The sequence below is a fragment of the Acomys minous genome, assembly GCF_964271855.1.
Source record: "Acomys minous genome assembly, chromosome: 4".
In the NCBI taxonomy this organism is placed as follows: Eukaryota; Metazoa; Chordata; class Mammalia; order Rodentia; family Muridae; genus Acomys; species Acomys minous.
The window spans coordinates 41,927,431-41,986,485 of record NC_140486.1 but is presented as its reverse complement, the minus strand read 5'-3'; the positions used below and the strand labels follow the sequence as shown (position 1 = coordinate 41,986,485).

The following is a 59,055-nucleotide window of genomic DNA, read 5'->3' as shown; positions in this document are numbered from 1 at the left end:
TTAATCTGTCTTGAAAAATATCTTGAGAATATTCTCAGAAAAAAATAGGATTAAAAGTCAAAGTTGGTGAATAATAGTGTAATAGAAATGAAAGGGAAATAAACCATTTATTTTGGGAAGTGTGTACAGTCTAAGACATTATAATACTTGAGAAAGAAGATGACCACAGCAACTTAGGCAATCCATGTACTATTTATTAAAGATATCTCTTCATTCTGTTTCTCAAAGGTAAGAATCTTATTGCTATGCCAGAAAACTTAAATATTGATATCAATGCTGTAATTTGGAAGATTGGTTTCTGGAGCCTTCATTATTCAATATTTCTGAAGTGACATTTATGAAGACCAAGATGTTGTGTTTATAAATAATTCAAACAAAGACAGGAAATATCACTTCTTATGATCAAGTCTAAACAAATTAAGAGACCAAATGAAAAAAATAGAGAAAAAAAATCACCTACAGGCACTTTTGATGTCAGTCAATAAAGAAACATAAGACACCTGAATGTGACTCAGACACCCACTGTTATCAAGAGTGTGACTAGGTGTTATAAGGTACACTTGGTGTCCTTGCACTCAGGACACTGAGGCAGGTGGATCATGAATTTGAGACTTGTTAGTAAGGTAGCAGAAGAAGAGTGCATAATCAGGTTAACCTAGAAGCAAAGCTTATGCTTGCTTTTTATATCATAAAGTTACTAAACATAAAAGCACTGTGTGGTTGTGTTGAGTGGAAAATGGAGAGATTGAAATTTATGATAGTGAGTTTAATCCTAACACTCAGGAGGCAGAGAATTTCTGTGAGTTGAGGCCAGCGTGGTCTACATAGTGAGTTCCCGTCCAGCCAGTACTACATAGTGAGATCTTGTCTCAAAATAAAAATAATTCAAACAGCTTTATTTCATTTTTGATGAAGCACTAATACATAACTTAGGTCAACCTTATATAAGGTAATATTTGTGTCCCAATATTAATTTTTTTCATCATCATTGTTCTTTTCTTATAATTGTCAGAAAATCTATCAAATTAAATACTTTTGTCACAATTATGATTTCTTTTGATCAAAATGATGACATTCTGATTATCAAATCCAATAGAGCTCATCAACCATTTTAAAAGACATAAAATCATCCTAGTTATTGAAGTAAATCAATTAAAATTTTCAAGTAATTTCCAAAATGAATTCAAGTGTCTTGAGATAAATGAAACATGTGGAACATACATTTTTAATGATGAAGAGAAAACAACTTATTTTGCATATAACACATACCATATGAAGTGATTACACTAACCTCTTGTGTTTAATTGGGCATATTTGACCCAGATTTCTTCTACTTTAACTTGCTACAGTTTACTTCAGTACACTTTATATAGCACATTATGTTTCAAGACAGAATTTCCTGCTGTGACTGTAACTTTCCCTTTGTTCTTATTTCTGTTCTCTGCAATGAGCTATGACGTGTCACTCTTTGATGTGTCTTACATTTAAACTGCCCACGACACTTAGTAGGTTCATTTAACTTATACAAAGATATATTCCCAGATTTGAAACTTAGACTATGTAGTATAGCTTTAGTTTTAGCTTGTAGAATTAAGGAATTATTCAATATCCTATATTTCAAATTCTCAATTCAGTAACTTTTCATTTTTTTAACAAAATAAAAATAATACAATGGCTTGTGATTCAATTTAAAAGTTAGAAATCACTGCCCTTTGACTGCATTAGTGATTTTTAAAACCAGATACTGGTCCACCAACCAAAAAGCCTACGTAGACTGGATAAAGACCCCCTACACACATATGTGACAGATGTGCAGCATGCATAACAAGCTCATTCTTGCCCTGAAATGTTCATTCTGATGACGTTCTGGTGACAATGAAGAACACTGCTCTGCCTCAGGTACATCTGGATGACTTGGACAATCCAAGGTACACCCAGCAGCTTCATTTTCCTGTGCTTACTCATCTGGACCACAGCCACATCGGGCTTGTCTGAAAGAGACACACAGAGAAGTAGAGCTCCATCTGTGAGTCATCCCTTTAATGTTGTGGAGCCTTAGAGGGAAAAAAGTAGGGGATGCATTGATTGCTAGGAAAATGTAGGTTACTAGAAGAAAATAACATCCTCCATTAATAAGGTCTAAGGTGCGACTCACATAATTGTTTTCCTTCTTAAGACTGATGAGGCACGTGAGGCATTTCTTTAAACTGGTGACATCCTCATAAATGCCCAAAGTGTATAGGGCTACATATGGTTTTAGAAGGAGATTTTTATAAAGAAGGTGGAGATCCCAGCAACGTTCATGATGTCTCTCTATATATATGTGTGTGTGTCTGTGTGTGTTTTCTAGGGTTTCTGGGAAGTGTCTTGACAGAGCACCTAAGCTGAGCAAAGCAGCCTGATCTGAGTGAGCTAGCTGGCACCATGAAAATAGCAGGTGTCTTTCTGCTCCTCTCCCTGGCTCTTCTATGCTTTTCCTCAGGTGAGTTTTCCCTTAAACTTAGCATCCCCATAGTTACATTGGAAAAGGGGAGAAGAGCAGATCTTCATCACTTTTCAAAGCTTCTAATGATTTTTATGTGAAGAGCAGTTAGGAAAGATTATGCATCATGACAGTGGTAGTGCTGATGATGACAATGATGCTGGTAAGGATGATAAGAAATGTCACTCACTGAGCATGTGTTCTGCTCTAGGCTTGTACCAACGGTTGTCATAGATCATCCATGATTTTTTGAAAGGGGTTTGTATCTATTGTACATAGAATAAAATTACTAACTTACTTACAAGAAGTCGGTGGAATTTAGAATTTGTATTGAGGTTTGTGCTTACTTGTAAGAACAAGTCTAGAAGACAAATAATTGGCCTTACAGCTAATCTTGGCTTTTCAGGGGGAAAAAGACTTTCCTGTCCCCTTTTTTTTTATTCTTTCAAAGAGACCGAAGTAATCAAAATCGAAACAGGAAGGGAGATAGAAACTCAATGTTGAACTTTGAAAAGAAGTTAAGCCTTAGAATGAAGAAGCATATTCAGAAAGACAAGTAAATTATTCTTCAGATGGGCAATATCTTGGACCACTTACTCTAAATGAGCAATAGGCATACATCCTTCAACCAAGGTGGTTCAAAGTCACAATGTAAAGTAATATCCATCTGGAGAAGAAAAGGCTGCATTTCTAAGCCAAAGGAGCCACTGATGAATAGAGCCTTTTCCATTTACTGTCTTTTTTTTTTTTAAGTCTTTTGGTTAGTGGGCAGAGTGTCCACTGAGGTAAATAGACCCATGGTACAGTTCCATCATTCCAACTAAAATCCTGGATCACCTAAGGAAATTTCTCAATCTTTTTTGATACTTTTTCCATGTGTAAATGTTGAGAGATGAAACTAAGCTTGAGGGAGCTGGAGGTGCTTCCATGGGTGGTGTATCAATTTCTGAGACAGTAGATGACAAACATTTTGGCTTCAAGGTTTTTAAATTATGGACATATCTAAAAAAAAACCTTAGAGATTAAATTGATAGAGAAATTTCACTATAGTTACTATATTTACTGAAACAATTCTTTTAAAATACACATTAAAAAATTAGATGAAAGATTCCTGTAATGTTGTCAAGTAAGTTTCACTGTTAAAACCAAACTATTCCAAAATCTTTTCCTGAGATAGCATAAAGTTATACTTATTTTAAAACTTAGTCCCTGAGGTCAGTTGTTATCTTTTGTAGCTTTTCCTTGTAAAGATGGCTTTACATTAACAAGATAAATGCATCAGATGTCATTCATGGCAATGTTGTGCACAAGGTAGTTAATGCTGAAACTGAAAAAAAGAAAAAAGAAAAAAGAAAAAGAATTTAAGTCCTAGCATTACCATCATTCAGCTCTTTGACACTTTTGAGTTTTCTACCTTGGGAATTATATAGAAAAATGCATATAAAGAGCCCAATATAGTAGATAGGGCACAATACCTGTTCAATAAATGTCTTATAGTAATGCCATAATTAAAATAATTAAACCATTGAGAGGATTTACAAAAACACAGACTCCTCAGCACTGTCTAGTTTCATAATGTGTGACTTTCAAGGAAGATGGCAGAAGCCTCTGTATTCATAATCACCTCCTCTGCCAGTTATGAGTCAGTGATGCTGGGAAAGCTTCTGGAAGAGATGACGAGACCCCTATGAAAATTAAAATTGTAGGATTTTTCCTACATCCATTGACACATTGCACTTGGAAGTGTGCTGCCAATCATTTCTGAGTGCTGGCCCACATTGGAAGCTGCATCAGTCTGTACTTCCCAGCGGAAGAAGCCTCAGGCTTACATGCATGAAAGCTATTGGTGCATTCACAGCTGCACAAAATGCACTCCACATCAAAAACCACAAATGTTGATTTTAAGAATAAAGAAGAGGATGAGGGAAGTAAGGCTGCATAGGGACCCATCTTCAGGCATTTAGAGAAATAGAAAAGACACAGAAAATGAGGCATTGGAAAGAGGAGGAATCGATCTCTAAGAATGTATATTTAGATCCTAGCTTTAAAAATGAGATTCAGTAGAAAGGGCAGAAAAGCAACCCCGAGTTCAGTAAACAGCAAGCTTTCCCACTGCCCACCACCTGTGCTTTCCGTGGAAAAGGCAAGGGCTGCACCTTGTGGTTCTGGTTAGAGTCTTTCCAACTCCACTCCCACAATGAACAAAAAGGGACACCAAGGCTATGACATGAATCTCTAGATCTTGAACCTCAATCTTTAATGTAACCCTAATCCTCAACGAAAGCATCCCTTCATGGTCTACGGCTCCCTAAGAAGTGAGCAGACATTTAAAAAAAAAAAAGAGGCATTCTGAGGCTTCACTGCAGGGCCAACAGAGGAGGTATGCATCTTTCTGCCAATTTTGAAGGTCTTATTTTTCGCACCTTCAGAAATTACAGTGTTTGGAATTTGTGCTTTTTTTTTCAGGTGTCTTCAGTCAAGGAGGACAGGTTAGTACTGATCTGTCTCTATTTTTCTGCCTAGGTGGCATATGGCTACTATTCCTTGGCTAGTACAAGGTTTGTCTATGCTATAAAAGAAGGGGGCGGGGTGTGAACAGAAAGGCCGAATCAAGAAATCAATGGGAAGATCAGCATTTAAACTACAGTTTCTCCTCTTATACAATTTTAAGTGTAAAGGAGTTTAAACCTACATTGTTATATATTGTCAGAGTCTTGTGGTTACGCACAAATATAGGATGGGTATGAAATAAAGTTTATGTCCTAGCCTTAACTTAACCAGGTTATTGAGCTAAAAATTACTCCATCCTCAAGATTGAAAATGCCACGGCTGTTAAACTAGGTACTAATATTGACTCTGTAGAACTGGCACTTATTATTAAATTCACAAACAAGGAAAAATCATTTGGAAAACTGTAAATATTTTATGTGGATTAGTTACTGATATGTAATTCACCCCCTCTGATAGAGCTAGAAGAGAGGTCTTTGGTTTCGTTTGTTTGTTTGTTTGTTTTTACAAAAGTAAGAAATGAACAAAATGTTGTGTATGGAGGAAACAGAGTTTACAACACCCAAATGTAATGCAAGTTGGAGATAAAGTCAGAATAGCTTCAGATTTCACTCATTAAGAGTTTTGTTTTGTTTTTGTTAGTTTTGTTTTTGCTGTTGTTCTTTGGTTTATTCAGCAACATTTTTCTGTATTATTTTTTTATGTAACTATTGAAAACTTTTACAAACAAGAGCTAATTTCCTTGCTGGTCTTGCTTATTATGTTGGGCATTTGAAGTTGATCTGAATACTAGCTTTTTAAATCTTAGAGTATCCAAGAACTCTTGTCATCAAAATTCCCAGACAGTATTGCTAACTGATTGGGCATACAAAGTTAAAAACTACTTTTCAATTCTTGTGTATGCATTATTCATAAGTTTGTTTTTAATTTTAGTATATCATAAATTAAGATGTATCTTAAAACTGATGGTGTCTTGTAACTTGTCTACATGTGTATATTTTTATATAACCAACACATACACACACATAAATGTGCTTATGCTTTTATATGAAGGTGTGTATCCTACAATGTACGTGCTCAAATAAGTCTTATACTACAGTTTATACTAAATTTAGAAGCAAATCAAAAGGACTTAAGACTCAGGCAATGTTTCATACTCCATTAGATTGTAAAATAAGATGATGCAACCATTGCATACAAACCTACATAATTCTAAAAGATTTTAAATTTAACCACACAAGTCACATCCTTTCTTGGGATTTTTTCATTTCTGAGAGTTTAATTCTGTTTCATATCAATCATGTATTATCTTTCATTTGTTTATCCTGCTACTTTACATTTCTTGAAGTCTTACCGTCTGCTCGTTTTAGGGTCAGCTGATACATTTTCTAAATATGCTATTCCTCGTATAGAATGTTGAGCAAAAGTTGAAGTGTTAAGGAGTTTGAATCTGCATTCTAAACAACTGCACAGATGATACCTACACAAAACAAAATCTAGCAATTAAAAGAATAGTAACAGCAACCAAACTGGACAATGAAGGACTGACCGGTTCTGAAGTCAGAAATGTGAAGGAAATGTAATTCACAGTTACTTGCCATGTGCCTTTTCTCTTCTCATTACCCTTGTTTCCACATCACTAAGATGAAGGCTGAGGTCCACTGAGATCTAACGCCTCTTCCTGCTCGAAATATTTGAATTGTTATGAACCAAGCCTGCACTGCCAAGGCTGCCGCCTAGGAACTATAAAGTACTCGAAAGGTTTTGCCCTCCCAGACCACACCCAAGCGGCCTTACTCTTTCTTCTTCTTGGCCAGAGGGAGAAGGAATTACTGATGTCATGTACATGCTAGTTCAAGTCAGACCCAGCCAAGACAAAAGGAAGTCAGGCTTCCTCCAGCATTCCAGCGATCAAGTGATTCTTTTCAGGCCAGGAATTTTGTCCGTGACACATCTTCCTGGAGATTATAGTGCGTGCTCCTAATTATAGGCCTTTTTCAAATTTCACATTCTTTTACAACCATTCTTCAAGGTATCGGGGTGTGCTTGGTCACACCCACACATGTAACCTTGGCTCTGGGAAGGCTGAGGCAGGAGGAGAATTTAATGTTAAGGCTAACCTAGTTGACGTAATGAATTCCAGACCAGACAAGCCTAGGCTCCAGACAGAATGAGTTTTCTGCTTTCCTAATCTCCACTTTCTAGGGCTTGAAGTTTGGGCGTGATACCCTTTAAAGGGTAGTTTAAATGTATGGTCCCGGCGGCAGCTGGTTCTTCTGTAGAACATTTTGGCATAACTAAGCATTGTTTTTAAAGATAAAGACTGATTAATTTTAATACATTTGTAAAACAGTGTCTCAGTACTGAGATGAGTTCGAAATTCTTGGATCTTCCCAATTACCTTTGTTTTACATAAAACTAATGTGCTGACAGTATTTAGAAGCGGTTTGGGGGTGTTAGACAGCATCCACAGTGTAACTCTAGATGGAACAAAACCCGGAAGCCTGCTGAATAGAATGCAGCTAAGTCTCCCGCTGCAAAAAGTGAGGGGACTGCTGAGTCCCTATGGCCTTAGCTGTAATCAGCTGTAGACAGCACCATGCAGTCTCTGTAAAAGGTTTCAGGAAGTAGTTTTCTAACAAATTGGATGTGGTGATTACTGCCTTCCTGTCTTATGCAAAAAATATGATGAAAACAATCGTTGAAAATAACCTTTCTCCAAATGTAGAACGGTTGCTACCAGTAGGAAATCTCTTACATAGAACTGAAATTATGGGATTGGTCCAGACAAGAAATACTAAAGACTTTTTACAGGTAGTAAATTGGAATTAACAAAGAAGTGAAGTTAAAAAAGAAAGAAAAGAGAACAGTTCAAAGGAGGAAGTAGCCGGGTCAGTAGAGAGCAGGCTAAGGACTTGAAGAGTGGAGCTGCCATGAAAAGGAACGATTAGAAGGCCAGTTCAGAGAAAAGAGGGGCATGTGCTTGGGAAATAAGTAATTCTTAGCTATGACTTCAACTGGTGGTTGCAGGTTTCTCAGTCCTCTGACATGAAAATTACAGATTGAGTTACTGATATTGGGATGGAACAGGATTATTTGAGAAATTACATATTCTTAAGGAAAGTTAAATATTTAAAATTACTTTGAAAGTAACAACTATTAAAGAGGGGAAAATCAAAAAGTGAAGGAGGTAACTGACACATTATCAATTTGGGAGTTTTTAAAAGATGTGGGTGATCAAGAGTTGCATATGTCATAAGAAGCTGGCAAAAGTTTTATTGGTAACCGGTATGTTGGTTCTCGTAAGCATGATTTTTGGAGAGCACTGCCAGGAGAACAGAGGCACATGAAAGGGGGAGGCTAATCCAGACCAGTGGTTCTCAACCTTCCTAATGCTGCAAAGATTTATGAAGTCCCTTCTGCTGTGTGATCCCCAACCATAAAATTACTTTCATTTCTACTTCATAACTGCAATTTTCCTACTGTTATGTAAATATGTATGTTTTCCGGTAGTCTTAGGCAACTCCTGTGAAAGGGTCATTCAGTCTCCAAAGGGGCCGTGAGAACCACTAGTCTAGAACAGAGATGGATTCAGAAGACTGGAATTGATAGAGGATGGAGTTGGAATTGACTGGAAATTTTTTTCAACCAGGGGAAAAGATATCTTCCATCTTGAGTCCATGTGCTTTGTATGCGAGGGTGCACATTTTCATCGGCTTGATTTTGTAAACTTAAAATGTTAACCATCCTGCATCTTTAGTTGACTTTAAGTACATTTGTGCTCAAATCTCAGTATAAGTAAATGGTTATATTGTCTCCATTAATAAATACGACTAATCTGAGTACTTAAATGCCATGCCATTCTAGGAAAATTTTAGGAGACAACAGGTCTTTGAAGAACCACAAGGATTCAGGACAATACTCTGTTTGGTACTCAAGATCCTGAGAGAAATCTTGACTATCAAAGAAAATTAAATCAAATTTCTTGTTAAATCTGAAAGCAATCCAAACAGCATTAAAAATAAATCTTATTAAAATTACCAAAATCCTGGGATGGGATACAATTTACCTGGCTGGTGTTTATGGTCCCATTCTTCTGTGTGGAGCTTGATGTGGCTCTTTTAAAGCATCTTCATTAGAGAGCATTTCCATTCTCCTATTGTCTCCCCCTATCTTGATCTGCTTTGACTCCACTAAGAAGCCCTTTATTTGGATGTCGTTCAAGAGCCTACAAAATATAAAGAAGAAATTCAGGCAGATTGAAAGCTATGCCAGTAATAGTACTTAATATTTTTCTTCATGTGGTAGGAGCTATCCTTTTATCCCTCGAGATGCCTTATAAAAGGAGCTGTTCTTTTGTTTTGTTTTGGTTTGTGTTGTTTTGTTTTGTTTTGTTTTGGTTTGGTTGGGTTGGGTTGGGTTTGGTTTCGTAACTACACTAGCATTTTGTGCCTCTGCAACACCCAGGTTCGTCTTCTGACTGCTGTGATCTTGCTCAGATTTTTCAGTTGAATGCAGAGGTTCTTCTACATATAGAAGCAGCACTGAGGCAAGAAGGACCACATATCCCATCCAGCCACAGAACTGAAGACAGAAATGCTTTATTTAAGCCATTTCAGTGAAAGTAGTCATTGTTACTTCTCAGGCCATCCAAGCTAGAAAGGCACTGGAAAGTACCTATTGCATGGAAAAGATTATAAGTGGAAACATCAAGGACCCAGTTTTCTTTAAGGGGCTAGCCACTGGGAATTTTACCATACTCCAATGTGTATATGGGCAACACAAATTGGACTTGGAGAGTTGTCTGACTTCTGTTTTTTGGGTTGTTTGTTTGGTTGGTTTTGGGAGAGGGCAAAAGGTTGGGAGAGTGGACCTGGGATGGATGGAAAGCAAGTGTAATCGAGGTGCATTATACAAAATTCCCAAATAATTAATAAAATATTATATTGGTGGGGGGAGGAGAAATGCCTCCAATAAGGAAGCTTCTTTCTATAGTCCAATCCAAGACCATTTCAAATACTCCACAATGCCTATGCAAATCTTATGCTACATTTGGTCTCCACATTGGGCCTGAGAACAAAGCACAACAGATGTTTCAGTGGTGTTTTCTTCATTAAAATACACAAAAACAGGAATTGCTTCACTTATGATAACATAACCAACAATGAGAAAGTTCTAGAACAGGATTCTCAGCTCACTGCAGGGGTCTTTAAGCATCCCACTATTATGCAGAATGGATTCTGCAAGGGTTCAACAGCAAGCTCCTTTGAGGCAGCTTGTTCTTGTTCGCATATTAGCTAATCAGTGTGAATTTGTTCATTAAAACCCTTGGCTCTTCCTAATTTTTTCCCAGTGATCAGGAAAAGGTGAGAAGTGAGCTTGAGGAGGGCTGAGGGGATGAGAACACTGACAGTGAATGCTCTCCCCAAGTGCCTGTCTTTATATCTGCTTTCCAAAGGACAGAAGAGGCTGGATCACAAGATCAGAGGGCCGATTGCGAGGGAAAGGTGTCTTAAGGCATCGTCTCTTTCAAGTAAGAGACTTTCTTGTTTACTTCCCTTAATGTCTGAGATTATAGACCCAGGTGCCTTTTGCTCAGCTTGCACACAGCTGTAGCATTTGTCACACACTGTGCTGCGGTTACATCATCTCCTCTCTCTTCTCTCCTCTCTAATGAAGATGCATGGTATGCATACTGAGATGCTACTCACTACCAGGTCCCGGTCTGACCAGCATCTATCACTGTGCCTTCCATATTTCTGTTTCTCATTGAGCATTTGGCAAATAAACAAAAGATCAAAGACAACACTGCAGTTCACATTCTTTTGGTTCTCAAGGATCTATCTGTGAACATGTATGATTAATGAATTAAATTCCATAAAGGGCTAAGGAAAACATGTTCAGAATTTATATTGTCCTGCAGATTTTCTAGGTTTAACTCCATTTGAAAACTTAAAAGAGAGGTTATTTATATGGGAGAAGCATAGAGGATGAGTTTATATTTTAGCACAGCGAGGGCGCTCATCACCACACTTCCTCACCTCAGTGTAAGATGCCAAATTTCAACAAAAACGTACAATTAATGCTCCCAGGTGCCTTAAACATGTGCATGGTTATTTTTCAAACACAATTGTATGACTACCTCACTGAAGGTTTTCCTAATCAAAACCTGGACAAGTTTGTCAGCATATAATGGTGTCTGTCATCTTAAACAAGGGATTTCTCTTGCCAAGGCCCATACATTTCACTACTATCTTATTTCAAAATTACAGATTTGTGTATAAGGTATATAATGCAGTGTTATAGGGTAATGTAGATAAAATATAATAAAATGTTACTATAGTAGAGTTGATATACCCATCACCCCACACTGTTAGGCATTGCTTGTTTTGTGGTAATAAACAGTTCAACTTAATCTGTTATCTGGAATTCTGAATGCAATACCATTGTAGAACCTATAGTATTTACGTTGAACACTCGAACTGATAAGCTATGTTAATGAAATTTGTCCTGATTATAAGCATGGTCAAGGATTCAAAGTGATACTGAGTCTGATTCTGTCAATAAAGATGTATTATCATCCAACTATAGTAGATCATTGGAAATTCTGGACCCAAAATTAAGAAGTAACGTGTTCAAGCACTGGTGAGGTACTCAATTGCAGATGTGAGCTAGTTTTTTATCCTTGCAGCCGAATACAAGTCAATATACTTCTCAGTGATATTAGTAGGTCAGCTGAAATAATCTCTTTGAAAGTGGTTAACTTGTATGGAGACATTGAAAAGCATGAGCATATTACTTTAATGGAAGTAGAACAAGATCAAAGCTAGTTTTCTTTATTAACATAAAAATAACACCCCATTATTCTTTGCTGATATTTGGAGGAGTTTTGTTCAAAGATTTCATGTTATTAATATCCTGGAACTAGAGGTACACCAAATATCAATTCTATTACTTTTAAATTGGCAAAGATCTTACTGCTACTTATCAAATTATTTTTATTAGGGTAATTAGTAGGATGTGTTACATTGATTTTCTGTGACAGGACTTCTTAATTAGACATAACAAATGTTCTCATGAGACTGAATGAAATTTTAGGATCCTTCTCAACAGAGCAGCTTAGGAGGTCATTAATAAATTACTATAGTACTCACCAAGTCCAAATTCTAAAAAAAGATTCTTAGAGCAAGTCAGTATAAAAAACATTAGAATTTTATTTTCAATATATAATAAATATACGATGTTGCATCCAAAGAAAAAACTTACAAGCTCCATGTAATGTCTAGAAACTCCCCTGTATTCCAAGTTTTGACAGGATGCAGAAGTTCTACTAGGATAATATTAACATGGCACATGTGTTAAGAGAATGGCATCTGTCACCTAAAATCACTCTCAACAAGATCAATTTAATGTTGGAGCAAAAAGTTTACCTTATAACATTTGACCTTATTAATTTACCTGTAAGTGTACTGATGTTTTTCTCAAGTTCCCACATCCTAATAAAAGGTCTCAGTGAAACAATATGTGCTACTTAAGGATCTATTTCAGGAGGCATTGTGCTAAGCTCCTGTTCACATTACCAGTCTATTAGACAGGATATTAATGATGTTCTTTCTCCATTGTAGATTAATTGTGGTGAGTTCAAAGACCCCAAGGTCTTCTGCACTCGGGAATCTGACCCACTCTGCGGCTCTGATGGCCAGACATATGGGAATAAATGTGCCTTTTGCAAGGCGTTGGCGTAAGTCTTGTTCTTACTACAACTGTGTCTTGTGAGAATAAACTTCCAAAGTTAAACTAATGTTTTCAAGAGGTAGCCTAGAATGTTTTATCCATATCCCTACAGAGACCGGAAAAAAAATAGTCTTCAGAAAATGAATTAAAAATAAATGTCTCAAAAGCAAATGAAATTGCATAGAAATTATTTCAAGAGATTTAAACTACTTTGTAACTATTATAATGCGTTTGGGCATTTCTTTGTAATGCATTTTGCATGGAACAATTTACCTTTAATAATTCTTACACTTTTCATCATTTTATTTTACCTAAATATTTATTCACTTTCATTCTGTGTCTTTAAGTGTTTTGCCTGCGTGTATTTCTGTGCACCATGTACATGCCTGGTGCCCAGGGAGTCCAGAAGAGGGTGTCAGACCACCTGACACTGGAGTTACAGATGGTTGTAAGCTGGGTTCTGGGGCTTGAAAGAGGGCTCAGAGCAGCCAGCTCAAACACTGAGCTCTCTTTCTAGCTCCACTTTTCCTTATTTAAAAAAATAGTTTATTGTGTCAATGTTGATTTTAATATGTAATCAACATGTTAATGCGTGACCTATCTATGCAGCTCATTGCCATGTTTTTCCTCAGCAGAAGTCCAGGGAGTGGTGTGAGATTTTAATGAATGGAAGGGCACATACCTGATAGAACTTGCATGTGCAGGGTGCTAGATGATGCAAAATGCTTCAATATTTGGCCCATTTTCCTGCCAGAACAGGACTATGACTTATCGTTTATTGGCAGTAGTATCCTTCCCATCTACTTTCATCTACTTGACAATGAGTAACAGGTATTCAAAACTCTAAGGACTAAGAGCTGAGGTTGGTTTTAGATTCGCTCCCTTCCAGATAGATGAGGGCATTCAATTAGCTTCTGCTGAGTAGCAGTAAAGATATCAACAAAACCAGTAACCGGATAGGTGGTGCCATATTTAAAAATGTTCTGGACCCTTTGAAAAGCACTGAAGATAGTGCAATAAATATATGTTTATTTGTCTTTTTCATAGGAAAAGTTCTGGGAAGATCAACCTGAAGCATCATGGGAAATGCTGAATTATAGCCAATGTTTTGTTCCAGCTTGCCTGTCTTCTCATTCTTATTTTTTTGATTTCTGCTTTGACTTTTCTTTGGCAATACCATAAATTCATAAAAAGTAGAACACAATTTTTATTCTGTATTTTTCCTATATAGGTCAATACGTCTATTTCTTTTGACTGTCAATAAAGCAAATTCTGCAGAATTGATTACATTTTGTCTGAGATTAATAAAACAAACTGATACAACCAAGAACAATGAATGAGAGTCATTAATTTGAATCAAAATCTTGCTTTCCTTATTAAAATACACCACACACCACAATGAAGTCCTGCAAAAATGTCTCTCTTTTTCACTTTTGGAATTTGCATGACAATAATAAAGTGAATATTAATGTTATTCTAAAATATGTTATTTAAATATTAGATCACAAGATGTTGGTGCTTCTTGATTTCAGGAAAGTTAATTTATATAAAAATGAAATGTGGGGCTGGAGAGATGGCTCAGAGGTTAAGATCACTACCTGTTCTTCCAAAGGTCCTGAGTTCAATTCTCAGCAACCACATTGAGGTTCACAACCATCTACAATGAAATCTGGTGCCCTCTTCTGGCCTGCAGGTGTTACATACAGGCAGAACATTGAATACTAAATAAATAAATCTTTAAAGAAAATGGGACATGCATCCTCTATGAAGACTGTTTTCATCTCTCTTCGAAATAGTGTATTTGGACTATATAATATTTAAACACACACGGTATTTGATTTTTTTGGAAACATCATGAGACATTCTGAAGTAAAGAAATGCTCAAACTGAACAGTGAATATTTAACAAATACTGATTATTCAGTAAAAAAATATGTGAAAAAATCTCTTAAAGAAAAGAGAATCTCATTGTAGGACGGAAAAACTGTATCGAGTGTTAGGAATCCAAAGATTTGCAGCAATTTAGTTATAATCTGCATAGCAGCTCTGCTCTATGAGAGGCCACCATCTCCATGTAGAAGTTCATTTCAGTCTAAGAAACTGGTGCAGAAGTCTTGGGAACCAGTCACTTGAATACTTATGTGCACTAGAATGTGATTTTTACAAATAATGCCTTCCTGGGGAAAATCTCAGTTAACACATATCAAGATTTACTTGAATGCAAGGACTTTGACTCTGTTAAAAACCTTGACATGGGTGTCCAATCTGGACTAGACCTTGTTCTAGTTGCTTACAATAACATCTGTGAATGGACGTAAGAAGAAGCAATAATTCTTCAATGGCTAATTGGATTGATGTTTAATAATGGAAAAATAAAATAAAAAGTAGAAGCAATAAATATGGTAAGTAAAAATATAGTAAGATGGAATGTGATATACACTACAGGAAAGATATTAAGTAGACTCTGTTAATATGGATGAAAATTCTTAGGGAAGAGCAGGAGCCAGTGGAACATAATGGAGATGAGAAAATTACTCTAGCAAGTATCCTGAAGAAGAGCAAAGGTAGACTCTAGGTCACAATCCTTGAGGTTGAAGAATGCCTAGTGTGTCTAGTTGATACATTGGAGCTAAGAAAGATTGTTGTTGAGGGAGCAAAGAACAGGTTGCTCAGGGAGAAAGTAAGAAGCCCAAATTGTGTGGCGTGGTGGTTATGGTTCAGGCTTTGGCTTTGACCTTGATGTACAAGATATGTCTTTAAGTATGAATGTTAATATCACTTGTCTGACTTAAAGATCAGAAGTTTGAAAAATAAAAAATAACTACATAAAATGTAGTTTGGGATACAGTGAAAGATGTATGGACTTTCAGTCAATGCAGCACAATGTGAATCATGACACTTAAATAAAATTATAAAGTTATTTATCTATTTTTTGATGTGCCTTCAAACACCAAAATGATTACAGGTCTGAACCTCTAAATTTAGTCAAACTCCAGGTTAGATTTGGACAAATCATTTTAGCTTCCTTATCTTGTTTTGTAATTTTGTCCTGATATTTTGTTTGTTTGTTTGTTTAATTCATTCATTCACTTTACATCCCAGTCATAACCCCCTCCACCCTCCCCTCCTGGTCACACCCTCCTTCCCTCTTCCTCATATCCTCCCTTATCCCTCAGAAAAGGTGAGCCCCCCATCCCACGTACCCATCTCAATATTTCAAGTCATATCAGGACTGAGCACAACCTCTACCACAGTGGCCCAACAAGGGAGCCCTGGCAGGAGGAAATGATTGAAAATCATGCAAGAAAGTCCTTGTCAGAGACAGCCCCTGCTCCTTTTACTAGGGGACCTACATGAAGACCAAGCTGCCCATAGGTTACATATGTGTAGGGGGCCTAGGTCCAGTACATGCATGGTCCCTGGTGCTTCAGTATCCACACCCCTACCCCGGCTCAAGTTAGATGGTTCTATTGGTCTTGTGGAACTCCTGTCCCTTCAGGGTCCTTCTATACTTCCCCCAACTCTTCCACAAGTCTTTCTGCACTCTGGCCAATATTTGGCTGAAAGTCTCAGCTTTTCGATGTATTGCTGATTGCGGCTTCTCAGAGGACAGCGATGTAAGACTCCTATCTGCAAGCATAGTCAGTAGTGTGAGGGGTTGGATGTCTCTCATGATGTGCCAGGCATTTATTTGTTGGACATTCCCTCAATCTCTGCTTTATATTCATCACTGCATATCTTGTAGGTAAGCTCAATTTGGGGCCTAAGTTTTTGTGAATGTGTTGGCGTTTTCCTCCCTCCACTAGGAGTCCTGTCTGGTTAGAGGGTGGCATCTTTAGTCTCCATGTCGTCCCCCACTACTAAGGATGTCAGCTAAAGTCACCCCTATCCTACCCTGTCCCAGGTCTCCATATTGTCTAAGAGATGTCCCTGCCCACAGTTTATCTTCTCTCTACAAGCCCCCTGTCCTCCTGCCCAACCCCTCTCCACATCTGGTCCCCATCATCGTTTCCCTCAGTACCACTTCTCTCGTCCTGTTCCCTCTCTTCGAGCTCTTCCTCTGTCTATTCTATTTCCCCTTCTCAGTGAGACTGAAGCATCCTACCTTGGGCCTTCCTGGTTGCTTAGCTTCTTTAGGTCTCTGAATTATAGTATGGTTATCCTGTACTATATGGCTATATTTGCTTATAACTGAGTGCATAGCATATGTGTCTATCTGGGTCTGGGTCATCTCACTCAGGATGATCTTTTCTAGTTTTACCCATTGCCTGCAAATGTAATGATTTCTTGGTTCTTAGTAGTTAAGAAGTATTCCATTGTGAAAATGTACCACTGTTGCTTTATCCATTCTTTGGTTGAGGGACATCTAAGTTGTTTCCAGTTTCTGACTATTACAATTAAAGCTGCTACGAACATGACTGATCAAATGTTCTTGTTGTGTGGTGGAGCAACTTTTGGGTATATGCTCAGGAGTGGTATAGCTGGGTCTTGAGGTAGGGCTATTCCCAGTTTCCTGAGAAACATCCAGATTGATTTTCAAAATTGGTTACACAAGTTCACATTCCCATCAACAATGGAGGAGTGTTCCTCTTTCTCCACATCCTCACAGCATGTGCTGTCATTTGAGGTTTTGATCTTAGCCATTCTGATGGGTATAAGATGGATTACCAGAATTGTTTTGACTTGCATTTTCCTGATGACTAAGGATGTTGGTTAAGCATTTCTTTAAGTCTTTCTCAGCCACTTGTGACAGCTCCATTGAGAATTTTCTATTTAGCTCTATACCCTGTTTTTAAATTGGATTATTTCTCTAACATGTATTTTAATTCTATCATATATCCTAAGGCTTATTTCATGGCTGTATCTGCAAGTAGGCAAAATAACATTTACAGCCTAGTTCTAAACTATATTTAGGGATATAAAGAAAAATATATATATATAACATGAGAAGCTATATTTCTTAGAGGGAAAGGCAATCAAACATTAGCAATCAAAATGTAAGTATTTGGGTTATAGGGATGTATACATTTATCAGGATTCATGGTTATTATGTTAATATAAACATTCAATGGTCTTAACTGTGACATGCATAGGCACTGATGCCTTTAATTTAATTTAAACCACATGAAAGGTTTATTAATAGGCAGATTAAATATGATATGAATTGGATTAAATATCCAAATGGATTCTTAAGAAAGGCCAACAAAATGGAAACAGATGGTAGAAAATGCTTCAAGAAATTTTGGAAGAAAGGAAATCAAAGGGTTCTGATTTTGCTTGTGTGTATGAATAAGTCCTAAGGATCTATTTTCCATGTGGACTGTGGTGATAATTTAGTATTAATACTGAAAATTGGTTAAGAACATTATGATAGGCAGATTTGGGCACAGGGGTCCCGCTCAAACTAAGGCACCAGCCAAGGACAATACAGGTGGTAAACCTTAAACCCCTACCCAGATCTAGCCAATGGATAGAACACTCTCCACAATAGAGTGGAGAGTGGGATATTACTTTCTCACATACTCTGGTGCCTCACCTTTGACCATGTCCCCTGGAGAGGGAGACCTGGTGGCACTCAGAGGAAGGACAGCAGGTTACCAAGAAGAGACTTGATACCCTATGAACATATACAGGGGGAGGTAATCCCCCTCAGGAACAGTCATAGAGGAGGGGAATAAGGGGAAAATGGGAGGGAGGGAAGAATGGGAGGATACAAGGGATGGGATAACCATTGAGATGTAACAAGAATAAATTAATAAAGGAGAAAAAAATGAAAAAAAATGAAAATGGATCGTAAGTATTCTTACACATGCATGTAACCACATAGAGTGGTTCGTGTGTAATCTTTTGATTTTTTTTCTATGCATGTGCATGTAAGAACATGACTTATACCTTAAATATATGATAAAATGATATAAGACTAAATGCATGATATTGCAATCCACACATATGTGTGTTCTCTCTAAAAGTTATTTTATAAATGGATAATATAAAAAATAAAATGTAATTTTTAAAAACTACTTCATTATTTTTAGCTTTTTTAATGAAAATATTTAAATGGAAAAAATCACAACCTCTTTCTTATATACAAAGACAGATTCAGCCGTTAGTTGAATGGCTGAATTTATCATTTCGTTTTGCTGAAAAAAAAAATCTTTCATTACTGTGATGTTCAGGACAAAACATACTCTTTCAAGTATGATTTGTACTTCTTGTCCTAAAAACAAAAATCATAATTAATTAGTTGATCTCAGTCCTCATAACTATCATCATTATCATCCTAGCATGAGATCAGAAAGGGAACATTCTAGGAACAGATTGTATCAAAAGTGCAATCATTAACTACTCTTGGGCATTTTTACTGCTTGTTCCCATTATTGCCAAGTTGTATCTTTCTCAGTTATCAGAGTTTTTCTTTTTTTTTTTCTTTTTTTTTTTCTTTTCTCCATGTATTTATTTATTTATTTAATCACTTTTCATCTGGATCCTAGCCCCCTCCCTCCTCTGCTCCCAGTCCAACTTCCACACTTTTTTTTTGGTTTGTTTGTTTTTCTTTTTTTTTTAAATACATTTTTATTAATTTATACATATTACATCTCAGTTGTTAGCCCATCCCATGTATCCTCCCATTCCTCCCTTCCTCCCACTTCCCCCCTACTCCCCTCCCCTCCCCTAAGTCTGTGTCTGAGGGGGACCTCCTCCCCCTGAATATGCTCATACGGTATGAAAAATATTTCGCATATCAATGACTAAGCTTTAGTGAAGAAGTGCTGCAGAGGCTGACAAGGTTAAAGTTTCCTTTTTTAAAAATATATCTTATTAATTTATTCATATTACATCTCAATTGTTATCCCATCCCTTGTATCCTTCCATTCCTCCCTCCCTCCCATTTGCCCCTTACTCCCCTACCCTATGACTGTGACTGAGGGGGATTTCCTCCCCCTGTATATGCTCATAGGGTATCAAGTCTCTTCTTGGTAGCCTGCTATCCTTCCTCTGAGTGCCACCAGGTACATACACAAGTGTTTAAAAAAAAAGATGCAATATGAGAAAATAAAGTCCTAGAAAATAGTAACACAGAGATCAAAATAAACCATTAATAATGGTAACTAATCTATTTACTAAAAAATAACATGATGTAAATTTAGCAGTGGCAGTCTTTTTCGTGACTGTGAGGACAGTGTGTTCAGCCATCCCAACTTACTGCTGTCATTTCTTGTCTACCATGATGACTGCATCCTCTTGGACTCTCTGCTGAGTGGCATTGGGAATTTCTAATTGAAGAGTGAAATGACTCATAAGGATAGAACCCTTCAAACTCCAGAAAAGGCATCCTAACCAACAGGTGTGCCAATGACCACACAAGAAGCTAGAAAAGTGAAACACAAGGCAACATGTCTCCTTTTCAAAAAAAAAATCACAAACCTTCAACTGATGAGCTCAAATATTCTCCAATAGGTCAAATATGTCACATGGAGATTTCAAACATTTCCTGTTTAGGGACAATCAATGGCCTGAAAGTGGATGCAAACATGAATTTAATCCAGGCCACAGAGGGGAAGATGAGAAACAGTGGACGATAATGTCAAAGAGTAACTATGAAATGTCACAATATAAATGAAAAAGTCAACAACAAGGAATAATGCTCACCAAGGAGATTTAAATTTTAAGAAAACTTATTAAGGAAAATATTGGCATGAATCAAGCACAGCATATAGTGAAAATGATCACCAACAAATATCACTAAACAGGAGAAATAATATAAAAAATTGTAGGAAATTATCAAAAATCTACTGTATCCTGTTAAGGGGAAAGCAAAAAGTATGTATGATCACAATATTCAAGGTACAATTCAGAAACTAAACCTAAGAATTCACCAGATAAAATCGGGAATTGAGAAAAAAAACTGGCAGCATGGAGAATCTACTTAAGAAAACTATAGCAGGAAAAAAAACCCCACAAATTTAGAGAAGTGGAAAATCAAACACCAAAAACCATTTCAATTCAGCACCACCAAGCCTGCACTGTAGAAGGTACTTTAAAGAATACTTATTATTCCCAATTTTCTGAGAAAGCACCAGATTGATTTTTAAAGTGGTTGTGTAAGTCTCCACGTACACCAACAATGGATGAGTGTTCCCTTTCTCCATGTGCTGTTGCTTGAGTTTTTTTTTTATCTTAGTCATTCTGATAGGTGTAAGATGAAATCTCAGAATCATGTTGATTTGCATTTCCCTGATGACTAAGGACACTGAGCATTTCTTTTAGTGTTTCTCAGCCGTTCGATATTCCTCTCCTAAGAATTCTCTGTTTAGCTCTGTACCCCATTTTTAATTGTATAATTCGGTTTGGTGGTGTTTAATTTCTTGAGTTCTTTATATATTTTGGACATTATCCATCTGTCAGATGTAGGATTGGTGAAGATCTTCTTCGAGACTGTAGGCAAAGTGTTCTTTGCCTTACAGAATCTTTTCAGTTTCATGAGGTCCCATTTATTAAATGTTGATCTTAGAGCCTCAGCTACTGAGAATAGTGCTACCTCAAGACCCAGCTATACCACTCCTGGGCATATACCCAAATGATGTTCCGCCATACAACAAGGACTTTGGCTCAACTTTGTTCATAGAAGCTTTATTCATAATAGCCAGAAACTGGAAGCAACCTAGCTGTCCCTCAACTGAAGACTAGATAAAGAATCTGTGGTACATTTACACAATGGAATACTACTCAGCTATTAAAGGCAAGGAAATCATGAAATTTACAGGCAAATGAGTAGAACTAGAAACTATCATCCAGAGGAAGGTAACCCTGACCCAGAAAAGCACACATGGTATGTACTCACTTATAATTACATTTTAACTATATTGTAAAGTATAAACATATTATAATTCACAGACCCAAAGAAGATGAGTAACAAGGAGGACCAACTCCACAAAACAAACATCAGACTTAAAGGTTAAATCAGTCCTTTTGTAATGCTGGGTGATTTAATTACTATATCTCAACTCCAGATATGTCATCCATATTAAAACTAAAAACAATAGCTGACCTATATACCATATGCTACAAAATAAATCCCACAATACAGCAATGATTACCACCATTTTACTAAGCTAGCAGACTTTCTAACTACATTCTAAATATTTACTGTGAGACTGCCTCTCCATGTCAGAATCTACACTACTAAACTCTCACCAAAATTACTGCCTGAACAAGGACAACATCAATAGACATGCCAGAGTGGATAACGGGAAGGCCCATTAGAGATCAATCCTAATAAACAAACAAACTCAAACTACAGGCAACTGAGAAATGCTGAAATGGGAAGAAATAGCCCTCTCCATAGAAAAGCACACGAATTGTTATCTAATATTAAATGACCAGTCCTGAAAACATATACCATTATATGGAATTACTAGGTTATATTTAGGAAAAAATATACAAATATATATATATATGTACATAACTTCAATGAATGAAAAGAAGGAAAGGAGGAGTATATGAGAAGTTTTGAAGAGAGAAAAGAGAAAGGAGAAATGATGTAATGATATTATCACCTTAAAGTAAGAAAAAGTAGACACAAAATGAACATGTAGCAATCAGTAGCTTTTCTATACTAGAAAAAGAAAAATTTCCATGACAGAAAACAAACAAACAAACAAAATTCATTCTCAAGGAGTTTAATCTATAAATGCTGGAATGTTTAGTATATAAAAATCCTCTAATGATATATGCTTGGTTAGAAATTAATTACATTTGATTCATAAAATGCATTGATAAATTTCAACATACTTCCTCTATGAGGTCATATGTAGCCCGAGTTGACCCTGAAATAGAAAAAGTGAGCTTATATTTTTAACATGCTGTTGAATATGGTTTCCAGTAGTTTATAAACAATTATTGAATCTCTGTGCAATATTCATGCACATGTTTAATATCAGACTAATAAGTCTTTGTTTTTCTTCAATATATGTGAGGAATTGGTGTTGATTTTTCTTGCACTGTTTGGTAGGACTATCTAAGTAAAGTTGGCTGTATTGTGTAATCTGTTATTTTTTGGAAGGTTTCAATTGTTGGTTAAAAATATTTTCACTGGGCCTAGAGGGATGATTCGGGGCTTCAGAGCACTCGATGCGCAACCAAATGATCTGGATTTAGTTTCCAAAACCAATATGGCAGGTCACAAGCTTCCGTAACTCCAGTCCCAGGAGACCTTGTGCCCTTTTCTCACCTCTATAGTCACCAGGCATGTGTGCACCACACATGCATACATCAGACAAGCACACATACAAGTAAAATAAATAAATACTTAAAAATCTCCTTACTGGCAATCTCTCCAACCAGATTCTCTATTCCTTTATAATTCAACTTCAGAAGATCATGTATTCCTAGAAATACATGTTTCGTTTAGTTTATATACTAGTTAGAATATAGTCATATTCTCTTACACTGTTTTTATTTCTATAAATGAATAGGAATGTTTACACCTTCTAATATGATTTTAGATTTTCTCTTTTTATTTTTAGTCAATTTAAATAACATCTTTACCAAGTTGTTCACCTTCTCAGAGAAATATATTTGGGGTTTGCTTTTTATCTGTATTATTTAGCTAATCTTTATTTTTATATAGCTCTTAAAATCATACTGGATTTTTTCCTTCTTTTGTTAGCATTGGGTTTAGATTGTTGTTTTTGTCATTAAAAAATGGTATCATTAAAGAAAAGGTGGAGCAGCCATGGGCTGAGTCCAAACCGTGGATGCACAGCTCGTAATGCTGCTTCTGAAAGGCCGACTCCACTGCCAGAGAGAACCCATTCACACACAGAGAAAGACTAGAAAGCTCTCAAGGAAGATGTTAAACTCACCTGGGAAAACTAAGTCTGACAAACATGCTATCAAATAAAATAAAAAAGATAGAATTTACTAAAAGTTTCAGAAAGAAGATGTAAACATGAAGCTCATGGAAGCCAGGCTGCTTCTCACGAGAACGGAAAGACTGTACACGGCTATTTGCAGAAAGATGAACAGGGAGAGTCAGAAACCACACAAGTTTCAAATCAGAGTAACAGTGTGAATGGGAACAAAGAGGGCTATTTTAGTTTTTTGTATGAATAATATGACTTACATATAGCTCTCTTTAAATTACCATTATTAAGGAAAACCTCTGTTAATCCAATAAAAGCTACCTTATTTCTTGCAATAAACTCTTTGGATGTGCAATGCTTTGAAATATTTATAGACTTAGGCAGAGATCATTAAACACCATCTTACTGGCTATAAAGAAGCATTAAGCCCCTCCTATAGGCGTCATAATTAATTATAGGTTAATTTCTGGAAGTTCCTGAAAGCCTCTATACTTTTATAGGAATGAAACTGTAGAATCTCTCCACACTTCTCCATGTATGAGTCAATTCCCACCCCTCTAAGAACACTAGGTTTTTGTTCATAAAATCCTACAATGGGAAAAGAGATTTGGCCTCTATTTGTAGTAAGCAGTGTACCTTCCTGCTGTGCTGGACGCTATTACACTATGTTCCTTATGAGAAATAGCACATTGCAAAAATACAAAGAGGGATAATCATGTGTCATCCAGACAATCAAGAATAACAAAACTTATGTGTGAGCAACAGCAATGAAGGAAGGTACAGACCATGAATTTGTAAGAGAGAAGCGAGAGGGTATACTGAAGGATTTGGAAGAAAACGGAAGAAAGGAGAAATTATGTAATTATGCTATATTCTCAAAAAAAAAGAAATAATTTTTAAAAACTTACACAAAACAGTTCTCATGGAAATACTAATTTGCTTCTCTGGAATAAATTAATCTCCTCTAGAGGGAATGGGGTTGGGAAACATTTAACCTTTAACCTCACCATAAATTCAATACACAAATCTGTTCTTTTGACAGTCTGTCAGCCTACTTTCTCCTGAGAAGAATTGGGTTGTGAGTTATAAGATGTCTTTATTTGAGATCTAACAGAAATGATGAGTTAAGTCAGAATTTAGTAATGCTCAATAGAATATAGTATATGATATGGTATAATGCTAAATATAATAATAATTAGACCTCACTAATTTAATTTTGGGATAAGTGAATAAATACAAACCTTGTAAAGTCTCTATACACATTTTGAAATGTAATTCCAGGTGACTATATATAAACAGGATTCTAGTGATAGATATGAGAGAGATAACTTGCAGTTAAGTGACAGTCCTGAGATTCACTCAACTGCTGCTCAGGTCATGTGTTTACTTAAGTATCGTGTTTGCTTGTTATATTGTTTTATTTAAGAATTTTAATTTAACAGTTTACTGGTGTGTATTAATCTTTCAAATTCATGGCCTTTTTTCATTCTTGTTGTTACATACATACATACATGCTTACATACACACATATACACACACATACATACTTACATACAAACATACATACATACACATATAAATACATACATGCATACTTACTTACATACAAACATACATACATACATACATACATACATACATACATACTTACTTACATACATACATACATATACTTTTCCCCCAAATACAACCTGCTCATTCTGCACAAAGTTAACTTATATGCATGTTTTCAGGGCTGACAGTTTGCAATCTACAATTTCCAGGTGGAGAGAAGGCTCAGCATATGATGACAGTTGCTACCACCCCTGATGGTCTGAGTTCAATCCCAGAAAGCCATGAGGTTGATGGGGAAAATGCTGACTCCATACATTGTCCTCTGACCTCCAGATAAACTCAGTGGCATTTTATTGGCCTCTCAGATCTTTAATTTGTTACAGTCCCTTCAGAATTTTAAAGAAATGGCCCATATACTTTAAAAAATCATAAAATATTTACAGTGTTAATAACCTGTAGTAAATGAGAGAAGTAGGTACATATGTGCGTCTCTGTTTGGCTTCCTGTGTTTTGCTATGTAGTTGCAGGACTTCTCTATTAGAATTACTAGGAACCAAAGTAGCAGGATGAACTATACCCTGCTCTTTCCTACCAGGCAAACGTATTTAGCATGCTGGTTTTCTCCTTTTGCTTGGAATTCTAGAAATATGCTCCAGACTTCATAACAATTACCCCTTACATTGGTCTATTCACTAAATCAACCTTTAACATAGCTGTTCTTTTCCAAAAGATGTTTTTAAACTGAATTGTCATAAACATTTTTAGAGCAAGAAACTCTAAATCTTTCTTCTAAAACAGCACATTTACAAATATATATGATGATGACTACCACATTGATATATGTATCATCATATGCATGTGTGTGTATGTTTGTGAGAGAGGGATGAAAAGGTAGAGAAAGAGGGAGAGAGAAAAAAGGGGGCAGATCACAAACGGTTTTAAGTTCAAAGCTACCAGGGAGAATAACCAAGGTTAATGTGGGATCCCAGGTATATTCATGGTAAGACGTTTATATTTTCCCCATGCACAATAGTAGATTAATCTTGTCTGTAATTTAACTATTTCTCTGACAATCTTAGTCCCAGAGAACTAATGGAGTAACACTCCTGACCAGTTTTTAGATCTTATAAGACTCTGTATCAATACATAATTGGTATAGCTTGAATAAACTAAGTATAAACATTAAAATAATATCTTTATTGTTTTTATTTTAAATACTAGAATAAAATCCATAGTGTCTTGTGAGCTAAGCCCATACTCTACACTAAATTACATTCTCAAATCTGAAAGAGTCACTTTGCATAAAAGCTAAAAGCTTTCGAAAGTAATGACAAAGGCTTAAAAAAAAAACTGGAGTATTAAAGATACTGAAAAAAGGTGTAGCAATTTACATACCGTACAAAATATATAACACAACATCTTTCATATAGTAGTCTAAAGTGACACCAATTGACTTCACATGAGGTTTCTAGGTGATAGCATCAGGAAAGAGCCTCTAGTCGTAGTCCACACAAAGGTGAAAGGGAAGAATTGGCTCTTTCAAAGCTATTCCCTGACCTCTACATGCATAAACACATGCATCAGACACCCAATAACAATAATAATTAACAACAACAATAACAATAACAGTAACAGCAACAAAATCTAGCCTAGATATAGCCTAGAACTTGAGACACAGAATCTCTGTGATACAGCAACACTGTCTTTGGATCAAAGGTTACTTTGTTTGAATCTAAGAAAGTTTTAAAGCAGATCTCAGAAAATAAACACTACTCTCAAGTAATTTGACTGGAGAAATGAAAATTATTTATACAAATACAGAAATATCAAATTTATATCAAAATAAATTTCACAATCTCTGTTTTCCAAAGGAAAAGATACTTTCTTATCTGAACACCATCTCTTACATGAATGTACCAGAAAATGCCCATGTAATGTAAGACAGTAATAAGATTATTAAGCCTGTTATCCTATATATTTGACAAGGTGTAAGAAGGAAGAAACCTGTTAAACATTGACAAGGAAAATAGATCCAAAATACAAAATATACTTCCAAGGAGAAATAAAGAGCTTTTGTGAGGGATAATGTGCCATATGGTCTTAACGGCAATTTTAATGGACTCCAGAGACAAAAGGAAGCATAAATTAGTCAATAATACATTTTATCTTCAGGTCTTCCTCTGCATTTCAGTCTAACCCTTAATTACTTTCATTTCCAAGACTGTACCTTAATCAGTAATGGAGCTGGATAGAGGGGTGTTTGACTGGTGTGTAGAAACCCCCAGCACCAAAAAAGTTGTCTACAAAATTACACATTATTATTTTTATTATTTTCTCATATTAGTTCCTGTTTTCAGACTCCTTGATATTTGTTTATGTGCCTCAAGAACAATAACTCCCAAGGCCAAGTCTTGGCTAAGAACCTAGTCATCAGTATCTCTTGATCAAAACTCATACACATTATTTACAATGTGTAAATAATGCTCCCTTACCTGTCCGTATATAGATTTAATTGTTTTTGGTTTTTTTTAATGTTACATGCGAGCTGCTTCTTCTCATTTTTGAATTTCCAGAAAACAATAATTTCCTCAAATCTGTAGGTTGCAAGTTCGAGTGTTTGAGAAAAGAATGTAAAATGTAAGTTCTGTGAATATGCCTATCAATACGAACTTACCAGTGCCTAGTTATTACTTTGAAAGGGATAACAGAATATTTTATTGCATTCAATTAGTAAGTTATATCTCTGTACATGCACATGTAATTCATTATATAGTTGTGCAGAAACAGGAAGAAGAACACTCCAATCCGTTACATACATGCTAGCTAGCTAGCATACAAGCACTCGTACATGCTTGTGTGTAAGTAAATGTGTACTTAAGTTATCAAGTAATATATTATTTAATAACTTAACTTATTAAAGTAAATTAATTTAGTAATTTTAATGAAAGACACATGTAGATTTTTAAAGGTATTTTAAAGGCAACAGAAAACATCAGTCTTACTTAACGGAGACTATTGTAAACAGTCAGGGAACTCTTTCCTATGCAGATAATATCTGAACTTATATTTCTTTAGTTTTCTTTTTTGAGATTATAATATAGTTAAGTCGCTTTCTCCTTCCCCTTCCTCCCTCAAAGGCCTCTCATATGCCATTCTTTGCTCTTTTTCAAATTCGTGGCATCTTTTTTTTTCATTAATTGCTATTGCATGCATATATATATATATATATATACATACATGTCTGCCATTCTTAAATACAAGCTGCTCCATCTGTATAATGCTACTTGTATTTTTATGTCTATTGGGCTAACCAGTTTCTACTGCATAACTAATTGGCGTGCTTTTCCCTGGGGAAGACTGCTTCTCCTGCTCTGTGCATTCCTTAGTTGCCTGTAGCTCTTTGTGTAGAGTAGAGGCCTTGTGGTGCTTCTCCCATCCACTTTGGCATAGCCTTACTGTCCTTGGGGAGCTCAGGGTTAGGTTATCATCTTAGTGAGACTTACTACATTGTTTATAAAATACAAAAAGCAGAAGGAGCTATTAAAGTTTCCAGTCAAGAGGTATTTCTTATAGAACAATAAAAAGAAAAGAGCTAAACTGAAGAGTGTGTAGTGTTTTTGAAAAAGAAAACAGACAACTGTGGCTGTCATATATGTCTAATGGCTAAAACTGATATATAAAACATTCATTCAATTAAGAAATATTAAGTAACAACCGTCATGTCCACAATGCCTCAAATCAAAGAGCTGAAAGAAAACAGTGATTTTCTCAAATCTGTAGGATGCAAGTTTAAGTGTTTGAGAAAAGAATGTTAAATACTATCTACCTCAAACGTCTAGCATTTATGTGTCTATAGCCATCCAGGCTGGGCTCTTATTTTATCTAGTAAGTTCTGTGACCTCAAAATCCCTTACATCAACTTTTTTCATTTCCTCATAGTTATGGTGCCAAACCCTATTAATATTACACACAAGTTATTCATACTGTATCCCAAGTTACAGTTATTAGCTTTGTAGCCCTAAGGCTCTGTTACAGACAAGTCCAAAGTATATACATTGCAAGGTAAGGATTCAATTGCAATTATCATTGTGTGGTGCACAGGAAAAACTTACGGTACGCTTTTTATAGTATACTTCATTATGCCTAAGCATCATTTTTGCTTATTGCTCTTGACTAGAAAGAGCCTAAAATGAGTTCCACCAGTGTCTAGTGTCTATTCTCTAGAGAAATCAATTGCATAATAGGGGTGGAGAATGTGGCCGAGTGACAAATGTATAGGTACTTGGATTCGCACATATAGGTCCGCATATAAAAACAGGCCAGAGAACATCACCCACCGTGTTGAACTCCATTAACATTTTCATTTTCTCAGACCTCAAAGACCTCACTGACATGAAGCCAGCAGGTGCCTTTCTGCTTTTGGTCAGCCTGGCCTATTTACTCCTCTATGCAGGTGAGTGCAAAACCATTCGGTGGACTTTCGGACCGGGGCTGGCTGATGCCATCAGGTGGATTATGATGTCGTTTGCTATGATGACCACAATGGGGAACAACGGCCTGAGCCTTTTCCTTTGGGTAGAATTTTAGCATACAAAGGAGCTATTTTAATTCTTATTACAGTACTCTGCTTAAAGTGCTCTTATTCATTTCCATAACGTTTCATGCTGTATAGGACTAGCAGGCTGGTTTGAGATCCCACTGTCTAAATGAGGAATTGTAGACCGTTAGTGTTGTTGTCTGTGGGTCACCACAAGAGGCACAAGGTTAAAATTATGCCTCAATGATTAGCGAAACATTGTTGTATAAGTAAGAAATTCTCCGAAAGCGCCTTCTTAAAGAACTCTTATTTAATGGGCTTTAGCTGTCAGAATTCTTTAGAGATGTGCTGTGAATATCTGAGTCACTCTTTTATACCTCCTAAGTATACAAAGTAAGGAGATAATTAAGGGAAGAGAAAGAGAAAAGGGGGGAGAGAGAGGGAGACACAGAACCCCGTGATGGTGTAAGAGTAGAAAGAGCCCAGGACCCGCATTTGAAGACTTGCTTCCAGCGTTCATTCTTCTGTCACCCTTTCTCTTATTGAATAAGTCACCTGGAGGCTCTAGTTGCTATTTGAAATAATGTTAATTATGCAACAGAAAGTCATGTGTACTGATGCTTCCTTCAACAACAACAGAAGTGCTGCCTGAATTCTAGATTCTATCAAGTCTAGATTGTATTCCCTACTCTGCCATTTATTACATATGAGTATTAATACTTAGCCAAACAGTTGTCTGATGCTCAGTTTCTTTAGCTCGTTAGTTTGTTGATTCGGTTTTTTAAAATTGTTTTTGTGTTTTTGTTTTTTGTTTGCTTGTTTGTTTGCTTGGGACCTTTTTGTTGCTTTGGTTTTGGTTTATTTTGGCATGTTTTCTTGAGGCAGGATCCAACTATGCAGGCCTCGCTGGCCCAGCAATTGCTAGGTAGACCAAGATTTTTTTTGGATTTTCAGTGACCCTCCTGCTTTCATGCCTGTGTGCTGGAATTATAAGCATGTGCAATCATGATCAGCCTTCCATGACTTCAAAAAGAGGGTTGTTGCATGAGTTGATGTATGTGAGATTTAAGACAATGCTTAAATGTATAATTCCTACAGTTGAAAGGGTTGTGCTTAATGAAAATGTGACAAATCACATTGATTCATGCTACAGTTGCTTAAATTTTATTTTGCATTTGTCACCAAAAGCTTTTAATTCAAAGATTTTTGGTTCCCTTCTAGTAAGTCTAAACCCATTCAACAAAGAGCTGCTCTAGACTTTGCCCTCAAAGACTTCTTAGGAGATAACGCATAAACTGGAAAACATGACTACACAAAGGGCAAACAACAAGAGCAATGCTGTCCTGGTGGTCAGCAATGCAGCCTGTCTCTCAGCTCCTGGGTGGCTAACAAGCTGTGTGTCACAAAGCAAAACAGATGCCATAGAAGACCATCATGGTTAGCTGCAACTGGAAACACTGCCATTCTGACTACGTGATTTATCACTATCTGCTCTTTCTCTGCAGATGCTGTGAGCCAAGGAGGGATTAAGGTATGAGCTCTTCCCTCTTTCTCTAGCTGTTTCTATCCCAGCAAACCTCAGCACAACGAATGGTGCTCTTAGCAAAGGAAGCAGCTCTTCCATGGATGCCTTCTGAGCTCCCACTGCTAGCTTGGTGAGAAGGTTGAAGAATAGAAGGACACGTTTCCCACACCAAATTTAATCATTACTGCGTATGTGCTTTTTTAAACAGTAAGGGAAAAATCTTGAATGTTACTTTTTGTTTTCTTCAGACACATAGACCTTGAAGTTCCTCAGAAGGTAACATGCCCAGTCAAGCCTCTGTAATGGTACAGTTTCTGTGAATGTAGGGTAAATAGCATTTATTTTTCAAGTTAAGATAATGTTTTTGAGACAAAGTCTCACTACGGACATATTACTAACTACCATGGAACTCTCTATGTAGACCAGGCTGGCTTCAAAGTCAGAGATTCACTTGCCTCTAGACGTGTGCTACCAAACATGACAATTTAAGACAATTTTGAGAGCCAGAACAAGGCCTATTATACTGATGATAAGGACACCATCACAATAGGATCTATCTCAGTCAACCCAGTAGGAGAAGTCCTTGTGCATCTAAGTACTTTGCACCCATGCTTCTGTGGCTGCTACCCTCTTGTCCTAGGAGATAATTACTCCTGCTGTATACACCACCAAGCATTTGACACCTAGATCATTAATTCAATAATTCCATTACTGTTTACTGGTCGTTTAGCTGGTTAGATTGAAGAATTAATGAAAGATGCGGTAATATATAAGAAAACAACTGCTTGTATGATGCAGTAAGAATTTTAGTTTCTAAGAATTATCCTGCTTTTTAAAAAAAAAACTTTAAAATATCTCTTTAATCTATACGTCTTACCTAAAAGTAGATTAAGAATGCAGGTGATAGGGATCTATATTGACTTTTTTTCTACTTTTATAGGGAAAACTTTTCTTTTGGGAAATAGGGATGTGGGTACAGATAGCGCAGAGAAATGGGCACACCATTCGGTTCAGCTGCTAATCTTAGTACACGCATCATAGCAGGTGTTAGTACACGCATCATTGCATTGACATTTCAAATTGGCTCATCTATCATCATATTTCAAATCTCACAGATCCCTGCTTCATAAATTTGAGGATGTCCTGGGGTTATGTGACAACCTGTTTCAAAAATAAAAATCTTACAGATTGGCCCAAAGTATCATTTTTTCAGGGTATAACTTAAGTTCACATTTGGTTATTTTTTAAGGCAAGAGCTAGGATTTGGGGGGGGGGATTTTTACAAGATTCTTTTTTGGAGTATTGGCCATGCTGTATTTGAACCCTATGGTACTTGCACAGGCATTTAATAAATACTCACTGAGTAATTGACAAAGGAATACAATTTATTTTTTTATGGTCAAAAACAAAATAAGTTTTTAAAAATCTCTGAAAAATGGAGATCATTTTTTAAAGTGATGTCATGGTAAAGTAAAGTGGGCATCTTAGCTCAGTAGGTGTAAAAGGTGTGCAGTAGCATATCAGTGAAGTGATCTGTGTCACACTTGTAGTGGAATATTATGCAATAAAATCATACTGCTACGAGAATGTGCAGAGATGCATGTAAAAAAGAAACATGCATCAGATGGCAGTTAACAAACTCACTGTCCTACAAAAGTAGAAAAAAAGCATATTTGTAAAAGGTCTTACCATCACCTGTCAGTGAAAATGTTGATACAGACATATAAAACACAGGCAAGATGTGTGTTTGTAATTCTCAAAATACATAATTTTTATTTTCAAAAAAAGAAACATGTAGTTCATGTGTATTTCAAAATATTGTGTACATGGAAGTGCTGCGATTTCAGGGGTTTATTCTTTCCTTTTCAGTGTAATTTTATTTTCAAAATAAAATGAAAATGTTCTTGAATGAATTTTGAGGCCCATAAGACTATTTTTCTGTTCCATAAGAAATGAACCAAAAACACTTTATTTAATTTTCAGGCTTTTTGCAACAACTATGAGAAGACACTGGCTACAAATGGAAAATCATGCCCCCAAATCCACAAACCAGTGTGTGGCACTGATGGGAAAACTTACCAAAACCGATGTGAATTCTGCCAAATTGCCATGTAAGCAAAACTGATGAGCTAATAGCACGACACTCTTGGCCGGGCCCAGTAGAGTAGGAGGAGTCCATGAATTATTCATTAATAATTTACTAGTCTATTAAAGTTGATTTTATATGAAATAAATTAATACTATTACCTCCCAATCTGAAACCTAGGAAACCAATCTTTGACACTTTACCCAGTCTAGAATGAATTCATTTCAATTGCAGTTCATCTCTGAACATCATCTCTTTTCTTTCAGGGAAAGTTTTGGAAAACTTGGTTTCAGACATAAAGGGAAATGCTGAATCCCCCTGCATCACAACACTGGGTGCGCCTTTGGTTTGGTTTTTACAGGAAGATGTATACACCCTATTACCCAGTATCCTTCGCAACATGCCTCCCACCAGTTATGCACAAAACAAAATTTCAATAAAGGTATTTTAGTAACACTTCTACACCAATGCTTTGCTTCGGATAATGAAAGCACCTCTGATTAATTTAGTTAGACAACCTGTAACACTTGTCAACATGAAATGAGAAACTGGAAAACTAAGCAGAATATTATCACACTTACCAGACCCAGTCAGTACTCAATTCTTCACCAGCTATGCAGAGGATCTGAAGGAAATAAAATTGGACCCTGTGAAGCAAATATATGCATCTATCACAGTGATGTGTTGGAATAGCGGGTTTTTCCCTAAGGGGAGTGTTGAATTCAATGATGTTTCAACTTATGTATTGTGGTCAGGAAGCAATAAAAGACAGATAAAATAATGGCCACTTCTGAATACATTTTGGAACTGTTGACTCTTCCACATTACTTGTGGCTTTATCAGTGTGACACAATGTACCACATGAAACATAATTTCTACATGTGAAAAGGCTTGAAAGAATACATTCACTCAAGTGCTGTGGATTTTCGAAAATACAGAAATTGACAAGCTAAACTCCTTCAGCCATTGTCAACACAGATACATACCAACATTAAAGCAAGCTTTGATATGTTCTTGCTTAAGAATTCTGATGGCTTCATCTACCGCTTCTGGAAATAATTATGCAATGCATGTAAACAAGATCTCTACTTTGAATAAACGTATACCTTAGTAGATAGAGTAGATAGACAATATTATGTTTTAGTGTGTTTTCTGTTATTAAAAAGTTTAAAGAGGAAGAAATAAAGGCACATGTTAGAGAAAACTGGAGACAAAGATTGCTTGAAACTGATTATTCTGAATGAATCTTGAAGAATGGAGAGATTGAAATAAAAATATAAAGAAAATAAAAATATAAAACACACACAGGCAAGTAAAATGTTAAGAGTGGCAAGATCACATGGGTGAGAATAGCTCCGCAAAATCTCAAGCCTTGCCCTATAACAGGGACCTATTGGTTTGTAATAAGAAAACCAATGATAGAAATCATGCCATTTTAGTAGATCTGTGATACAAAAGAAATTTGCTAAGTTAGGAATGAAGGGAACTTTCAAGTAGAGAAAGAGGGATTTTTTTGAAGTCTGAAATTAAATGTATTAATAAGATGTGAACTTGGATGGAGTACATCACTCTGTGTTACACAATAAGCACATTGTTTTTGAATAAGTTCTCACTACACAGCAAACAAGTCAAAAGTGGCTTAGAGGTGTTTCTTTAGTCAACATATAAATATATACAGTGTAGTGTATGTGCGCATGTGTGAACAAATGTTCATTTTCTTTTTTTAATTTTTTATTGATTTATTCTTGTTACGTCTCAATGGTTATCCCATCCCTTGTATCCTCCCATTCTTCTCTCTCTCCCATTTTCCCCTTATTCCCTTCCACTATGACTGTTCCTAAGGGGGATTTCCTCCCCCTGTATATGCTCATAGGGTATCAAGTCTCTTCTTGGTAACCTGCTGTCCTTCTTCTGTGTGCCACCAGATCTCCCCCTCCAGGGGACATGGTCAAATATGAAGCACCAGAGTTCGTGTGAAAGTCATACCCCACTCTCCACTCAACTGTGGATAATGTTCTGCCCATTGGCTAGATCTGGGTAGGGGTTTAAAGTTTACCGCCTGTATTGTCCTTGGCTGGTGCCTTTGTTTGAGAGGGACCCCGGGACAGAGGGGAGGACATCCTATTGGGACTCTAGAGGAGAGAAGCATGGGAGAATGGCAAAGTAGAAGGATCCACAGGGTCCTAGAAACCTACAAATGTTCATTTTTCTTACTGTCAGTTAGATGCCAATATTTAAGACTTTTTAAATCTTCAGATTTCTAGAAACTGTAGAAATGAGAAAATATGTTATGTAACGCTCATACTCTTTTATATCCAATAACTGATTGACTTAGATCCCTGTTACTTACCAAAACCACCGGGTCAGCCTCAATACAGAAAGAGAGAGAGAAAGAGAGAGAGAGAGAGAGAGAGAGAGAGAGAGAGAGAGAGAGAGAGAGGGAGAGAGAGAGGTAAGGGACAGAGGAGATGCTGGCCAACTTTGGATCTGTGGCTCATAAGCAACAGCCCAGGTTTCTGAGAAGGACAAGGGCGGGGAGGGAGGGACGGTGTGGTTCTGGCATACAGTCAGCTGGAGGCCAGAGCTCTGAACAGTGGCAAGCATGCCTGCATCCTGGTGTGAAGAAACTAGCTCCCAGGGGCTTACCAAGTACAAAAGTTTATCATTTTACAGCAGTTGAAATACTGACATCAATATTAAAATAAAAACAAGTTTTACATAACAATCAAAAATACAAAAGACTGAAGGAAGAGACCCTGTATGAAAAAAAACTGGGGCAATTCAGCAAATTGAGACTGTATGCCAGTGGAGGAAATGGAAAACGGTGCCTGTTCTTCCTTCCTAGGCAACTAGTAACTGTATGGAGCGACTTAGATCTGCAAAAGGTTGTAAACAAGTTCTTGCCAAGTCAGTCTCTTCCTCATCTTGGAGCCACAGGGACGCTGCTTATGAGGGGACAAACATCTTGGCTTGTGCTTCCACCCCTTTCTCATATGCCACTCAGTTTTGGCAGGAAATTGTGCTTGAGCTGGGTCTTGAATATTTGGTTCATGTAGATGTTCTTTGTGTTCCTAATAAGATGTTTGATCATGATTTCTGGCCTCCAGTCCTTGTCTTCCTCCATGATGGATGGGCATTCTGTGCCAGAAGGATACGCATATGGATGGAACAGTGGTGGGTCAAACTTACATTCCGGTGGCGAGGACAGACAGTCACCTTTGAAAAGCATCCGTAGCTTGAACAAGCCTCCTTCCCACGGAATCTCCTTTTTTCCAGGGATAGAGCCCTCTCAACTCATCAGGTTCACCATGCCATCGGAGTTCTCTGTTGGGAAAGCCGCAAAGGCAGAAGGGTGTTCCTTTCTCCAAGCCTCCCTTTCCTGTGCGCAAGTTGCAATCCCTGACACACTGAAAGTCCCTGGGCAGCTGTGGCCAGGACTATCATGGAGGCAGAGGCACTGCATGTCTCTGGGCTCCCTCTGTGTCCTGTCAGCCTCATTCTCCTTCCTAGTTTCAAACTAAAGGATAAGATCACTGCATCAGTGCATAACAGCTTCTTCCCAGAGTCAATACTAGCCACTTTATCATGGACACTAAGCAGTAACACTCCGTTCTGAAACCACAAACACAGCATGGCATCCTAACCACCTGTACAAAACCCTACAGAAGATATATTTGAGTGCAGCTCGTTATATCTTTGGATTCCACATTCTCTCTTTCAAATATTGTCTTGATTTGTCTCTTAAGAGCTTGAAAATCTTTCTTCCTTTTTTTCCTTTTATTTGTTCCTTACTTACTTCCTTCATCTTTCTGTTCCATCCTTCTTATCTTTCCCTTAATTAAAAAATTGATTAGCCATCATTCTTAATCCATATGAGTATCCTGAGATAGTTTTAAACATATATATTATGTGTACTTGGAGAGGCCAAGAAATCTGGGGACACTGCTTGACAAAGTTCCAGTGCCTGACAACTAAGCACCTCTGCCATACACCCCGAGGGCACTGCTTGACAAAGTCTCTCTTCCCCGTCTCTTTAATGTTTCATACTTCTGGTTCAGGATGTGAGCCCTTCTCTTGCAGCTTTGGCCACCATGCTTGCTCCTTGCTGTCATGTTCCTCCTCCATCATGGACTCCAACGGTCTGCAACCCTGAGCCCAAATGAGCTCTTGGTTGTTGTATTTTGTCACAGCAACAGAAAAGTAATTAATACACCTTTGCCTTCCCTCCTATGATGTGTCCTGAGCCTTGTCAGAGGCAGTAGATAATACGAATGTGTTGCTGGTGCGGAGGGCAAAATTAATGCCATATCCTATATGTAATTTATATTCTCCACTTTATACCATGTTCTGTATGAGAACTTGTCCCCAGGTGACTTCACTTCATCCCGCGTTCTGAAAATAACCACGTACTGCTGTAAACTTGACCTGCCAACAGCCTTCAGAAACTCCACGGGAGCAATTAGACACAATTAAATTCCATTGCCATGGGCCATTACAGCTACCTGACCCTACCAGAAAAAACTGCCTTTCTCCCTGAAAACTAGCCAAGGCAGAAAATCACACATTCCAAATACACCCTTATTCTCACCCAATATGCCTTAGCCAGTCAGTTTATAGACCAATTATAGTACTGTTTATGAAATCTGCCTTTGCTAGAGTATAAAAACATTATGGATTTGCAGTTCAGGGTTGCCTGACTCCTGTGGGCAGGTGGACCCCAGCGCGCTGGAACATTAAACCTCTTGCTTTTGCATCCACCCAGTCTCTATCTCTCCCATTTGTTGCTTCCTGGTACAAACTCTCTCGATCAGAGTCTTACACTGGGACGCAGGCCTAGGACCCCTGGGGACAGGGATGAGCTGGTGCCGAGTCTGAAATATGTCTTGCCTTTATACCTCCCTCTCAGTGTCCCATTGGCTTCCAAGCTGCGAGCGGCAGGTGTTATTCTTCCTCCTTGGTTCCCATCCTGACATCAACAGACTGTGGGCAGTCAGTCTCTGGGCATGCTCGGGCATGTCCAGGTAGGTCTCAGGGCCAACTCGACATGATGGCCCTGTTCTGCGCATGTGTGTTGCCAGGCGGGCCTTGTTCCTGCTCAAGGAAGGTCTCTCATTCCTCCTACAGAAATGTACCATTTAAAGTCATGTATTGAGTTTCTTATTCTCAGCAGTTTGATGAATCATGAAGCTCTGTTATTGCTGTCCACTGCAAATTTGAGAGCAACACACATCTAGGGGTATCAACTTTACTATCACATTTTGCCTAACAGTTAGGTGCTGTAGCACGCACAGTCCAGCACTGGAGAAAACCATTAAAGTGTTTTTCCTATTCTGACAGTGGCCATAGCATCTTTCAGTACTATGGAAGCTAGCCAGCAGGAAGGAAGTTTCCCAGACATCTTTGCATTCGGAAGCCAAAGTGTGCGATGTTCTCAGAAACAGAGCCTTGCCGTGTAGTGATGGTGGATAAGCAGGATCAATGGCAGTACTCTGTATTATTTTGGAGACCTAGGGGTCTCTTTGACTAATGACCCATAAAGAAGTATACCATTCCTTGAATTGAGATTTCAATTTAATATCCTATATCTTCCGGGAGTACCATTATCCATCCTTTAAGGGTAATTCCTTTTTAACCCTTCTTTGAAATATGTTTTGAAATTATCTTACTAACTAATATGTTTTCATAAGAGCTTTTCATGCATCCATAATGTTGATTAACCCACCCATTACCCCTTTCCATTACCCATTCTCCAATCAATGTTCCCACTTAATCCTTAAACACCGATATGCCCCTTCTTTTTCATGTCACATGCATTCTACTTTCCCCAATTATATTTTTAACTGGGTTGTGAGAGAGAAGTGTTCATAAATATTTTCTTTGGTTTAGCCCTTCTTTTAACCTTTCATTCCCCCACACTTTCATGGTCCTCCCAGCTTGAGAAATTCTACCCTCAGTATTTTACCTCTTCAGTTTACCTCTATCTATACCTCAGTTTACCTATAATACTTTATGCCTCTTACTTAATGTGACTCTCCAAAGGCTTCATTCTCTGCTACAAATTAAAAACACAAAATGGCTAGGATGCCCGAGGGCGGGATCCCAGAGAGATAGAGAGGGGGGAGGGGGAGGGTGGAATCCAGCATTTGTCTTCCAAGGCCTGAGTTACAGCAACGAAAATTTTCAAGTTCCATCATTTACTTCCAAGTTTTAGTATTTCATTTTTCTTTACAGCCGAGTAACATTCTAATGACCATATGTACCACATTTTTCTTATTCATTCAGTTATACTTTGCGATTGTTTCCATTTTCTAGCTGTTGTAAATAGAGTGGCAATGAACATGGATTGTAACTCTGTGCAAATGTCTCTGTAGTAGAATATAAAATCACTTGGGCTATGTTCAAGACTGGTATAGCTTAGTCTCAGTTCCTCTGGTCCATTTATTCATAAAGAGTGAAGCAGGTTACTACAAAACATTATCACCCCACTGTGTCAAATAATATTTTTAAAAACTGTTTTGAGAAACATCAGTGCATGTATAATAGTGGTCAATTTGAAACTTCAAATTTGAAAAGACTTTTGATTCATTGAGTGCTTTCTATATGCCAGATGTTATTTTAAGAAATTTAAAGATCTTAATTCTTAGGTTCTCACCACTGTAAAAATACATACATATATACATACATGCATGCATACATGCATGCATACATACATACATACATACATATTTGCATGCATACATGCATATATACATACTTGTATGCATGCACAAATACATACATACATACATACATACATACATACATACATACATACATACTAAGATAAGTCAAATTAACAAAAGAAATGAGCTTGTTTCTCTGTTTTGGCTCACATAGTTTTGGAGGCTTTAGCTCTTTAGCAACTCTCCATGTTGCTTTGGACCTGGGTCTATAAGAAAATGGTGGTCAGAGGATCAGCACATGGCTGATGAGGAAGCTCATTTACCTGTGGCCAGGAACAAAAGAGAAGATATTTCTACAGTGTGCCAACTTCCCACTTGCCCTCCTGGATCTATGTGTTAAATGTTCCACCACTTCCCAAATGGTACGACAGTCTAGAGACCAAAATTTTAACAGACAGGCTTTACAGAAGCCTCCAGGTGCTACCTATAGCATACACAGAGTGGACCTTCAAACAACTCAATATAATCGCCAGGAATCCCAGATTGCCAAGATTTCCTGTACTGGAGAGGCAGAGGCAGGCAGATCTCTATGTTTGAGGCCAGCTTGGTCTACAGAGCGAGTCCAGGACAGCCACCGCTACACAAAACATCCATTTCTCAAACAAATCAAACAAAGAAACAAATACCATTGAAACAAAAAAGATTTCCTATGCTTTCTCTTCTAAGATTTTTATACTTTTACACTTAAATCTCATTCTTCTTTATTTAAGTTATATGAAATCTTCTGTTTATATTCATTGTTTTTCATATAGGAATCCTATTGTTTCAACAACATTTGTTCAAATGACAGTCTTTGGTCCATTATATTGTTATTAATATTTGTGCAAGTTCAGTTGGCTATATTTCTGTGAGTCTGCTTATAGGTTCTATATTCTGTTTTGTGGCTTTCTTTGTCTATTCCCTTGTCAGTATCACATTATTTTGGTTATATAGCATTAGGGTAAATCTTTAATTTAGATAGTGAAAGTCTCCTGCTTTAAAAAAAAAGTTTTGCCATGGATATTTTGAGAACACAATGGAATCTGTAAACTTGAGTTTTGAAAGTTTTTTAAAATTTATTATAATTTATTCAGATTATATCCTGATTGTTATATCCTCACTTGTATCTTCCCATTCCCATCATCCCTCCCTCTTTCACTCTATTCCCCCCTCTCCTAGACCCCTGACAGAAGGGGACCTCCTCCCCTACCATATGACCACAGCCTATCAGGTCTCATCGAGATAGCTTGCTTCTCCTTCCGCTTTGTGCCCATTGAGCCTCTCCACCAAGGGAAAGTGATCAAATTAGAGGGACCAGAGTTCATGTCAAAAGGCAGTCCCTGCTCTCCCCTCGGCCCCTCCACATGGAGAATGAGCAGTCCATTGGCTAGATCTGAACAGGGGGTCTAGGTTTACTGCATGCATTGTCCTGGGTTGGTGCAACAGTTTGTGTACCCCCCCCCAAGCCCACCCGCTTGGAGTCCAGATACATAGGCCTTGATGGTCTTCTTGTGGGGCTCCTGAACCCTCTGGGTCTTTCCATCCACCTCTTCTTCCATACCACTCTCAGTGCTCCATTCTGAAATGTAGCTCCTAACTTTTAAGAAAGTGTAAGGAGAAAACTTAATTCCTTTAGAATTGTTTGTTTGTTACTTGACTATGAAGGATAAGCTCAACATAGATGCATGCTGCATGCTTGAACGTGCTGGAAAGGGAGACAGACCACACAGAGTCACTAAAACAACTCGTGTTGGAAAAGGGACACTTTGAGTACCAAGGCTTGCTACTCCAGAGTGAGAAGTGACCTCCTGTCACATAGAAAATGTAATGCTTTTCATACTAACAGAACCTGAACTATACTAAAAACTGTACTGAAATATACTAAATTGTATAATTTATACTTAAATATACATTCAAAAACAATATTTTTCTGTTTGTATACATATGTGAATTTGGGAAGTGAACTTGGGAGCAATTATATGGGGACCAGAAAGGGCAGAGTGATGAAGACCTCAAAAATTATTAAATAAAAGCCACCACCATAAATACTGTTTTTATAGCTACCATGTGATCTTGATCCAGTCAATGCCACATCAAACTCAGTGGCTGTCAACAATCACACATTCACCTCCTCACGTGTCTGTGGCCTTTGAGTGCATGACTCATCGGGAAGGAATGTTTCTTTCCATATACAATTGCCATAACAGAGTGTTCAGCTGGTCTCCAGGGTGGCTTCAGTCATATGACCATTATTTTATTTTATGATTGAGCATCTTTCATTTCATCTAATGCTTGCAGGCCTCCTAAGACTCAGACAAGAATCTGTCATTCTCCCATACAGACTGCCTCCTATTCCAAGGAAAGTAACAAAAAAAAAAAAACTCAAGTTCCAGAAAGGGGAGAGAAGATTCGTGTCCTGTAGAAAATTAAAGAGGCATGTAAGGTTGATGCTGATCTTTGCAATGCTATGCTAATATTATGCTCTTTTTCTAAGATAAATCTAATTATGAGTGGAAATCATATGCAATGTTACTGGAATCAAGTTTTAAGTAATAAGCTAGCCCCCCCCCAAAAAAAGGCCTAATGACTGTTTGATTTAATTTCTCATAAATATAAAGATGAAACTAAGGCCAAAATCAGTGTTATTCTGAAAGGGGCAATAAATGGAGGCTAATTAAGGGGTTAGAAACAAACTAAATTTCATTTTGTATCCCTAGAATTTACAGACATTTACGCCAAAAGATCTCCATGCAATAGAAGTCTTAGGTATGTCAATAAATGTCTATTACACCCAACTTACTGCAATACTATTTTAATTATACTCTCTTTTGTGTTTTATTAGTATCTACTCATTTCATATGGGTTCAATTAAAATGAAATCATCAGGGCCATGTGTCCACTTCCCTCCAATGCTGATGTTAGCAGAACAACAATGGCCAACATTTGTGTAACATGGGCGTGTGCCAGATGAATGTGCAACCCCAATAAATAATGATGAAATCCAGTGCAACTTAAGTTCTGTGTGCATTGAAGCTTTGTCTACTGACTGGAGAATAGATGCTCACAGCCGGGAAGTCACTGAAGCAAGATGTCAATCATGCCCTTTCCGATCACAGCACCTGATGCCTTGCATCATATGTGGAATCGTGTAAATTTATTAATCAATAAACCAACTAAAGAGTGGCAAGGGTCTTTAAGTTACCCACTGACTATTTAGTGGATAGCCTTCAGTCTTTCTGGATATTATAAAGTAGCTAATGGTACTGGTTGACTAACTGACAAGCCTTTCTCTAACAGTTTGGGCAAAGGACACTAAATTATAGTTCAAAGACAAGGCTAAATATTCCAATTTTTTTCTGGCTGAACTCAGAAGAGCATCCTGTGTCTGTGTCAGGATAATCTAAGAGATGTAATGGAACACACTTTTTCTCTGTTTTCTGTGCTCAAACTCTAGAACTTTTCCCAAGGTCACAAGAAGTAAGCTTGTCATGTGTTTTTCTCTTCCTGGGGAAGAACACAAATAAAACAAAAAAGAGAAAATTATCAGAGTATTCATAGCTTCTCCACTTTTGGATGTATGGCAAATGGCTTGATATTAAGTCAAGTAATCTTGATATGGACAGCCCACAGCAAAAACCACACTCAGTAAATTATGGGAAACATATTTTGTCCCCCTCTTCCCAAGTCACTTTGGAAATGACCAGGCAAATACTATGAGAGGCACAGTATCAGGCAGCAGGCATGGTTTCCTCTGGCTCTAGCATTGCCCATTTCACAGAGCAGGATCGTGAACACATGCAGGTGAATTCCAAGATATTAAACTGATATAATTCAATCCATGAAGTGAGGACTTGAAATGATGATTATTGGTGGCATGGACTCATGTTGTATATTCCCCCACCTCCAGAATAAATCCTGACTCTAACTCACTTTCTAGATGGAGAAGTAAAGAGAAATTCAGGACATAATAACAATAAAGATGCTACAAAATAACAAATGTATTTTCTCTCCAAACCACAGGTAAATATCTAGAGAAATGCAATCATGGATTCTTATCATACGTTTAGAAATAAGAAAGGGGAGAAAAGGAGGGAGAATAAATAATAAGTCGCATAAGATGGTATAGCTAAAAAAGAGGAGAGACAGCAAGTTCCGCTGGTGTGTGTGTGTGTGTTTGTGTGTGTGTGTGTGTGTGTGTGTGTGTGTGTGTGTGTGTGTGTGTGTTTGGTTTTTTAAATATTTTATTAATTTATTCATATTACATCCCAATTGTTAGCCTATCTGTTGTGTCCTCCCACTCCTCCCTCCCTCCCGTGTTCTCCCTGCTCCCCTCCCCTATGACTGTGACTGTGGGGACCTCCTCCCCCTCATAGGGTATCAAGTCTCCTCTTGGTAGCCTGCTATCCTTCCTCTAAGTGCCACCAGGCCTCCCCATCAAGGGGACGTGGTCAAAAATGGGGCACTAGAGTTCGCATGAAAGTCAGACCCTACTCTCCACTCAACGGTTGAGAATGTCCTGTCCATTGGCTAGATCTGGGTAGGGGTTCAAAGTTTACTGCCTAAATTGTCATTGGCTGGTGCCATAGTTTGAGCAGGACCCCTGGGCCTAGATCCACATGTCATAATGTTCTTGTAGATTTCTAGGACCCTCTGGATCCTTCTATTTCCCCATTCTCCCATGCTTCTCTCACCTTAAGTGCCAAAAGTGGGTCAGAGGTGTGTTTGGTTTTCTGAGACAGGATTTCTGTGTTTCTGTTGTAGTTCTGGCTGTCCTAGACGCACTTTGTAGCCCAGGCTAGCCTCAAACTCACAGAGATCCACCTACCTCTGCCTCCTGAGTTCTGGGATTAAAGGTGTGCGCCACCATGCCTGGCTCACAAGTTCAGTCTTGATTCCTTTGCTATGGCTATTCCCACCCAAGTGTAATGGCTATCAAAGCAACACTACTGGTGTATCTTCTTGCTTGAAGACCTGCAATACACATTCTCTCTTTCTCAACTGTGTTCATGTGGCAATCATTTTCTGAGCCAATTCCTATGTAAAATGTTTATCTTCATTCTAAGTGTGAAGAAGTGTAAAAATGGTGGGGAGACTAACAGTGAAATAATACTCATATTAAAGGTGAAATAAATGCTTCTGTTATCTGAAGCACTGAAGCGAATGCATCACAAAGCCCCTGTAGTGAAACGAAGCACGGCATCCCAAGAACAGCTATTCTGTGCAAGCAGCAATACCCCCAACTAAGGGGTTTTCAGAGGAGAACTATTACTGTAGTGTCCTGACCTACAAGTATTAGATGCTACTTATTAATATGTAGGTTGCTTGAAATGCCAATTACCCTGGGGGTGGAAAATAACATGTAGTAGCCCTAAGTGAGGCAAATGTGTAAACAAAGAGAAAATATATCCATAGCCATTTATTAATTTACTAAAATCTACAGTTTTGACTTCAACAAATAATTTTCTTCATATGAAAACAGCTCCCAGATAATATATAGTAGAGTAAGTAGAGTAAAAGTACCACAGAATGAATCCTTGTGTTGTGTGTGCACAGGCATCCACAATATAGGGCCTGTATTGTAAAATTTGTCACAATGAAGACAAGCGCCTTACCTTTACATCTAAACATACAAACACAGGAATAAACCAATATACATGCATACATACACAGAAGTACCCCTACGCATACACATCACATACATCACAACACACACACACACACACACACACAGACACACACACACACACTGCCTTATGTGTCCATTTACTGATGCTTATATACGTACATGTTTAAGATAGACCACTTGGGATTAATTAACCTGCCAGGGACTTGCCCCCTGGAGGAGACTAATTCTCCCCTTCTTAGCAGCTTGGCTTTAGGCTTTGATTGATTTTCCCTATCCACATTGCCATGCCACGGATCATTATGTAGATCTCACTTAGGCTACCACGACGTTAAGATATCATGGATATAACTTCCTGCCTTCTAAAGAAGACATAATCTCACAGCAGGGGAACCCCTGTTCCCCTAGCAGGGGTTGTGTTGCAGACGTATCAACTGGGGCTGGGAACCCCATGCTCAGTCGGGTTTTGATGATGGTGGTGGTGGTAGTGTTTTTGTTGCTGTTGTTGGTTTTGTTTTGCTTCGGTTTTTGGTTTTTGGTTTTACACTTTTTCCAGGTGTAGCCTTCTGGGATATTCTCCATTTGCTACAGAATGACTTTTTTTTTTTTTTTTTTTTTTTTGATGAGGGTAAGAACCATCCACCTACATCATGCTATCTGATGCTGCAATGTCACATTCTTATCAAAGCATCTTTTGGGCATGCTCCAAATAATGAGAAGTCCTTTCATGGAGCCTCCAGCCATGAAGACACTCTCACAGTGTGTTACAATACTGAGTCTGAGATTACCTAAACCTCCCAAGATAATTTTCACATGAGCTTTCGGTGTTATAACTTGAGAAGAAAAGGCTACAGTGTAATGGTATTCCTCCACCATGAACACTATTGTCCCTGGCTGCCTCATAAAAACACGCTACATGTCATCATTCCCCACTGAATGCATTCATAACTCACTAATGACCAATACTTGATGCATTTTACTTGTTTTTAATATGTAATTTGAGGTCAGTTATTGGTATATAATTCAGTTGAGGGAAAATGCCTTGAAGGTCTCTATCACAAACATATAAACTTGTACAGTGAATAAGAACACCAATTGACAAGAAGCCATCCCCTAACAACAAAGAAACGAACAGTGAATTCATCCCTTCCCCAGGCGTGTCTCACCATTTTCATACTGAAAGGAGATAATCTGATAGACGCATATTAAAGTTTGGATAGTTACAGGAGTTGGGGTGTGAAGCTCAAATCCAAAAAACACCTTCATTTGTGAAAGTTTACTGTGTAATTTTTCAAGACAGTGTGTAGCAATAAGGGTGGGGAATTTTCAAATATATAACATGGTGGTGAGGAGCATGGTTTATTCAGAAAGGAGCAACAGAAGAGTTACACTGAAGCTACCCAACAGCCAAGTCTGAGTCTACTGCCTCCATTATGGGGGGCTTAATGTTCCTTCCCTTCATGTTCCTGGCTGTGTTCTCAGGTAAGAAGGCCGCATCTGATGTATTTCCTTCCAACTCTCTAATGACCGAATTTGGACATTTGAAAGATGAGGAGACGTTATAACACAATGAAACAACGAAGTGGCAAAAGTAATTTCAGAAAAATATAGCTCTGGAGGTATAAAATGGTCACTAGATGCAGCAAGCGTGGAAGGCTTGTGGTTAGAGGGGAGCAAAGAAAAGGGGTTGAGAAAGGCGTCAAATACTAAGATGCTGTCAATGTAAAAATATTATAAGAGCATAAAATGTTCACACTCATATCCTGTTGAAGAATGGTGGTATGTGATGGTCATATTTTCAATCTATGATCAATTTTTTAAATGTGTTTTACTAGTGAGTTTTTATATTTATGTGACTTGCTTAAAGTCACATTTTTCCCTTTAGAAAGTATATGGATGTTATATCATTTGCCATTACTTGAGCTCTTTGTAAGTGACTAATGCTAATATATTTTCTATTCCATATTTTAATATAGTTGTTTTAAAATAAATACATCCTAGCACAGACATATGAATGTCTTAAGATGCTGAGAAATTCTGAATATCATAACATATATATATATATTAAGATAATGATTATAGTATACTGGATTTTTAAAGAACTGGGTTCAGTAATAGGTTTCATGCTTAACATGTATATGCCTCTGAATTCTATCTCCAGGACCCAGGAAAAAATTTAATGCACCCATAAATTACAATGCTTCTTGATTGTTCTTATAACTAGTATGAAAGAATAACAAAAATACCTAGGGAATAATGCTTCCTATGCCCGTAGCAATGGAATTTGAAGTTGTCTTTTTACTGCAAACACTTCAGAGCTATTTCATGTTACTGAAGACACAAACCATCATATGCATCCCATTCAGAACATGGATCTTTTGATAGCACTGAAATGGATTGGGGCAATAATTAAATGCAGATGCTGTTAGGAGATAGATAAACTGAGTTGAGGTATGAGATTAGAACTGAGGGACAGAGTGAGAGAAGTAACAAGTAAAAATATATATGCTTTTCAGGGGAAGAGGGTAGGATAATTAAAATCTCTCCCTGATGCTTCTGTGTATCACAAATGCATCTGTCATGAACTCTGAGTGTCTCTCTGGGGGACAGTATGTACTAAACATACTGTTGACAGCAGAAAGTGTGTCAAGACTGTAGGTAGCAGTTATATGAACTTGAAAGGTGAGTAAGAAAGAAATGTGAAGAAAGAGAAGCCAAACACATAATTGGGAATTGTAAAATGGAGAAAATAAAATTTAACACAACCCAAAAACCAAAGCAGATGATAACTGTTTCCTAAATCTTTTACTTAAATATGTCATTCTAACACAACATGATGCCTGTTTTATTTTGAGGCAATGTTCTTCCTTATAGTCTATGCTAGACTTTAACTCACAGTCTTCCTGACTCAGCCACCCTACTGCCCAGTTGCCACATATATATGCCATAATGTCCAACATGATCTGATATGTTAATGATTGCATTTACCATCAAACACTTACCTCCAGTTTTCAGCCTACAGAGTTAAACTTTTCATGGGAGATAAATGGTTTACCTAAATTTTCTCAGAATAATTACTAGCAGTAGCAAGCTGGGAACATATACAAGCTACTCATTGCTCAAAGAGTGCCTACATAAAGTACGATAAGTCCATATAAGGAGGCAGGGGAAGCCATTCAGGGAGCAAGAATGGAAACAAGGTCTAGACTAACTCAGTGACAGCTGCCATACACTGAGGAGAAAAGCAAGGAAAGGATCAATAAGTGAACTGAGGCCTTGGGAGACGTGGAATTTTGAATATGTTTGTAAGCACGTGAGTTAATTCTGGGATAATTCGAAAATGTTTTTAATAGTTTTGATAAAAGTTACTGTTTCCTAGGGAGAAAAGCATGAGGGAGGAGGATGGAAGAGACTAGAAAATTGACCTACAACTGCTTTTTGTCTTTAGGATTTATTGCCATTTACCTACAACATTTAGTCAAAATTAAAGTGATTAATAAAAAAATGAATCCAACAGCCCATTCTGTATCTTCTACTTAGATGAAATCCTAACTGCCACTGGCAGTACACACAGCATGCTCCACACAATATTGCTGATACTTTTTATTTTGTTTAAATCATGTGAGATACAAAAGAGTATAGTTTTTTTTTTTTTGGTGTCAAAGACAATTTTATTTTCAGTCATAACTTCTATATTTTTCAGATCAGATAGATTAATATTCTAATAAACATATGTGTGGTATGCAAAGTAATGATTTAAGATATAACTTGTTTTTTGCATGTCATTTTCATTTATTCTTTATATTTTTATTTTTATATTCTGACATGAACTCTGGTGCCCCATATTTAACCACCTCCCCTTGGTGGGGAGGCCTGGTGGCACTCAAAGAAAGAATAAGCAAACTATCAAGATGAGACTTGATAGCCTATGACCATACAGTGGAGGAGGAGGTCCCCTTGGTCATAGACCTAGAGGAGGGGGATAGGGTGAAAGCGGGAGGGAGGGAAGAATGGGAGGATACAACTGATGGGATAATAATTTAATTGTAATCTGAATAAATTAATCACAAGAGTATATTTTTTAAAATGTCAAGCAGAGCAATTGAAAATTTAAATGCTACTCCAAATATAAATTGGGAATCATCTACCTTGAGATGATTTTAAGTTACGTACAGCAGGCAAAATATTGCCCAGGGCAAAATGTATCACTTTGAGTAAAAACTTGGAAGAAACCTCATGATTAAAAGGCAGGGGGTGGGGGTAGAATACTATTATCAAACAGGAGAAGAGACAAAAGAGACACTTGTACTAAGAAAAGATATGACCCAGCATAATACCATTTCCATTAGCTATAAAGCACTAACTTTTGCCCATTGTTTTTAGACCCTGTTTGTATAAGTGATGCCTGGGCTACCATAATAAATTAAAAAGACAGAGTACATTCATTGGGGGACTTACATTTTAAGAATCTGATGCTGCTGCTTTTCCCTTTTTTTATTTTAATTTTATTAATTTATTCAGTTTACAACTCAATTGTTATCCCATCACTTGTATCCTCCCATTCCTTTCTTCCTCCCACTTTCATCCTATTCCCCTCCCCTAGGTCTATGACCAAGGGGGACCTCCTCCCCCACTATAGGGTCAGAGGCTATCAAGTCTCATCTTGGTAGTCTGCTTATTCTTTCTTTGAGTGCCACCAGACCTCCCCACCAAGGGGAGGTGGTCAAATATAGATCACCAGAGTTCATGTCAAAGTCAGTCCCTGCTCTCCACATAACTGTAGAGAATGTCCTGTCCATTGGGTAGATCAGAGTAGGGGTTCAATGTTTACTATTGTATTGTCCTTGGTTAGTGCAATAGTTTGATAACCCAGCATAATACTCTCAAACTGCACTCTACATCCATATGCTCTTATCCACAGGGAAGCATAGAGGGCACCCCTCACCAAGCTTGTATTCACAGCAGTAAGACAGAGATCTTTACAGAAAGCTAATCAGAGTGCAGAGACCAACTGACCATGGGGTTCCCTCCTCTTAAGTGAGATGTTTATGACACAGCCCTTATACTTATATGCTCAGGGAGCATCCTGCAAGAAGGGCAAAAAGATTACAAGAGCCAGAGGAAGAGGAGTGTTGCTGGGAAATAGACTCTTCTTGAGGAGGATGGAGAATGAGCATAAGAAAAGAATATGAAGACGGTAGGGGATAGGAAGGAGGAGTGGAGGAGTGGAGTCTGAAGACGATCAAGATACGTTCATATGTTTGTATGAATTCTCTTAATATTTAATTTAAAATTACGCATATAATACCTTACAATGAACATAACAAAGGAACTAAAATGCCTCTACAGTAAACATTTTGAGCCACTAAACAAATAAGGCATAGAGGATTCTGGGAGATGGTGATAGCTTCTATATTCACAAACTGGCAGAATTAATATTGTGTAAATGGCTACATTGTCCAAGTTAATATATGGACACAATGCATTTCACATTAATATTCTAAGGATAGGTTTCACAAAAACAGAACATCAATATTGAAATTTATATGTAAACAAAACACAATACCCCCAATATCCAAAGCATTGCTAGGAAGAAAAGATAGGACTGAGAGTAGCAAAACTGTTGGTCTCAAACAGCATTACAGAGCCACTGTATTAAAAAAAAAAGCATGGTGCTGGTAGAATATATATGAATGAAATAACATTTTAAATAGATGTACTATCTATCACTTTCTACAATTTGAGAAAAAAATCAGAATGAATAATGTCCAGAATTTTGCTTTCCCTGCGGACAGGACAAGACTTTTGCTTGAGATGTAACAAGAATAAATTAATAAAGGAGGAAAAAAGAAAAAGAAAAATGACTTGATTTTAACCTAATGCTTGCCATTCATCAGCATTTTTACTTTGAGTAATAGACTGTACCTTGCATTGCATTATGAGTATTAAATGTGTGGATAATTGTAAAAACACAGAGAGCTGTGCTAAAAAAAAATGTTGAGTATTGATCTTATGTGCAACATAATATTGCTTAATAAACCTCTTATTTACTTATTTTAAAAAAATAAAATAAAAAATAATATAATAAAAATTTATGTAATTTCCTGACATTTAGAAGATTGTGCAGTGCAAAATATTACTCCATATTTCAATAGTATGGGCAGTGTTTATCTCTTATGGGTGAAATAAAATTTTAATTTTCATATTTGTGAAAAAAAAAAGAGATACAACAAAAGCTTAAAGTGGGCACTGAATAGAGACTGATTTCTCAAGAAACAAGTGGAAATAAGGGTAGAAAAAAAACTTTAATTCAAAGAATTTAGATAGCATAATTTACAAATGAGCAAGCTTGCCAGATGCTATGCATTTTAGAAATTATAATTCATTAAAGAAAAACAGACAGAGGAACCAAAATATTCAAACTGAGATAAAAGATGAGAAATTTCCAACTTGGTATTGATTTAAAAAATTAAAAAGTTATATGACAAAAACTATATCTTGTGGTGAATGATTTGTTTTAAATTACTAAAATAATTCCGCTTTTATCCTTTTTCTTATTGTGTCATTTCAGTGTCCTCTAAACAGATTCCACAACCAACTATCTTCAAGCTAGAGGAGAATAAAAAACCTGTACTTATATTAGAAACAAAAAAGGAAGCTGGTCCTGGGGGAGAGAAAGAATCTGACAAGCAGGGACATAGCCTTACACAAGGAAAACCAGGGATGCTAATCCTGCAAGGACAGCCAGGATACTCCAACCAGCCAGGGAAACCAATAGGTGTTCATCAACAAGGGAGGCCAGAAGGTTTGAACCAGCCTGGCACGCCCAGTGCTTGGATTTTCCAAGGACAGCTAGGAGAATCAAACCAAAAGGGGACTGCACCTGCTTCTAACAAGCAAGGAGAATCAGGGTCCCCTAGTCAGCAAGGAAAGCCGGGATCTCCTGGCCAAAATGGGAAGCCGTTGCCACCTAAAGACAAAAACAAGCCAGGGTCTCTTAGCCAAAACGGGGAGCCAACATCACCTAGCAATAAAGGCAAGCCAAGCTCTTCTGACCAAGCTGTTTTAGAATCTTCTAGCCAACAAGGGAAACCGGGATCCACTAGCCAAGAAGAGACACCGGGGTCCTCTAGCCAACGAGGGAAACCAGGGTCCTCTAACCAACAAAGGAAACCAAGATCTTTGTATAAACAAGAAGAAAGAAAAAATGTAGATAACCCTTCAAAGGAGGATACAATGGAGATTCGGGTTAGTATGGCTGTCTGTTTTATTCTTTAAACTTACCTCGGTCATCCTGTTTTCCACGGCTGACTAAATAGTTAACTGAATACTATAAACTCAAGAGAATCTGCAATACCACTGACCAAGCAAAATGAAAGCAAAGCCAACTTCACACTATGATCACCGAGGGGCTTCTGTTAGACCATATCTCTCTCGTTTCTTCCTGTCATCGTTTACCCAGTTCCTTGTACCTGAACTGAGTTAACTAAGAATCTCACCAACTGAGTCCCATCCCTTTCAGGTTTACCTTTCACAATTATTTCAATCGTAGCTGTAACCTGTAAAACAAAAACAAAAACCACTGGATGTGGTAATTCCAATGAAACTCTGATCTGTTGTTGCTGATCAGTGGTTCTCGTTACCTAAACTGCCGTTCATAGCACATAGAGTCCTTTAGGAACCTACTAATATTCTTCTAATCATCATTTTCTACATCATACAAGTGATGCTGTTTTACCGTAACTGATCATCTATAGTTTCAATTCAATCACAAATGTGTTTTTAAAAACACTGCCATTTCCTTTTAACCTATATTCTTATAGTCTAGGGTAAGTGAGACACAATAATCGCTTCTCCTGACTTGGTCAATGAGTGGGAAAACAACACTCTTGATGCATGTGAGCCATCTTTGCACAAAAATGAACATCCATGAGTTCGATGTGTCTTCTGCATCCTCTTTTGGGTCCTGCTATGATTTTCCCTCACTTGCTTTCTCTCTCCAGTGGAATCCTTGTTTCATCTATCAAGAATATATGTGTGTGTGTATGTATGTATGTATGCATATATATATATATATGTATATATATATATATATATATAATGACACTCCTGCATCATTTTTTAATCGACTCATAAAAAAACAATCAATAAAATGTATGTGTTTTACTTTTGTCAGTGTGGCTTTCCTCAGACTTGTTTCTCCTTTTAGAGTTATGATTTGTCTCTAAAGAATTTAATTTTAGACTATGTGTTTCAAACTTTGCAATAAGTAACTATATATTTAAGTCACCAATTAGATATTTACTGTAGTCATGTCTCAGGGTTAAGTTGGAAAACACTATGCATCCATGCCTAGAGTATAAAATAGATCAAAACATATTGTTCTGTCAAAACATTCATATTATAGACATATAGATTTACTGTATTATATGTATTAAGGGAATAATATGATTTATAAAGAATAATGTTTCTCAATAATAAATGAGCAATTAATGTTTTTTCTTGGTGATGTTTGTATCAAACCAATAACTCCGTTCTTACCCGATGGTCTCACCCATCTCTGCAGGCTGAAAGCATGAGCAGCAAGATCCCAACTGGTAATAAAAAGTGTGCTGCTGTCTACAAACCAGTCTGTGGCTCTGATGGAAAAACATACGGGAACTCGTGTATATTTAAGGAAGCAAAGAGGTAAGAATCTTTTTTTCTCTTTCAGTCATAAAGAAAAGAATAATGGTTTATAATACTATAGTACATAGTCTTCTCTAAGTAATATCCTGGCTATTATATGTCTAAGGGAATATTTAGAAGATACCTAATTATTTTACTTATATGTGAGGGTGGAGTTATATCACATAGATATGGGTGTCTAAGGAAGCCAGAAGACATTGTTAGAGCCATAAAAGCCGGAGTTAACAAGCAGGTGTGAGCCACCCATTATGGGTGTTGGGAACAAATTCTGGTCCTCTAGAAGAGCAGGAAGTGGTCTTAACTACTGGAGCACATATTTAGCCCCAAGACAGCTAATCGTTGAACTGTATATTCACGGATTGGTGTTTGTTAATATAATTATAGTAGGATAAAATAATTTTCACTTATGGGATTTACCAAATATTTCTTAACATCTACCATGTACCAGACAGTGTTTTAAGATTTGAAAGTACAACAATGAACACACACTCAGAAATGCCTGCTTATGTGAGTTTTAGAGCTTAAAATATGAAAGAAATAAATAAAGCATATCAAAGAGCAAACACTCAGAAACCCTTGAAATAGTTACTGTTGCGTAAAAATAATATTCTAATAATAATGAAACTAAAGGTTCAATTTGGTGAGACATATGAACCATCTGGTATTGTATGGTATCCATAAGAATAAAATGACTTATGCTGCTTAGAAACTGTAACATGTCAATCAGGCAGATTACTCACCAGGCAAAGGTGCTCACCTCCAAGATTGACAGTATGAGTCTTGTCCTAAGGACTGCATAGTAGAAGAAGAGACATTACTCCTGCATGTGTGTGCACTCTGACCTTTGCATAAGTGTGATGGCACACATTTGCACATCTGCACGCCCTAGCAATACACATACAGAGAATTACAATAAATATGATTCAATTAAAGGTTTTTAAATGTAGTGACTGCTTAAGAAACCATTGTATGTGAGAAAGTAATATCCCACTCTCCACTCTACTGTGGAGAATGTTCTGACCATTGGCTAGATCTGGGTAGGAGTTTAAGGTTTACTGCCTGTATTGTCCTTAGCTGGTGCCTTAGTTTGAGCGGGACCCCTGGGCCCAAATCTGCCTATCATAATGTTCTACTTGTAGGTTTCTAGGACCCTCTGGATCCTTCTACTTTGCCATTCTCCCATGCTTCTCTCATCTAGAGTCCCAATAGAATGTCCTCCCCTCTGTCTCAGTTTCCTTTGACCATGTCCCCTGGAGGGGGAGACCTGGTGGCACTCAGAGGAAGGACAGCAGATTACCAAGAAGAGACTTGATACCCTATGAGCATATACAGGGGGAGGTAATCCCCCTCAGGAACAGTCATAGGGGAGGGGAATAAGGGGGAAAGAGGAGGGAAGGAAGAATGGTAGGATACAAGGGATGGGATAACCATTGAGATGTAACAAGAATAAATTAATAAAGAAAAAAAAGCCAAAAAAAAAAAAAGAAGAAACCATTGTAAAGTAACTTTTCACAATGACTTGATTCCTTTCATTTTATTTGCAGGATGAGTAATGGAAAGCTGATTCTCAAGCATGAGGGGAAATGCTAGACATTCATGAGTCAAATAATCTGTAACCTCAAATTTCACTTTGAATTTTGATTTCTCAATGAATTTCCTGATAAGTTCAAGTATGAAGCTGGCATGACATTCTATGGCTAATGGAGTCCACATTTTTCTTGAGCTTCTTCCATTCACTGCCAATAAAATTGGTTCAAAAATAGCTTCTAATTTCTGTGTGTGGGGGGGTGTCTGTCTGTCTGTCTGTCTGTCTGTCTGTGTGTGTCTGTGTGTACTTTTCCCAACATTACAGATGTATTTGATCCCTCCCCTTCCCAAACTTCAAAACTTTGTGACCATGGGTTTTTCTTTCAATACTTGAGCCAACATATAAAAATTTCAGGGGTGCCTGCAAAATACCAAAATTTTTCATTTTAGGATTCTTGATTATAGAAAACTCTTAGTAATTCACTCTATGAAACCAATACTTTCCTGATGGTAATGATAGACAAAGACCCTCAACAAAAATTACAGACCAACATCCTTCATAAATATTGACTCATATAATTCTTAGTGACCTCCTAAGGACCTCTTAGTGACCTCACAGCCCATCGAAATGATTAGGGGCTGTTAAGGTGATTTAAAAAGTAATAGTGCTTGCCATCAAGCCGAGAGAGAGAGAGAGAGAGAGAGAGAGAGAGAGAGAGAGAGAGAGAAGTAAATGTAGCTTAAAATATAAAATTGATACACATTACCAATAAAAGAATTGCAAGAATTGTTCAACATGAAAATCAATGTAATATATTTCTTTTTAATAAGAAGAATGAGCAATGGTGGTGCCCACATTTAATCCCAGCACTCAGGGAGGCATAGGCTGGCCGATCCGTGTGAATTTGAGGCCAGCCTGGTCTACAAAGTGAGTGATCTCTACAAAGTACTGAAAGAGGCTCTAATTACAGGAAGGACCCTGTGAGTCCCTTCAGCAGTTTGTAGATCAACCCCCTGGGAATATGGTCTTTAGAATAACCCTTACAGTGGAAGAATTTGCATATTTTTCAAGTTGTATTTGTTGGTTCCAGGGCTCTTAACCTCTCTAGTTAAGGTCTTAGCTTTCTTGGAATGTCAGCTGTTTTATTTTTTCTGAAAAAGACCAAATCTAACTGGTGTAACCAAAAATGTGGGGACAGCCAAGTACAGCTTTTGTCCCTGTGACTCAAAAGACGTTTTGTCAGGTAGATTTGGGTGAATGACATTATTGTGTGCTTGTGTGTGTATGGGTGGGCTATAGCCTCCTAAAGATTGAAATAAGCTAGACCAATTTAAAAAAAAACCACACACATAAAAGTCCTATAGAATACCAAATAAAGTAGACCAGAAAAGAAAATCAAAACCTCAGTTGACAGCAGATATTGGTAAGGATGTGGAGAAAGGAGAAGACTCCTTTATTGCAGGTGGGAGGGCAAACTGGTACAACCACTTTGCAAATCAATCTGGGGACTTCTCAGAATATTGGGGATAGTGCTACCTCAAGACCCAGCTGTACCACTCCTGGGCATATACATGAAAGATACTTCACCATACAAAAAGGGCATTCTGCATGTACTCATGTTACAGTTTCAGATGAGTTCAGGTTGGGTTTGAGCCTTCCAGTTGACATCTGTGTCCATCTAAGGCTCCACTGTTGTACTTGAATGTGTCCATCTGTGTCCTTACAAGGTACATGCCCATCAAATCTCTTTTATTATTTCTTACCCAAGCCTTGAAACATCAGGTCTATGACAGAGTCTTATTTTCTTTGAAGAAAAAAAAAAAAAAAAAATATATATATATATATATATATATATATATATATATATATATATATATATATATATAAAAACCAGGATCAGATTTGACATGTGTTTGTTGCTGGGTATTATTTGCAGGTCCCCTTGGATGATAGAGCAAATAACATTATATTTACTAATGCTAATGTTTCCATGAATAGTAAACTGTTATCTGCACCCCATTTCCCAAAGTGTATTACTAGCAAAAAGAACTGTTTCGACCACTTAAGATCCTGATAAAGATGGACTATTTGCTCTTTCTTGCCCTGATCCATTTATCCAACAAAAAAGATTGTAAGAACAGAGCCGTATTGATAGGTGAGAGGATGTGTAGGACACATAAGAAGGATGCTTTCCCATACTGTCCATAGGCCCTGAGGACACTACCTACATTGGAATCCCAGTACCTTTTTCAAGTAAGGGATAATTGTTGTTTCTGGAGTGACTACTATATTCTGTGAATAGCTGACTAGATTTCTATAAAACCTACTTGAAAGAAGGCAGTGAAGACAGAGGTTCTCTGGTATGGAGAAGGAAAACTTTCTTATCCTCATTCCCCAGTAATGGAGAGCAAACCAAAGAGATATTTTTAAGTCATGTGGGAGTGAGTTGCATTAACATTGGTGGCTCAAGATAGATACAGGCATTCCTCCTGGAGACCTGCAAGTCACCCAAGTAAAAGCATCAGATAATTTTCAAAGACCTTTCTTCAGAGGGGGTTGGAGAATATTTGTTCTCCATAAATGCAGAACTATGAATATAGATGATAAAATAGAGAAAGCATTTGCATACACCTACAGGACTCATCTGATAAATTAGTAAGATTGATGGTACAAGACGCAGAGAGGCAGGCATTCTGCCTGGAAGCTTTAAATCAGCCTATGTAGGCACACCAGATGGGTTTTCAAAGATCTTGCCTTAGAGGGGGCTTGGAGAACATTTGTCTTCATAAACAGAGAAGTATGAATGGAACAAAAATTTCATAGATTTATGACAGATCATAAAATAAAGAAAACAGGAGGAAACTTTCCAAATGAGTGCCTAGAAAGGAGAAAGAATTTCAAAGCCTGCAAAAGAGTTCCAAGAACTACCATCGGATTAGGACCAAGTATGAATAAGTACTTAGAAATTTTCTGCACCATAAACTCATATGAGATACTAATTCCAAAACCAGGAAAGGAAAAGGGTCACGGGAGGCAAGAAAGTTTAAGAGAATGTGAGAATGTGTTTAAAAAGTTAAGACAAACTGTCCCATGTGGGCACAAGCTTGCACACACTGTCCACACACATGTACACACACACACACACACACACACACACACACAGCCACACCCAGATCAGCAAACATGCCATGTTGAAGTAAGCACCAGGCCTGCAGATAGACATGC

General features: G+C 37.4%; 3 protein-coding genes and 1 pseudogene across 5 annotated transcripts; 3 read left to right on the top strand and 1 right to left on the bottom strand.

Moving 5' to 3' along the window:
- Positions 1-2,249: 2,249 nt before the first annotated feature.
- On the top strand, positions 2,250-14,008 carry LOC311595943 (serine protease inhibitor Kazal-type 6). Of its 2 annotated transcripts, XM_084779042.1 has the most exons (5): positions 2,250-2,482; positions 4,949-4,971; positions 10,449-10,523; positions 12,616-12,731; positions 13,772-14,008. In XM_084779042.1, exons 1-5 carry the CDS (start codon positions 2,425-2,427, stop codon positions 13,815-13,817), a joined length of 318 nt encoding a protein of 105 aa, XP_084635168.1. In that variant the 5' UTR covers positions 2,250-2,424; the 3' UTR covers positions 13,818-14,008. The 2 variants fall into 2 exon arrangements, with proteins under 2 accessions (XP_084635168.1, XP_084635169.1); XM_084779043.1 differs by lacking the exon at positions 10,449-10,523 and having other exon boundaries at positions 2,252-2,482.
- Positions 14,009-29,534: 15,526 nt separating this feature from the next.
- Positions 29,535-33,625, top strand: LOC311596903 (serine protease inhibitor Kazal-type 12-like; the record flags this gene model as incomplete). The annotated part of the gene is made up of 4 exons (XM_084780826.1): positions 29,535-29,595; positions 31,185-31,210; positions 33,188-33,315; positions 33,557-33,625. The coding sequence occupies 4 exons, from the start codon at positions 29,535-29,537 to the stop codon at positions 33,600-33,602; spliced, it is 261 nt and encodes an 86-aa protein (XP_084636952.1). The 3' UTR covers positions 33,603-33,625.
- A 2,469-nt stretch (positions 33,626-36,094) lies between these two features.
- On the bottom strand, positions 36,095-36,753 carry LOC311596248 (SUMO-conjugating enzyme UBC9-like; annotated as a pseudogene). The gene has a single exon. The product of its transcript is annotated as an SUMO-conjugating enzyme UBC9-like (transcript).
- Positions 36,754-46,956: 10,203 nt separating this feature from the next.
- MARCOL (MARCO like) lies at positions 46,957-56,058 on the top strand. Its single transcript, XM_084779249.1, has 4 exons — positions 46,957-47,096; positions 52,186-52,862; positions 54,181-54,302; positions 55,847-56,058. The coding sequence occupies exons 1-4, from the start codon at positions 47,048-47,050 to the stop codon at positions 55,890-55,892; spliced, it is 894 nt and encodes a 297-aa protein (XP_084635375.1). The 5' UTR covers positions 46,957-47,047; the 3' UTR covers positions 55,893-56,058.
- Positions 56,059-59,055: the final 2,997 nt, after the last annotated feature.

Bases quoted from the DNA above. Each gene is read 5' to 3' on its own strand.
- LOC311595943 (XM_084779042.1), top strand. From the start codon at position 2,425: ATGAAAATAGCAGGTGTCTTTCTGCTCCTCTCCCTGGCTCTTCTATGC. The intron at 10,524-12,615 runs GTAAGAGACTTT...TCTCCATTGTAG, and splicing joins TAAGGCATCGTCTCTTTCAA to ATTAATTGTGGTGAGTTCAA. The intron at 12,732-13,771 runs GTAAGTCTTGTT...TCTTTTTCATAG, and splicing joins GCCTTTTGCAAGGCGTTGGC to GAAAAGTTCTGGGAAGATCA.
- MARCOL (XM_084779249.1), top strand. From the start codon at position 47,048: ATGGGGGGCTTAATGTTCCTTCCCTTCATGTTCCTGGCTGTGTTCTCA. The intron at 47,097-52,185 runs GTAAGAAGGCCG...GTGTCATTTCAG, and splicing joins GTTCCTGGCTGTGTTCTCAG to TGTCCTCTAAACAGATTCCA. The intron at 52,863-54,180 runs GTTAGTATGGCT...CCATCTCTGCAG, and splicing joins AGGATACAATGGAGATTCGG to GCTGAAAGCATGAGCAGCAA.